This window comes from Lupinus angustifolius, chromosome LG11 (assembly GCF_001865875.1).
Source record: "Lupinus angustifolius cultivar Tanjil chromosome LG11, LupAngTanjil_v1.0, whole genome shotgun sequence".
In the NCBI taxonomy this organism is placed as follows: Eukaryota; Viridiplantae; Streptophyta; class Magnoliopsida; order Fabales; family Fabaceae; genus Lupinus; species Lupinus angustifolius.
In genome coordinates, this window is record NC_032019.1 from 33497323 (window position 1) to 33569411 (window position 72089).

The 72089-nt window shown below is 30.3% G+C and overlaps 2 protein-coding genes and 1 long non-coding RNA gene across 3 annotated transcripts; 1 reads left to right on the plus strand and 2 right to left on the minus strand.

Moving 5' to 3' along the window:
• Positions 25751 to 37607, plus strand: LOC109360182. Its single transcript, XR_002109130.1, has 3 exons — positions 25751 to 25762; positions 25898 to 25900; positions 37537 to 37607. It is a non-coding gene; the product is annotated as an uncharacterized LOC109360182 (long non-coding RNA).
• Positions 37664 to 39419, minus strand: LOC109359926. The gene is made up of 2 exons (XM_019604620.1): positions 38717 to 39419; positions 37664 to 38419 (listed from the first exon to the last, which is right to left on the minus strand). The coding sequence occupies exons 1-2, from the start codon at positions 39353 to 39355 to the stop codon at positions 37664 to 37666; spliced, it is 1395 nt and encodes a 464-aa protein (XP_019460165.1). The 5' UTR covers positions 39356 to 39419.
• LOC109360883 (L-type lectin-domain containing receptor kinase VIII.2) lies at positions 46043 to 47574 on the minus strand. The gene has a single exon (XM_019606079.1). It carries the CDS (start codon positions 47369 to 47371, stop codon positions 46298 to 46300), a length of 1074 nt encoding a protein of 357 aa, XP_019461624.1. The 5' UTR covers positions 47372 to 47574; the 3' UTR covers positions 46043 to 46297.

The following is a 72089-nucleotide window of genomic DNA, read 5'->3' on the forward strand; positions in this document are numbered from 1 at the left end:
ATATTGTTTTTAAAGATATTTTATTGCATTGACTTAATGCTAATGATGTTACTACATACATCTACATTTATGTGACCGTCATACTTTAGTAACAACCCAACGGTTCTCAACAGTCACACATCTAATGAGATTCACAAGCTCACAATGTCGTCTTTTCTACTCTACATGATAGTCCCTATTTCTTCACTTTTTGTTTCTTAGTTTCAAAGTTATTTCTTAATAAGGTGTAGTATTGAGAATACTATCATTATTACTTTCATCACACATTATTATTTTCTTCTTTACTTAATCTTACAGCCTTTTGTAATTCAATTACAAATTATGTACACATTTCATATTTCTATAAAAATATTTTACATCAGCTAAATTACCTCTTATTTTTCCTATAAATTTTGATTTCTCCAATATAATTCGACATTGTGGCTTCAGTATTCAATAACAACACTCGAAACATTAAAATATTTCTCAATTTCCTCGTATCAAAGAAAATTCATTACTCATTTATCATGTATATTACTTTGTGCAATCATTATTACAAAAATAAGAATGCAGTTTACAAACATTCCATGAAGACTTTATATATTAGGATTTATTTCAATGGTTATGTCTTATTCATACATTTTTTTACCTATAAAAATAAATTGAGTTACTAAACTATTTGAATGTTCAATTTTAAAAAATGTATTCAATTACAACACGTTACAAACAATAGGAAAGCGGGTAGACAGACATGGGAGTGCCTGTCAACACGCTAGTAAATCATAAATTTTGAATAACTATAAAAAATATATGTGGATTAATTAGATTAACGTGTTGGACAAACACTATTGTGTCTTTTTACCTGCTATCTTATGATTTCTATTGTGTATTCTACATGTTATAAATATCATGTATAATAAATTAGGTTAGATATTATAATTTACAGTTGAATTTATTTGGTTGGTGTAATTATTAATTTTTTAAATTAAACACTAAAATTTCATAAGTAAAGTATATGATTAGGGTGACTCCCAATTATTTTCGTAAGTAAAGTATATGATTAGGGTAACTCCCAATAATTTTTGTAAGTAAAATATATGATTAGGGTGACTCCCAAATATTTTCGTAAGTAAAGTATATGATTAGGGTGATTCTCATGCTTATTGACCTACATTCTCCGTGTTTGATAATGAGTTTTCGTTTTTTACATACTATAAAAATTTGGAGTGAATTTTTTTATAAAAACAAATAGTTATTATCAATTATATTTTATGTTTAACTATTATATTTTATTTTATTTTTTATATATTGAAATATTATTGCTTAAATTCTTTTAAAAAAATACTTGTAAATGACTAATATTACCAACTAGTATTGCTCATTGTATAAATATTTATAAAAAAACTCGTGATAAATATTTATAAAAAGACAAATTTAGAGGGAATTTTTGTATTTTTCTAAAAAAAGAACTTCTCACTTATGAACTCATTATTTTTATTATGTGACTCATTGTTTAATTTTTCTAAACTATACTAAGATGAATTTTTATTTGAAAAAGTTATCTTTACTAAACAATATCTTTATATTGTGACATCTATATTTATAAAAGGCTATTTTTTGTCAATATATAAAACTATTTGCAAATATGCGTGGTCAATATTAGAGACCACAAAACGAGTTGTCCAATCTCTTTTGTCTGTGTCCACAAATGCATGCAATAATTTAATGGGCGTGAGTATGCCCACATTAAGTTAACGGACAAAATTCAATGCTCTGTCCATTTTAAAACTGGCTGCCTACAGTCCGCATGCATTGTCTAATAATTAAAAATATAAAAAAACATATAATAAATAAAATTAAACTAAATAAAGTATTTGAAAATAAAAAAAAACTTTGATATTTTATATAAACTTTAATAAATTAAATTAGATTATAATTTTTTAGGGATTAAAAATCACATTACATCATAACTTATTTAAAATTTTCACAACTTTTCCTTAAATTATGTTTATGGACCGTCCATATTGCTCAATGAAAATGCATACGGACTTGGCGGGTAAAACGAACAGGGTAAAACAGACAATATTTATATATCATGCCCATAAAAAATACGAGCTATGTGGACATACTCGTAAATATTGTTCATTTTGCCATTTATAGTCAATATATGTTATGTATGTCAACTAACTCAAATATGGCTAAATTAAAGTGCACTCATGCATGGGTCATAAGTACATGATGAACATTCAAATATTTAACTTTGACATTTCTCAAGTCTATTATTGTAAAATTTCATGATGAAATTTTAAACCTTATTTAATTAGAATTAAACATCTCTAATATGAAAATGAGAATCAAACTTCTCCATTCAATTTGAATCCAAACCTTATAAACTTTTATGGTCTAACCTTATAAACTTCTCCATTCACAATGTTGTATTATTTTACCGCACAATATCATAAATAATTGTTTACACGTTATATTATTTTGATTGCTTTTGTATCATGAATGTTTTATTCATATATTTTTCCTCTTTCTTTCCATCTTCCATATTCTTATACCGTCATCTTTCATTTCCGTTTTCATCAAATCTCATACTTAAATATCCTTCAACATTTTCAAATTTTCTCACATTTTTTCTCCATAAAGTCGCTCATTTCACATGAAATTTTTTCATACGTAAATATTTCACAAACTGAAGAGCTCATAGATAAGACTTTTTTAACATTGACTTTATGTTATAAGTTAATATTTTGTCTATTTTCCTCACAACTTCTTCTTGTTTGATTTTTCATATGTAAATTGTTTCATAAATTGAAGAACTCACGAATAAGACTTTTCTAATATTTTTCTCATTCTTCACTCATTCATTTTAGGTTTTGTCACAAGTTAACATGTTGTCTTCATTTCTCACAATTCTCAATGTTTAATTTTTCAGAAGTAAAACTTTCTTTCCTCTAATAACCTTCTACATGTCATTCAATTTTATCATTTCAAACTGTTCAACCTGTTTTTCCTCCATTTAGAATGATGATATATCAATTTTCTCTACTAACAGAAAGGGAATGGAGCAAAAGTTGGAAAATGTTAAAAAACTTTTGTTCCTATAACTAGCTTCAAATCATGTGTAAACACCTAATTGTCAATTTTTTTTATAAAATAAAAAAGGACAACAATTTCAAAATAACAAAAAATTATTTAAAAGAAATTTTTTAGTTATCCTATAACCAATTATGTCTTCTTTGTTGTTTGGTTTTTTTATCACTACTTGGAAAATCTTTAAATTACATATGGCTTTATTTTAATTGATTGATTATAAAACATCACCATTAATAAAACTCTCCATTTGCTCAAATAGTAACAATTGCTGGGAAATATCTATTGAGTTGGTATTATGAATAAATGCAGGATTCATTGCAAACAAAAAGTTAATGTGAGAAAGAAAACCAAGGGTTATAATTTTGGTTATATATGTCATAAGAAAAGTGAATGTGACAAAAAAAGGGGAGGAGAGATACAAAGGACAATGTTGATTACAATGCTAACATATTTAGATATTTGGCAAAATATCATTGAGTTGATATAGAAGCATAGAAAACTTTTGGTATTGAGGATTTGGATTCATCTTCTCCCTCCTCATCCTCTACATAACCTTCCATTCCATCACCACTTCCATTTTTCACTTTGGTTTTCACAAGCGCAGATTCATGATCCACAGCTCTAAAATAAGGTATTTCAGGAGAAAAGGTTCTTGAGCATGGAACTAACTACTTGAGTGATGCTTGTGATATGGAAATATCACCAATTAAGCAAAATTTTTTGTCCAGTGTAGAGGAAAATGTAGAAGTTGAAGAGGTTAAACACCAAGGCTCAAAGTTATTGATCAAGCACTAAGACAACAACCTTTCAGCAAATGACTATGATGGAAACACATGTATGGAGAAATTGAAAATTGAATTCTCCAGGCTACAATTTGTGCTACAATCTATACATTGAATTTTCTAAACTACTCTTTAATAGTAAGTACAAAAATTTGACAAATCTTCTCTAATCTGGATGATTTATTCATCTGTGTATGAATCTCCGTCAAACTTGACTAGATCTAGTCACTGCTGAATGATCTCCTTAATGAAGTTCAGCAAGTAATAGTCGCAATCTTTATCGTTTGTTTGGCATAGGGTCTACAATTAAAATCAAGTAAACATATAAGTCTAACCTTAATTAAAATATGAATACATTACACATATAATTGTTTGAGATGATTTGTACCAATATTTTTATGAGTCTATTTGACGTTAGACGATGTTTTTTTAGAACGAACACAAACTTTGTAAATTTGCAATCTCATAAACAATAGTAAATGTACTTAATTACTATACACTTAGCAAAGTGAACGTGTACCTAAAAGTTTAAATGAGTAATCCACTTACCTACTAAACATTTCTCTCATCGGTGTACATGTTCATATCACCATGTTTCGATGAGTCAAAGTAGTATACTTCTTTCTCAATTCGATTAACGGCAATCAAAAGTCAATGTGCCCTAACAAAATATATGCACACAGTTAGGAAATGTTAAGCACAACAAACATACTAAAGACAAACATATAAAAGACAATTAAAAATGTTCACCCAATATTAAAAGGTGCAAGAAATAAATCTGCAACTTCTTTATTGTTGATGAGAGTATCTGCAACATATTTTGTATGGTCTCCGATTTTCATTTTGTCATTGTTGCTACTCGTCACCAAAGTGATAACATGTGGGGATAAGAACATCACATTCTTTTTATCTTTAAAAAAAAAATTCATACAAGTACCTAATATATATAACACAAATGTTAATTAATTATAACATCGTCAATGATTAAATGCAAAAGCGAGAAATAAAAAAACATAATTTACTTGATATATGCACATATAGCGGTTGCATCTATCTAGTCATATTCATATACATCCCGAATTTCGTTGATGTTAATGAATTCTTGGATATCATTCCTGAAGACTTCCGTGGAAAATGTTATCATCATTATATCACTTTCTTCCAACTGATTTACATGCTCAAACACCTCAGTCAGTACTTGGCCCTTTTGGATTTCACATCCCCTAAAAATAACTTAGTAGACTTTGACAACTTAGTTTTTGTTTTGCTAACCTTTGACTTCACCATATTGGCCATTTTCGGTAGATGTTCTATTATGCAAGGGATGTCATTAAGCCATCTAACTCCTTCTCATTGGGCCTGAAGTATACATTTTCCAGAAATATTTAATACAAAATATATCAATTACATATCAATATATATATATATATATATATATAAAATATGAGTGACCATAAGCTGAAAATCATACCTTAGAACGAAATACATGTATAAAGTCTATTGGCCAAACCACATAAGTGCCTATAGTCCCTTCCACTGTCAAGATATTCTTATCGAGAGGAATTAGCAGCAATGCATCATCACCGTTTACAACATCAATTGAGACATTCACATGACAGAGTGTGATAAGTGCATTATGCAGCATAACATCTATTGAGTTGTACACTTTACCAACACCCATTACTAGCCTAGATGGGATATATAGGAAAAATTTGCAAATATTGATTCCTTATATATTAGTTAAAACATATAATTAGTTTATGACTATAATTAAACTAAATGGCAAATAAATTAAAATTAGTTAACTAAATTACCTCAAGAATGAGAACGAGAATGTTATGAGGAGCATTGTGTGCAACTCTCATTGATGCTTGAAGGAACATGCCAATAGTTTGTCGTTGCCACTCAGCTTCATTTAGCTTCATTGATTGTTCAAAGTCATTGAACATTGCATGAGGGTATCCCATTGATTTTGCATCTAATTCATTTCGGCTTTGGTTGCACGCTTTGGATGGGGTATAAATATTCGCTTTCTAACCCCAAATCCTGCATCCAGGATGCGCCATAGTACATAGGTAGTCCTAGTGTCTTATCAAGTACCATCTGACTATCTGTGGTCTATACCTCCCTCTCCTTTTCTTTTACGGCAACCTGACATATCAATAAAAACAAACATAATATTAATTAATCAAATTGATAAATAAACTATGAAAATGAAGTTTAATTAAATGATTGATGAACACTTACAATAAGGTTTATCACTTCTGGAACTTGTTCATTATTGATGACACCACCATTGTTCTTACGGACATCCACTCATATAACATTGAGGTTTACTACATGTGCAGTCGAAGGTGTATCGTTTTGTTCCAGCTGCCAAAACATAACCAATAATAATGTAATTAGATATATAGATACACAACATAACTAATAATGTACTTACAGTTTTTTCCTCGATTCCTTTATACCTGACTCGAGAAGTTAGGTATGGATACAAAGTCTTAGATGCCTTTTGCGGTTTTCATTACTTACTTTCTACAAAAAAACAAACAACATTAATATATATATATATATATATATACTTACAAAAGCATATATAAGAATAATAAAGTCAATATAAAGAAGATGATTTTATCAAGAAAGACTATTCTTATGTGCATGTAATGACAAAAGCCTTCCGATCCTCATCTTCAATGACACTTTTATATTTGGCTGGAGGTTTGAGGTTGACATTATGATCAACATCTCTCGTACATTTTCAAGCATCGGTTTTGAATCGTCGGATAGCTTTGTCAACAGATTGAAGGATGTATCTCAATATCAAAACTTGACTGAAAACGCAAAACATAAAACATATAAATACATTCTATGCATCAAAGCACATACATTACATGAATAAATAAAAATACATGTAAGTTACATGAAAATATATACATTGTATGAAAACGTATATACATTGTATGAAAATGTATATACATTGTATGAAAAACACATTAACACACACTGAAATAGAAACTTACTTTATTTCATTCTTAATACGCTCCTTTACGATATTCAACCTAACATGAGTCCATTTGCTGAATGTTATAGGCACATTCTGGCTAACCACGACCACAATGTAGCTTATCAATGTATTGACATCCTTCGAGTTTATAGGTTGACCTTTTTTACAATGGTTACCTTCATGTCCATACTTCTTACACAAATGACATTCTTCAAGGAATTCATTCCACGTGGAGTTCTTTTATGAATAACGAGTTGATTGTCTTGTGGAGTCGGTATAACATTGTCACTACTGTGAGAATCATGATCACCATGTTGGAAAGTCACTAGTGAATTTTTTTGAACTGGTATGAGGTTTTCTTAGTGTATGAGGTTCTCTGAGTGTGAGTTTTTATTTTCGAACAAGTTTGAGAGTGAAGAAGAAAGTGTGAATCAACCTTACATATTTAAAAGTCGTAACAATTAAACAACGCTTATTTGAGAAATCTTAGTTAATATGATCTCTTCAATAGTGATTATTTAAGAAATCACTATTGATATTACATCTTCAATAATGCTTCTTTAAGAAGGTGCTGGTGAATTGATATTATATCAACAACACACCCTTAAAAGACTGATGTTAAACATTCAGAAGGTGAATCTAGCTTTTGACAGCTCATCGTCATAACATATCAACATGCTCCTTTAATCATGTGTTGTTAAATAAATGTAAATAAACAACGTTATCTTAAAGGTGCATTGTTAAACATAACCACCTATCCAATAACAATACTTTCTTGAAAGAGCGCTGTTGAAGTTATAATATATGTGTTAAACATAACCGCATATGCAAATTAACAACGCTTTCTTGAATGAACGTTGTTGAAGTTATAATATATGTGTTGTTGTTGATAATTATATGTTGTTGATTACAACAGTATATATTATCAATAACATAACACAACACATATATTATAACAAATTATATTGATATATGAATATTTGATGATTGTAGATTAACAACGCTTTCTTGAATGAACGTTGTTGAAGTTATAATATATGTGTTGTTGTTGATAATTATATGTTGTTGATTACAACAGTATATATTATCAATAACATAACACAACACATATATTATAAAAAATTATATTGATATATGAATAATTGATGATTGTAGAACAAAAGAAAAAATTCATTCTTCACATTAAACATCCAAAAGACAAATACGATTATTCAATTTGATCACACAACATCAAAATAGAATTAACCATCTAAAAGACAACTACAGTTGTTCAGGAAATTTACATAATTTATCATCCAAATTAATGACAAACAACGAAAAGATATACAATTGTTCATTCCTAACTCGAAAAAATCATCCCATATGTGCCTAATAGAATTAAGAAATTTCACATAGTCACAGTCATCATCCCTGTAGCCGCTGCAACAAAATTTAAAAAATTAGACATAAAGATTGAAGATATAAATATCAAATCCAGTAAGTAATAAAACAAAATTGACATACACATTCTTTTTTAGGAATATATATTTTTCCTATTTTTTAACAAAACTTCCTTTTTTCTTTTTGTCTTGTATTGCTTTCTTTTCGATTTCTTTGTGCCTTGTTCCATTTTCTTCTCTTTGGGTGTCATGACTAATTATAAAAGCAACGAAACGAATTAAGGAGACATTAGTGTGAACCACAACATATATAGATTCAAATGGAAAGAGTATGGCTATCAGCGTCCTTGTTAGATGTGCAACCATTAATTTGCATAGAAACGAAGATATGCATACAATTTGAGGTATCAAAATGGGCTACCCGAATGGGTTCGTGCTAGCCCACATCGGGTTCGGGCTAAATCGGACTGGGCTCGAAAGCCCATATACAATTTATGCATATCAAATTGTAGCTCAAACCTGCCTTAAGCGGGTTGCGGGTTGTGAATGGCCGATCTGCATAATATTAAAAAAAATTAATTTTAACTTATTTAATATATTTAAAATATATATAATTTGATATTAATGTATAACTTTTTAAATACACTTCTTATATTTAATACAATCAAACTTATATATCTAATGTCTTGAGTTAAAATATGATGTTCAGTCCACATATATAATTTTTAACATAACTTGGATTTCTATTGGACTCTCATTCTCTAACACAATATAATTTGAATTTCACTGTACTATATAAACTTTTAGACACTTTATCAAAAATATTATCCTTTCTATGCTCTTTGTCAACACTCTTATTATTAGGAACTATTATATTAAATTTGTTTGTGTATAGCACTGTTATTAAAACTGTGCCATACCGGCCGGTCAAACTAGAAAATCGATGAACCAGACCTTGTGCTGGTATGGTAAGGTAGTTAGATCGAACATGCATTTGAACTGGTAAAAACTACTGGAAATCGGCCGATTTATATGAAAACTATTGTACCGCCGGGATTTGTGCAAGCCGGACAAATAGGTGAGAAGAAGAAGAAAATTGCGAGATCTGAAAGTAAGGGACCACAACTAATACCATTGAAATATAAACTGCGTTTATCACATATAATAGCTTAAATTGAAATGAGGTGGTGGTTGTTGAGAGTGAGAGGAAGAGATGAAGTTGGGTTATATACAATTAGGTTTTCTCTTCTTTAGTTGGGCTGAGTTGTTTATGTGGTTTGGGCTTAACATTACCCATTATAGCATTATTGTTTGTTGAAATGGTTAATTAATTATTCTAATAACAAAACAAAAAAAACATCACAAGTCAAAGAAACTATTAAGACAACCTTGTATAAAACATTAAATAAATGTATTTGATATATATATATATATATATATATATATATATTATATAATTATTCGGTATGCGATTTAATTAGTGAACCACTAGTTGAACCATTATATCACTATACCACTAGCATGATTGGTTTGATTACCGGTATGATATTAATAACATTGGTGTAGAGTTCTCTATGGTAAAAAAATATATTGTCATTTAATTTTATTGTAAAAGTTATTTTATTTATAATGTTTTTGTAGTAGAAGTTAAATCTAATTAGATACACAATTAAGAAAGGAAGAGTGAAATATATATGGTTTAATGTCTTCTAATTTAATTTGATACATTATTTTTTATTCGACTTAAAAGAATATTATGCAAAATATGAAAAATAATATAAGGTTTAACTTTATAATATTATTGTAATTTATAAATTTTATGTGAAGGACATTACTCTATTTTTTATTCAACGTTCATAACGTAATATTTATTATATATTTTTAATTATAAGTTGTTTTGTAAATAATTTTCACCTAAGGCTTATCACAAACCAAATGTCCCAAAAAAAGTTTAAAAAATAAAGAAAAGCGGGTAGTCCAAATCCACCTGGGTAAGCCCTGCTCGAGCCTAGTTTTCATATAGCCCGGTCGGGCCGGGTTAAAAAGCCCTGATTCAATAAAAAGTGTCTAATATAATAGCCAAGCCCTATAAACTTTCGGGCTTTGGCAGATCGGCCTGATTGGGTTGGCCCACTTTGACTCCTCTACATACAATACTTCACTATTATTTTTTTCTAATATGTAAACTTCGTATACAAGCAACAATACTCATACAATAAGATCATGGTTCAAGTCGTCTCTAACTTCTCTAAAAAGGGAATAAGGTCTACGACCAACACCATCTCTATGGTATTAATTCTAAATAAAAAACAATTAAAAACTATTTTATCACCTAAGCGAATGGAACTTTTATAGTAAAATCATAGTTCGAGTCGTTTCTAAAAATAGGAAGAAGGTCTACGACCAATACCGTCTCTACGCTATTAGTTCCATTGAAATAGAGCAATCCTATATTATAAATATTTTTAATCAATAAAAATCAACTCTGACAAATCTATCAATACTTTCAAATCGATAAAAAGTCAAAGAAATTAACTAATCATTTTCAAACAAGAACTATGTAGTCTTGATTTCTTATTGTACCCATGGATACATAGGAGCAAGATAAACTCTTGTTAGACACAAAAATAAAAAATAAAATATTTTGCTTTAGTTATTGATTTTTTAACAAATAATTTCAAGGGTATAAAATTTCATGTTATTATCTTGGGTACTATTTTACGACGGATGTAGTGCTAGTATCTTTCTGGATTCGTAATCGACTTTCAAACTCAAATTCAAAACACCAAATTATTCTAATTGGGCTTAAAATAGAGCTTTTTATGTTTTAACTGCAAAAAAATATAGTGACATATCCAAATCATTTGGGAGAGGTAGAAATCGAGTTCGCCTCTTCCTAAGTCACAAAGTCTGTCTTCCAACCAAAAACCAAGTCGCACTACAAAAAATACCATGTTAGCCATGGTTATAACCGTGACTATTGTATCATAAAACTGTGGCAAAATACAATAGCCACGATTTCCTCTACCCTAGCAATTAATGGTGTTGCAAAAATTTAACCACAACCAGTCTATGATATAGCTATGTCTAGAAGAAGTATGGTAACATTTCTTTAACCACAGCTTCAACCATGGCTAATGTGAACCATACTCGTGGCTAACCACAATTTAACCGTGGCTGATTATTTATTAAGTTATTTTCATAGATATTCCTCCTAATTGATGTAAACCCTCCTAGGACAACCTTTGATTCCAAGGGTAAGAGAAGTCATGAAGGTCCTATCACTAGGCTCAAAGTCAAATCAGCAACCTTAAAGGTCACAAAAGACTCAATTGACCGTGGAGATTACATGAAGGAAAAACATTTATGTCCTTATGATCTATTTTAAACTTAGGTTATTTTTATTGTTATGAATAAATGAGAATTCATTCTCATGTAGACTTAGGACTAAATTGATTAAATCAAAGGAGATAAAATTAAGAGGTTGAGCAGCGACAATCAAAGATTCAAGTAAATATAGATTTATTTTGACTAACAACTTAGTCAAACATTATTTTTTTCAACAAACCAACCAGATTGAATTAGATCTTATCTATTTGATAATTTAGGATTTTAAATTTCATTATCTTCACGTTATCTGAAGATTAGTAAGGATTTTCGTTTGCATTTCATATTTAATTAAATAGGATATTATCTTTTAGTATTCAAAGATAATTAGAATTTTATCTTTAGACTTATCTTTAGTTTATTTCAGCCAAGGCAGATTGTCTATTTATAGCTTTGGCTTATACATTAATAAAGCAAGTTTAATTTTGAGAAAACCTTGTGTTTATTTTAGTTGAGAGAATTCTCCTAAAAACCTCCATTGTTAGTTGCGACCACCATTGATGAATTCTTATCAAGCTTCCTAGCTTGTGGCGAATAACACTAGCATATCAAACATCCTTTCTTGTGGCGTTTCCCCATCTAATCTTTTCCATTTCCCTCACCAAAACAACCCCAAATTCCCCATAATTCACCAAAATCGAATTACAACTTAAAAAACTCAAGACTTCAAGCTAAAGCGATCCTAATTCTAACCAAGGTAAGACTTTATGACTTTGAGACTCCAAATCATGATGAATGCACAATCCCAAACTCTTCAACAACAATTGGAGGAGTTGATGATTCATTATGATAGGAGGTTGGATGAGAGACATGGCAACCCCAATGGCCAGGAAAGAAGAAGAATGAGGCCTAGAATAGAGGAGAGGTCAAGACATGAAAGACATGAGGATTGACATAATTCCTCAAGTGCCTATGATAGTGAAAGGAGACATGACAGTCATGGCCATGATGAACCAAATTGTGGCCATAGAAGGAGGCATAGAGATCATGACAGCCCTGACAGTGGTCATGTTAGCCCAACCCGTGGGCAAAGGAGACATATAGATGGTGAAAGTGGTAGTCCAAACTGTGAGCCTAGAGGAGATCTAGATGGTATTAAGATTAAAGTCCCTAGATTTTTTGGGGATGAGTGGTCCAGATGCCTACTTTGCATGAGAATTAAAGATAGAACAAGTCTTTAATTGCCATGACTATTTAGAGGCAAAGAAAGTCAACGTGGCAGCCCTTGAATTTCAAGAGTATGCTATGGTTTGGTGGGATCAACACCAAAATGATAGAGTGAGATGTGGAGATGTAGCCATTGGCACATGAGCTGAGATGAAGAGAGCAATGTAGAGGAGGTTTGTGCCTCGTTCTTATCACATGGATGTTCATATCAAGCTATATAGGCTCACTCAAGGGTCCCAAATAGTTGATCAGTATTTCAAAGCCATGGAATTAGCCTTGCTTAGGTCCAACCTCAATGAAGATTGTGAAGCAACATTGGCTAGATTTATTCATGGATTGAATCATGAAATCCATGATGTGGTGGAGTTACAACCTTATGTGGAGCTGGATGATCTAGTACAAAAGGCTATGAAGGTAGAGCAACAAATTAAGAGGAAAAAGTCTAAGTACTCCTCTAGTACTTCAAGGTCCCACTCTAGGAAAGATGAGTAGAAAATGGAGAGCCCTAAGGCCAAGGAGGCCGTGGGCAGCCACAATACCACAAAACCACCCAACCAGTCGTGGAGACCAATAGGAAGACTAGAAACGTGAAGTGTTTCAAGTGTCTTAGTCATGGTCACATTGCCTCTCAATGCCCTACAAAAAGGACAATGGTCATCACTAATGGTGTCGTTGAGTCCCAATCTGAACCATCTTGTGGAGAGAAGTGTGATGATGATATATTCATGCCTGACGGTGATATTTTGATGATGAGGAGGCTCTTGGGCAGCCAAGTCAAGAGGTATGAAGATGGCCAAAAGTACAATCTATTTCACTCGAGATGCTTGGTCCAAGGCAAGGTATGCATGTTGATCATTGATGGAGTAGCTGCACTAATGTGGTTAGCCAAAGGCTAGTGTCAAATCTAGACCTTGAAATGAAACCACATCCCACCCTTTACCGACTCCAATGGTTAAGTGATGTTGGTGAGTTGGTTGTGGATAGATAAGTCATAGTACCTTTTTCCATAGGGCAGTACCATGATGATGTCTTATGTTATGTGGCCCCTATGGAAGCTAGCCACATGTTGTTGGGGAGACTATGGCAATATGAAAAGAAAACTAGCCATGATGGTTTCACCAACAAAGTCTCATTTATGCACCATGGTCACAAGGTGGTGTTAGCCCCTCTGAGCCCTAAATAAGTCCATAAGGACCAAAAGAGGCTCAAGGCTAAAATTGAGGAAGAAAAGAAGGAAAGTGAGGCTAAAGCCGAGGTGTTGGCCGAGCCTACACTTGAGAAAGTTCTTACCACCAAAGCTGAAATTCTTTCTACACTTAGCCATTCTTTGAAAGATCATGGCAAGAATAGAAAGAAAGTTAAGATTGAAGACAATTCGAGGGCGAATTCACTTGAAGGGGATGGGATGATGTAAACCCTCCTACGGAAACCTTTGATTCCAAGGGCAAGAGAAGTCATGAAGGTCCTATGACTAGGGCCAAAACCAAATCAGCAACCTTGAAGGTCACAAAAGACTCAATTGACCTTGTTGATTACATGATGGAAGGGCATTTATGTCCTTAACATCTATTTTAAACTTAAGTTATTTTTATTGTTATGAATAAATGAGAATTCATTCTCATGTAGACTTAGGAATAAATTGATTAAATCAAAGGATATAAAGTTAAGAGGTTGGGAAGCTACAATCAAGGATTTAAGTAAAGATAGATTTGTCTTGACTAACAACTTAGCCAAACATTATCTTTTCAAAAAACCAACCAGATTGGATTAGATCTTATCTATGTGATAATCTAGGATTTTAAATTTCATTATCTTCACATTATCTTAGGATTAGTTAGGATTTTCGTTTGCATTTCAGATTTAATTAAATAGGATATTATCTTTTAGTATTCAAAGATAATTAGAATTTTATCTAGACTTATCTTTAGTTTATTTCAGCCAATGCATATTGTCTATTTATAGCTTTGGCTTATTCAGTAATAAAGCAAGTTTAATTTTGAGAAAACCTTGTATTTATTTTAGTTGAGAGAATTCTCCTAAAAACCTTCATTGTTAGTTGTGGCCACCATTGATGAATTCTTATCAAGCTTCCTAGCTTGTGGCAAATAACACTAGCTTATCAAACATTCTTGCTTATGGCGCTTCCCCCTTCTAATATTTTCTATTTCCCTCATCAAAGCAACCCCAAATTCCCCATAATTCACCAAAACCGAATTACAACTTAAAAAACTCAAGATTTCAAGTTAAAGTGATCCTAATTCTAAGGCAGCCTCCTTGAGGTTGTCATCACTAATCCTCTCTAACAATCATTATATTACATAATTAATACTAAGAAATTAGACATAATATCTCAAATTATCATCACCTTCATTTAAAATAATTCACAAATACATTAGCATTAATAAGTTCACATAATATGTCATTCCAACCAATTGTTGAAATATCCCAAATTTAGTTAAAAAGAACATTAATATTTCTATAGTAAAAATTTCATACATAATCACATAGAACTTCTAGTCATGCCCACTTGATCACTTCAACATCACCTTCAACTAATTTTGAGATTTGTGGTCCAATGAAAAATATACAAGATTAACAATACAATAATGAATGAATGATTTTTAAAATGAAAGATTGTATGCATTATAAATTTAGTAAGCATATGCATCATTTACACAGATAATTGGTAATTGAAAATCATTAGATTGAGATTATACAAGAATCATATATACCTATATCAATATTAGCTATGATTGTTTTTCACCAAAACTTGCCTTTCTCCAACTAGAGTTTGTGGGAATTCTTCCATCATTTTCAAGTCCAAGAAACTCCCATGACTTAGTAGTGTGCATTTTATGAATATTTACCCCTAGTTTAAACTATTGAAAGCAACACACCAATGAATTTGATAATTTGACTTTAATTATTCAATACATATAAAAGACTCCCATAATTCTTTGTTCTTCAATCTATTTCTTACTTATACAAACATCGTATAGTACTAATGCTTGAGATGAATATGCATTATCTTTCTAAGCAAATTATAGTGAGATAGATATGGTTTTCTATAATCTAAGAATGGAGAAGGATAAAGCTTGTGAATCACTCGTTGTTTTTATTGTTATTGCATCTCTCTACCAAGAATAGTGAATAAATGGCAATTGATGCTTTATTTCTCATGCAAAGTGTCATAAAATAACTAATACACATTAATGAGTACCTTCACTACCTAGTAGTCTAACAAAAAAATACTAGCACCAAATGCACCAACACATGCCAAAGAAACGCATCAGCTCCTACACACAAAAAGAAAACACCAATATCATGTATACAGTTATCGATTACAACCTTAATAAATCTTTTCCCACTAATGTGATATGTGAATAGAAAGTTACAGACTTCAATGTGAAGCTTATTTCATCAATACTTGCAATTCAATAAGTTAACTTGTCAACCAAACTTTTCAACTCCCAACTTCAAAGATTTCAACTAGATTTTTATCATCCATCTAACTTTTTAGTAAATTTTGTCAAACTCATCTATTGGTCATTGTTTTGTATTAGTTTAATGGTTGTGTTGTTCTAAACACTTGCACCACTTTTCCTAAAAATGATAATTTCTCATGTTATACCACACAACTATAGTCTAACTAATCTGAGCTCCTTAGTATCTAAGTAAAGAAATATAATTGATACTTACCTCACATTTATTACTTTCTTGTTAAGCATTTAACAATTAACATTTCATTCTATGTGCCAATAATAGATAGACTTTTGTACAATGAGCATTGGTTCTATAAAATACAACTACCAACTTCCCTAGTGTTCCTTATTTTTAAAGTGCAAATCTAGCTATTTCAAATTCGCATTTCAAAGCATCACATAAAAGTGAGTTTCCTTCACATGTTTACAACGAATTCCACAAGTTTAGGCAATAACTATATATCTTACATTGATTTCATATGTTGGATTTGGGAAACGTAACTATATATTCTTCACAAAGATAAACCCAAGGCAACATCACTTAGATTAAATACGTTACCTTATGATACACATAACAAAAACATAAGTATATGTATATCATTAATGCTATGATAAATCAGTCAAAAGGCTTATGCATGAAAGTTTAACCTAGTCATTCTAACATTCTCTAGGAAACCATTATCATCTATACACCTAACAACGATTTTTGAATGGGTTTTTAATATGTTAGTGAGGAAATGCAAGCATACATCAAGAAACATATAAAATTATAACTGACAAGCCAAATTATTACTCAAAAGACCAAAACCACAAACATTTCTTGACTAAAATTTCAGAATTTTATCTCAAGAACAAAATTGAAATTTAACATATTTGATTCCATAGTAGCTATTGAATTCAAGTTCAAGGATCATGAAGATTACATATGAAAATATACCACTTAACTAAATTAAACAATATGTAGGGAGACATACCAAACATCATTTGTTTCATTGTGACATAAAAATGCTTAAGTACATATAACTACGTATTGCCACAAATATTTTGTTTGAGCTAGCTATCAATACATAAAATAAGTACCTATAACTACTTATTGATATCATTCATAGAATACACAAGAACATATATTTTATCATGTGGACTTTATATAATGTGTAACAGTTTCACATGTGTTATCATTCACACTTGTAGCAGGGGCCATGAAAATTTGAGCAGCATCAGGATATTGATCACTTTCAAATATAGTATGTTAGAACTGGTATGTCTAAGTAGAATATAGAGAAGAAAATAGAATGATGAATTAGGGATTCAAGATCAATTTGATCTTGAATCTGTAGAAATTTCGATTGAAACAGAAAGGATTGCAAGATTGAGATAAAAGTGTTTGAATAACTCCCAATAACTGATTTGCTCCAAATCAGTTATTCCCTTACAACTACTTCCCAAAAACTGCCTTATTACAACCCATCCCTTTCCTTTTATAGCCTTTCTTTCTAACTACTTTTATTTAACTGCATTAACTACTATTCCCTCCAAAACTACTTCCTATTTCTTCTAACATATACATGTTTTATAAGAGGCTTGGGCCTCTTCCTATCAATACCCCTCCTCCTCTAAAAAAACCACCTTGTCCTCGAGGGGAAAAGTAGGAAATGTCTCCTGTATATTGGCAGTAGATTCCCAAGAATTGTTGTATGCAGACAATTGATTCCACTTCACCAATACTTCAATTAACCCCTACTGATTCTCCCTTATATCTATTATGTCTTCTGGTTCCACTTCCAACTCATACTCTTCATTCAACAATGAAGGAAGAGGTTGAGGTTTGTAACTTGGTTTAAGAGCTTTTTTTAATAAAGACACATGAAACACAAGGTGGGTCTTAGCATGATCAGACAACTCCAGCTTGTATGGTACAGGTCCCACTTTGCTGATTACCCTATAAGGACCATAGTATCTGGCTGCTAGCTTAGCACATGGTCTAGAGGCCAATGATTTTAACTTGTAAGGTTGAATTTTCAAGTATACTCAATCTCCCAACTGAAATTCCACATCTCTTCTATGTTTATTAGCCTGGTTCTTCATCTGGTCTTGTGCTTTCAACAAGTTTTTTCTGAGTTCTCCTAGAATCAAATCTTTTTCCAACATCAACTGATTCACTTCCTCTACCTTAGAGGGGAACTCTGCAGCCTTCAAAAGCATAGGGGGGATCCCTACCATACAGAGCCTTAAAAGGGGTCATGCCAATAGAGTTGTGGTAGTTAGTGTTGTACCAACATTCAGCCCATGCCAACCATTGAAACCACTGTTTGGGCTTAGGTCCTACAAAGCACCTTAAGTATCCCTCCAAACATCTGTTAACTACCTCAGTCTGTCCATTAGTTTGAGGATGGTAGGAAGTACTCAATTTTAATTGTGTCCCAGTGATCCTGAACAACTCCTTCCGAAATTTGCTTAAAAAGATGGGATCCCTATCTGAAATGATGGCTGTAGGAAACCCATGTAGCTTGACAACCTCATTGACAAACAATTTAGCTATATCCTTGGCAGAGAAAGGGTGACTTAGAGCATAGAAGTGAGCATACTTGGACAATCTATCCACTACCACAAAGATAGTATCTCTCCCCTTGCTTCTAGGTAAACCACTAATAAAATCCATAGACACCTCCATCCAAACCTGGGTTTGTATAGGAAGTGGTTGCAGCAATCCTGCAGGAGTCAAGGTAGAATGCTTATATCTTTGACAAACCTCACATTCATCCACGAATCTTTTTATATCTCCCTTCATGCCCAGCCAATACAAACAACTGACTACTCTTTTATAAGTTCTGAAATAACCAAAATGGCCCCCCACAGGGGATTCATGGCATTCCTTCAAAACTAAAGGGATTATGTTTGACCCTTTGGCCAACACTAACTTCCCTTTATACAACAACAACCTTCCCTTCAACTCAAACCCTTCATGTGACCATGGTGCTACTATCAAGTCTTGCTTTATTTTCTGCCATTTGGGATCAAGTTCCACCTCTTGTGACCAAGCTTCAATTTCACTCTGGTTCACCAAAGAAATAGCATACATACCCTTTCTGGACAAGGCATCAGCAGCACAATTCTGCTTCCCTAGTTTGAACTGGACTTCAAAATCCATTCCAATGAGTTTCAATGCCCACCTGAACTGTTCTTCTGTGAAAAGTCTTTGATCATTGAGAAACTTCAGACTCTTTTGATTTGTTCTGATGATAAAATACCTTCCTAACAAGTATTGTCTCCATCTCTGGACAATTTGTATTAAGGCCATTAATTCCCTCTCATATACTGATTTTTGTTGAGCCTTTAATGACAAACCCTGACTCCATAAGGCTAAAGGTCTCCCTTCCTACATTAGGACAACCCCCAACCCCTTGCTGGATGCATCATTTTCAACAATAAACACTTTAAAAAAAATCTGGTACTACTAATTTAGGTAAATCAATCCTGGTTGTTTTGAGCTTCTCCAAGGCTAGGGTTAATTCTTCATCCCATCTAAAACTATCTTTCTTCAACAAATCAGTGAGGGGTTTGGCCTTCCTCCCATAATCCTTTACAAACCTCCTGTAATAACCAGTGAGCCCTAGAAAACCCCTTAAGCCCTTGATATCTTTATGTGTAGGCCAAGAGCTCATAGCTTCCACCTTGGCTTAATCAGCTTCTACCCCTCCTGCTTACACAATGTGCCCTAAATACTCTAGTCTACTTTGAGAAAAAGTGCACTTATTCATGTTAGCTTTGAGAGAATTCAGTTGCATAACTTCCAAAACTTGCCTAAGGTGGTCACTATGTTCCTCAATAGTTGGACTGAACACCAATATGTCATCAAAGAAGACCAACACAAACCTCCTTAGAAAAGGTTTGAGGATCTCATTCATCAATGCTTGGAAGGTAGAGGGTGCATTGGTAAGGCCAAAAGGCATGACCACAAACTCATAGTGTCCCTCATGAGTTCTAAAAGCTGTCTTCTCAATATCCCATTCTTTCATTCTAATCTGGTGATATCTAGACTGTAAATCCAGTTTAGAACAGATCCTTGACCCACCTAATTAATCTAGTAACTCTTGTATAATTGGAATGGGAAATTTATTAAGGATAGTAACCTTGTTAAGGGCTCTGTAATCCACACAAAACCTCCACCTTCCATCCTTTTTCTTAACTAGTATCACATGGCTAGAATAAGGGCTTATGCTAGGCTTGATGTCTCCTCCTTGCAACATCTCCAATACTAACTTCCCAATCTCATTCTTCTAGTAGTTAGGGTATTTGTAAGGCCTAATATTTGGTATATTAGCCCCTTCTTTGAGGTGTATAGCATGATCTTGCCTCCTACTTGGTGGAAGTCCTTGTATGTTATCAAAAACTGCTTGAAATTGTTGTAATACCTCTGCAATTTCCCCTGGTATTGTTGGAGATTTAACTGCATCCTCTTCCCTTTCTGAACATTGCAACATGAATCCCTCTCCTTCCTCTCATAGAACCTGCATGAAGGCTCTTAGAGATAGCTGAGTTTTGATTAGTGCGGGATCTCCCCTGATTTGATGCACTGTGTTCCCCTTCTTAATGATCAATTCCAACTTACCAAAATCAGCCTTCACTTCACCCAAACTAGCTAACCATTCCAATCCCAATACTAAGTCAACCCCCTTCAAACCAAACAAATAAAAATGTTGTACCACCTCTAAGCCCTGTAGCAAGAGTTTAACCCCATTGCACCTCTCTTTGCAGTGGATCCGGTGCCCATCCCCCACTTCAACAGTATAGCCAGGGGTATTTTGTACTTGAAGCTGCAACCTCTCTACCAACTCTAGGGAGATAAAATTGTGGGAAGCTCCACAATCAATTAGAATCGCCACTTCCTGCCCCTTGAATTCTACTGCTACCTTCCATGATTTGCTTGAAGTGAACACAACCATAGCACACAAGGATAATTGTAAATTGTTCATAGTAGCCCCATCTGAGTTTTCATCCTCCATACTCTCATCAGCCTCCTCTTCATCCAAGACAAACATTTTGAAATGCCCCTTCTTGCATCTGTGATCTCTATTGTAGGGCTCAATACACCTGAAACAGAGCCCATTATCCCTCTTTTCCCTCATCTCAGCTCCACTCAAATGCTTAAACCCCCCTCCTCTGGTTCTATTGTTGTCCACTGAAGCACTACCCACAGAAGATTGAGCAATTTTCTTATCCTCCCAAGGTTTAGACTCCAAAGTCACAAACCTACTAGGGCCATTATTTCTACTAAAGCTAGCTGATCTTGAATAGTAACTAGTATTAGATTTCTTAAACAAGATATAGCAGACAAGGACTTGGGTAGAGCATACAGACATTGAGCTTAATTCTTTTGAAAAATAAGAAGCAAACATCTACAGAAGAATCAAACTAGAAGGATATCCCATGCATTTCATGTCCTAACAAATCAAATGGATCCATGGCTATGATGGGTAGATTCCTATGTTGCACTTACCCAACAAAAAAGAAGCTATATACATCCAAATGCCAACCATCAATGATATCTAAATTGTTCTTAAGCACAATCTCCACCCACCCTTTATGTAATGCACTTGCAACAAAAACTCCATGCCAAACATTAACATTCGAAGAGTTCTTATAATTAGCATCAAACTCATAGGCTCTAAATCCATTGGCATAGTAACCAGCTAGCATAAGTGGTGTATCTGGTGTCAAGTAAGAGGGCGATGGCTTTGATGATGATGGAGTAACAGGAGATATAGCAGCATAAGTTGGTACTCATTAGTTTGAATAAGAACTTGCTCAATGGAGTCTATTCCCATCATAACCCAGTGAGGGTGAACGACTTCCTTTTGTTTGAGATGAAGTTATAAACATGAAAACCGGAACAACCTCATATTATTAGATAAATACCAAAACCAAATATAAACAATTACGTCTAACCTCTATCTAAAGTACGACTGAATCACAAAAATAATATCAAGTATAATATGACACACATGAAAATTATTGCTTAAGCCTAATAAAATTTCAATTTACTTGATAAAGCACAGTGACACAGACATGAATATTAAATCCTTCAAACAACATAATTATTCCCTTAGACAAATTCATTACCCTTACCAAAGCAAACAACAACTAAAAGGTATTCATAGAATCAGCACAAGCACAATTGATTCTAAATAGATCTTTAATTTGCAAAGGAGATAACTTTATATAATGGAAAAATATACTGAAAGCAAATAATGGACTTAGTAATAGTTAATTCTTTAAAAAAAAACCAGCACAATTTCACATTCTTAGATAAAGTATCAAAATTATACCTCAAACAATTCTCTCTAACCTTCACCTAAAAATACTCAAGAATCACCAAAGTAATATCAAACTTAATATGGCACATGTGAAAATTATTTCCTTAAACACAGATTAACAAAAAAACTCACAGGTTAAGGATTTCTACATGCTTTAAAAGTCGGTAGAATATTTAGAAAAAATGTGAAATTAGAGAATTATGATTAATGATTATTGTACAAGAATCATGAAATTAGGGATTTCTATTCAAAATTGAAGAGAATCAAACCTCATCAGAAGCTTCAATTTGAGCTAATGTTGAACAACGGTGGAGGATGAAGCTCAAGGGAGTACAAAGCTCATAGTGAGACCGATGATGGAGCTCACAGCGGCGACAATGATGGAGCTTACATCGATGGCGATGATGGTGCTCACATCGATGACGATGATGGAGGTCGATGGTGGAGAGAAAAAGAGAAATGAAGGAGGGAGAGTGGGATGAAATTTAATAATGTTAAAATGAATATTGTTATGACTAGGTGTCGAACCCATGTTTCTTAAGTTAAAATGGGTTAACAAACTACTCTGCTGGGAAAAGTAAGCGTGTCTAATTTTTTGTTTTACTAGTAAGTTAACTACGGTTTTAAAACATGGCAAATGCATTGTCGGTAATCTACATATTTTTGGTAGTGTCGTAACACGATGTCTAGTAAGGCATGAGCAATCGAGTTTGCCTCCCTCATAGTATGGATCGAAATAACATGACTATGTTCATCCAAACAACTTCGTATATGTTTAATCAGTCATAGACAAGGATCAGAATCCTTACATTCGAGAGTGATTAGCTAGATACAAGAAGTAGAATAAGATTCTAACACCAACTTGTGAAAGCCCCACTGTAGAAGGAGCCTCAACCCAGACAAGATCCCACAGTACGACATGAAGCGATGAGCATGTTTTTACACGTTTAGAGAAGGCCACTACAAAGGCTACAAAATGGTCCCGAATAAAACCACTGCAAGCAACCACATTTGATGAGGAGGAATAAGCACCATCAATGTTAAGGGCTTGACCCAACTCTCATCTGGTGGGAACCACCAGATCAAGGGCATCTTAGAAGTTGAATTACGAATACAAGTAACATGTGTCATACGCATTTCACATGTAATGCTCGCTGCTCTAGCCATAATCTCATTGCAAATGTGGATAATATTTGGCAGAAAATTATCAAATAGTTTTTGGTTCCTCCAATGTCGCATGGTGTATAGATCCACTTCGAAAGTCAAGCTCCAGTTGGCAAAACCAAAAGCGTGACAAGTGTTCTTGACGTGACCACCAACCCACTCTAAAAATGATTGCTCAAAAAAACTCTAGTACAAGTCCATCCTGATAAGTCTCCTCCAAATTTGATGAGCAAGAATGCAACCACACATGACATATGCTTCTGGGTTTCTAACTCGCTACAAGCGTATTTGCATGGAACAATTTTTTTTATGCAAGTTTGACAACACAACAGTTTGAACATTATGTGAGTTTATATAATGCTCATGTTACAAAAAAATTTACATGTAAGATGTAACATACAATTGATATCAACACTACAATATTAGAAGTAGATGTCAATTTTTAATTTATGAACATATACCTGCAATATAGTTGAATAGAATCAAGTTAGTTTATTATGGAACGAATGCATGAAAGTAAATATAATAAGTAGAATTAATTGTAATAATAAAATATAACAATATTTAAAATGAATTTGAAGTTACCTATTTATAGGTTTTGAAAAACCTCCTTGAAAACCACATTGACTATAGTAGAATATGGTTTTCCTTCATTGTCATGTATTAAAATCTTTAGTCCTTCCATAATTTGAACTCTTGAAAAATCGACATATAAGTTGACCATGGCTAAAAGTAGACCTAGGTAAGTATAATCCAACACTTGCTGAGGACTAGATCTACGACTTGTTGATAGTCATAGCATATATGCAATGAAAATTGTCTCCTTGTTAATTTGAAAGGCCATGGCACTTGTGATGCAAATATACTCATTCGTGGTATGTAGAAAATTTTACCAACATTTTTACTTGTCATTATTCTTGCCACAATGACATGATTTACCAACCTACTTACAATCATTCTTGTTCCATTGCATAATCCCTCGGATTGATCTATATTTCTCAACAACATTATTAGAGTTCTTATCTTCAATTTGATTTTGCGATTTAGTAGGCCTGAAGTTCTTAATGAGTTTAAAAATTCAAGGGTAAATCATTCAAGTGCTTCGATGTCATTAGAGTCTGACCTTTCAACAGAATCTAACTCAAATACTCTATTTCATCACCTTCATTTACAAATAAATTTGTCAATTAAATCTTTCTAAAAATTATGACTATATAATGAAAATAAGTTTGAAAGGTTTACCTACAATCAATAACATCACATAATCATTTATTTCATCGACAATCTCAATTATTAAAGCTAAAATAGCTCTACATTGTAGGAACTCCATATTCAAGTATTCATGTATTAAATTTGGATATGTACTTGAAACTATAGCTGTAAGACTGAGATTGCAACTAAGAGGGATGGGTGAATTAGTTAACTAGAAATTATGATCACTTTTTCTGTAAAATGAAGAGTTAAAGTGCAGCGGATAATATTGTAGAAAATAAACAAGAATAAATCAAAGAGGTAAGCGAGAAGAGAGTACACATATGTTTTTATACTGGTTCACTTTCTTGTCCATCAAAGACTATGTCCAGTATTCTTGCAGCACAAGAGATTTTCCAGTAATTATAATATCTCACCCCGAGATCTCTATGTACCTTACACACTCACTAATACTTTTACCCTTGGAAAACACCTTTCCAAGTAACTCTATCCCCTTTTCTATTCACACCCTTGTGAAAGAAAGTAATTACAATGAATGAAGAATTACAATGATGGCTTGGATTGCCTTTACAAGTATGAAATATAATAACACTTGCAATTCAATCAACTCTTTTGTATACTTAGTAATAATGCTCTTTAAGTTTACAAAACTTTGAAACACTTTACTTCAAGCAACTCAGGAAAAAAACTTTGAAAATTTGAGTTCATGTTGCTAGAAGTGCATAAAACCATTTCAGAAAAGTGTAGGAAAGTTGTGAGAAAGAGTTATGAAAGAGTTGTTAAATGATTGTGAGTTCTAAGGCCTTTAAACGCCTTTATGAAAGAGTATGATTTGTTTGAAATGAAGACATTTTGTTTGGGATGAAAACCTTTGCGTTTCAAATCTGAAAAACTGATGTAGCCGCTCTTAGTAACCAATTACAGCAAGTAGGTAATCGGTTACTCAAACATGACGTTTTGAAAAATTACATTGAGTAATCGGTTACTCAAACTTTCTGTCCAACGGTGAATTAAAATTCACATAGAGTAATCGGTTACTCAAATTTGAGTAATCAGTTACTCCAATTCAAATTTTGTTGGATAATTGATTCTCACTCATGTAACTTGTTACTCAAATTTCAGTAACCTATTACCTAGTATTTTGAAAAATGTTTTCATTTAAAACTTGAAGTGTTTCAATTTCTTTTATAATATTTTGAGCATTACTACTCTGGTATATTAAAGAGTATAGGATAGAAGTATCTATTTAGACTTAGACTGATTGTCTTGAAGCTTTAATCTTCTTGGTCTTTATAAGTAATCTTCATTTACTTCTTTTTGGTGATGTTGATGTCTTCATCAAAACCTTGCAAAGGTCAGGAGCAAAGATCTTCTTCACAATCTCCCCATTTTTTATGATGACAAACCAAGATCTTTTTGACAGTGTAGTTTTCTTCAAAGAAGCATACTTTGAGATATGTTGAAGTTTGACTTGAGTATGCTCCCCCTATATTTTATGCTCCCCCTTTCTTTTGGAGTAATGTGCCTTAATTAATTTTACAGAAAATACACTTCTCCCAACTTTTCTTCCCCTTTTGACTTCATCAAAAAGTAGAAAAGCAAAGAGATTCCAACACAATATATAGCATACATACACTTATATAATCAAGATATATCAATATGATATCATATACTCATGTATGGATCAAGATATAGATAAGCAAGTATTGCAATGCATAAATAAGATGTTTCAAACATGTATCCAGGAATGGAACAATAAAGCACAAAACATCATAAAGTAATTTGTCTAGGAATATATAGCAATAACTTAAAAGCAACAAATAAGCAGAATTAAAAATTTGTCCGAATTTTGAAAGCAATACAACCAGAAAATCCTAACAATAGATATTCTAATACTCGGGCTCAGAATTGTCTTCATCAATATCCATGCGATCCATCCTAGAGTAGAGGCAATGAAGTTCATATTGGATTTGTTGATTCTGAGAGTCGAGAGCATCCATCCAGTTAATGATGTAGCCTCGAAGAGAAAACAACTCATCTATAATCATTTGGTTCGTAGGCATGATAGTAGATGAGGACGATTGAGCATGAAACTCAGACGGTTGTGGTTCAGGAGGGTTAGGAGGTACAGGTTCAAATGGTTCAGCAATAGCAGTCAGTTTATCGGTTCTATGTTTATAGGTGTGGGTTCGAGGGTCTTGAGTGAAACCCATTTTGTGGATCACTTCCACATCAATTTGGCTTTCTCGAAGATTCAGAGGCACCTTTGTTTCACCATTTGTAGAAACATCGAAATGCTGAAGAATGTTGGTTATGAAGATTGCATAAGGCAAAGGACCTTGAGTACCTCTAACAATCCACATTTGTCTCATTATCATTAGAGTCCAATTGATCTTGATGTTAAACTTTAAAGCATACTTCAATTGGAGTTCTATGTCACTTATTTGAGAATGATTTGAAAATTTTGGTAAGATGACATAGCTCAAAAAATAATGAAGCAAACAGTCCTCAAGCTTGAAATATTCAGCAAATAGGATGTCTCGGTTTTTTACGGTCTCGCCAAAGCCCTGTGGCTTACACATTTCTATTTCCCATTTTGAAAGTCTACATAAAGTATGGTAAAAATTCTTTCGATCATAATTATCCCATTCACACACAAGGATGAAACTCGTTATGCTACCTTGAGAGGGTATGTTACACAACAATGAATTGGAGGTTTTAAGATCCAAAACAATGTCTTTTCCTTTGACATAGGAAGTAAAATGATTTTCCCGAAATTTCATGTTACAGTAAAATACTCGCACAAGTTCTGGATAAATTTCATTTGTCTTACAACAAAAATCAAAAAGGTATTGTTGACGTAAAAGATAAGGGAAAAGAAAATCTTCAAACTCAATATTTCCAACATTACCGAATTTTGGAGTGAAAATAGTGCATCAATGGAAGTGTTCTTCAAACACTTTATGTTGTTCCTCATTAGCTAGAAGCCTTGTCAAATCCAAAGGGTTGGACTCCATAGAAGTAGTTCCTTGTCTCTTTTGAGTCATGGAGATATGTTGCTTCTTGGTTTTTGAAGAGGAAGCCATGGATTTTCAGTTTTGAAGGTTTAGGTTTTGATGTTTTGGAGATTTGGGGTTTTTTATTTAGGTTACTAAACACGAAAATGATGGTTTAGAAGTGTTTGGAAGTGAAAATGTGTTAAGAATAGACACAAAAAATCACTTAAAATGGATCAAAAACGAAGATTTTAGGGTTTGAGAGGGTTGACCAAGAGAGAGCACGAGTTGATGAGGAAGATGAGTTTGAAAAAGTTTAAAAATGCAGAAAAAATACATATATAACAGCACAGAGTAATCGGTTACCCACTTTGAGTAATCGGTTACTTAAATTAAAAAATTTAAAATTGGTTACTCTCCGGTGATAACAATGAACTGAGAGTAATCAGTTACTCATTTTGAGTAATTCGTTACTGAAACATGCTGTTCAACCCTATAATCGGTTATTCACTAGTGTAATCGATTATTGACCCCAGAAAAACTTACTTTTAGGCAAAATTAAGCTATGAAAATGATTTTTAACCCAAAAATTAAAAATTTCAAACATAAATAAACACATTTAAGTTCAAGTAGGCATGAAATAGATATAATGAGGCATACATAGAATCATATATAAGCATTTAAGATAAGTATGCTTCATCAATAATGCCTAATTCTCGTCTAATTTTAAAGAAAGGTTCTTTTGCCAAAGGTTTGGTGAATATATGTGCTAGATGGTTATGAGTATCAACAAATTATATAGACACATCCTTCTTTTGGACATGGTCCCTGAGGAAGTGATGTCTTATATCAATATGTTTGGTTCTTGAATGCATAACCGGATCCTTTGTGGGTTTATTGCACTAGTATTGTCACATTTTAGAGGAGTGAAACCCAAGTCTAAACCATAGTCTCGTAATTGTTGTTTAAGCCATAACACTTGAGCACAACAACTACATGCTGCAATATATTCAGGTTCAGCAGTGCTTAGGACCTCACACGCTTGTTTCTTACATGACCAAGAAACTACAGCAAGTAGGTAATCGGTTACCCAAACATGACGTTTTGAAAAATTACATTGAGTAATCGGTTACTCAAACTTTCTGTCCAACAGTGAATTAAAATTCACTTAGAGTAATTGGTTATTCAAATTTGATTAATCGGTTACTCCAATTCAAATTTTTTTGGATAACTGATTCTCACTCATGAAACATGTTACTCAAATTTTAGTAACCTGTTACACATTATTTTGAAAAATGTTTTTATTTAAAACTAGAAGTGGTTCAGTTTCTTTTAAAACTAGCAAGTTACTCGTGCGAATGCACGGGGGGTATTTTTACCACATGATTAAGAACATATATATTATATCTATATTACTTTAATAAGATAAGGAACCGTTTCAAATTTTGTTATTTTGGAATTGATATATCTTTCAAAATTCAATGTCCCTCATTGTTCAACCTCACAAATATTAAATATACACACTATAATATTATGGAAAAACTTAATTATATGATCAGGAAGACCAAAAATTATAAATGCATTTAAAATTTGATGAGTTAATAAGTTGAATTTTGGCCCTCATTAGAATTACACATATCAATATAATCAACATTATTGTATTCATTTTTATCACATAATATTGTGAAGTTTAGAAATATTTGCTTCAACTTAATAACTGATTGAATTGAATTGTAAAAAGAATTATTTGGAATTAAAGTAAAACAAAAATATTTATTTGTTCAATAATTTCAATAGTTGATACAAGTATTATCTTTGGTTATAAAAACTCTTTATTTTTTTAGCGATCTTGTAGATCTGGAAAAGTACTTTGAACTACGACATCTATTCGATTATCAAAATTAACAAATGTATATGTCATTAGGTATGTAATGACGTAGTTATGAGAATTATAAAAAATTATAATTTAATTAATACATACTAATGTTATTATATTTTTGTGTTAGCAATTATGTACAATTACAATAGTTTATTATAATATTTTAAAATTGTATCATTGTCTTGATTATATGTCTTCATCCATACAATTTTTATACAATAATATTTCAATGATATGTAGAGACTGACAGATGACACATAAAATGATTAAATGATATTAATAGGAAACATTTTAAGATCTATTTAAATGTGTAACTACTACATATTCAAGTTACTATAATTAAAATATGTTTTCAAATTTTCCTAACAACTTTAATACATAATTTGAAAATAAAAACTAAATCATCATAATTAAGAGAAGATGTCAACTTATTGCAAGAGTAAGTTTTTAAAACTTACTCCACATTCTAGCCATCAATTATAGGGAAATCCAATTATTTGAATTAGTGAGTAGATCTAAACTATTAGTTATCCATATAATTGATGGTTAGGATAAGGAGTAAATGTAAAAAACTCTCTCTTAGAGTAAATAGATCTCCGCTCCATAATTTGTACCCTCAATTCCTTAATTATAGAAAATGAAACATTTAGGAATTACCAACTTTTCTTCTAATTAATATTAAAAATAATTATTTTTATGAAATAAATTAAATATCAAAATATATCTTTATTAATTATAATATCATATCACTCTATTAATAATAAGATTGGATTTATGATATTAAAGTTTTTAAAAATAATTAAATGAAAATGGTTTAAAATCTATTTAAATAATTAATATTAAAAATTGTTATTTTTAAGAAATAAATTCAATGTCTATCATTTTTTTATGCCAAACATAATAACAAAGATTTTCTTATTAACTGTAATATGATAACACATTCTTTCAATTAATAATAATTAGTATGTTAGTTTTTGTTGTAGGTGATAGTCAAATTTTAAATCTTCTTCACTTCTCTCCTAAAAATCGAACCACATTGTAACTCATTTTTTATTGTTTTAAGTTTGATATGGGTGAGGCTCGAACCCACAACTTCATCCACCTCATTTCTTAAACTCTTTCAACTTAACTATCATATCATCTTACGGTCCTCAAACATCGTTATTATTGCTCCAATTTCCTTATTTCATTATTAATGCCCTAAATTCCTTAATTCCGGGAATGTAAGAGAATTATCTACATTTCCTCTAATTAGTACTAAAAATTGTTATTTTTATGTGAAGAAAAATTTCAACATATTTCCATATTAATTATAATATCATAGTTTATTCTTTCTATTAGTAATAAGATTGGTTTTCTAATATTTATGTTTTAAAAATGATTAAATGATATTAATTGATAACGTTTTAAGATCAATTTAAATGTGTAACTACAAAAAATTTCATTTAATGTATTTAAAATATTTTCCAAAATTTCATAACAATTTTAATACAAAATTTTAAAGTAGAAACTAAATCATAATTAATGCATGTTTATAACGAATGATTTACGTTATATTCCATTATAATTTATAATAATTGTTCTTTATGATATGTTTTGATTTGTGTTGGTAATTGATTCTTTCTATTTTGTAACTGATTTGCAAATTTATATCCTATTTCTGTAACTTATACAAAAAAAATCAAACTACTATATTTCTTCATGAGTTTTGAATCATATGTTATATTATTTATGATGTTAAAACAAAATAAAATATAAATGAAATTAATTATTATTGCACAAATTTATTAGTTATAATTCTACGAATTTATCTACATAATTAGCATTGCGTAAAATTTATAAATCATAAATAATTTAAACAAAATATAAATCCAATCAATTGATTATTACAATAAAAAACTATTAGTTATAATTTTGCAAATTTATGTCCATAATGAGGATTAGTTAAAATTTGGAAATCATAAATAAATTAAAATTATATATAAATCAAATAAAAATGAAGACATTATTCTTCTTCATATATTGGAATGCTAAAAATCGAGAAATAAAGAAAAAGGACATTATATTATGTTGTTGACCAAAACAATAAAAATTTCTAAGCAAACAATTAAATAAGGTAATGAAGTTTAAGTAAAATTTCGGAGATGGTGATTAACACAATATATTTATGAAACATGCAAAACAAAAAATTAAAATAATGATTCTATGAATAAATAAATATATAAGTAAGATAAGAGATGCGAGTAGAGAAAATTGCACAGATGTCTCAGGGGAGAACCAAACTATAAATAAAGAGAGAAAATGATAACAATGAGATAAGATGAAGAGATAAATATATTATTTACAAAAATAAATAGACAAATAAATGTAATATTGTAAGTGAATGTATAACATAATAGAGATTGGGTATAAAACATAAGTTTTGAAGGTTTGATCTTCCTTCAGGAAGATACATTTGTTTATCAGATGCTAAAGGAGAAAATTGCTGAAAGTATATATCTGCAAAATAATGAAATTAGTGAGAACACGTCTAAACAATAAGGAAATCAATGAAAAATTATACAAAAATCAATGATAAAATAAGAACAGATCTACAAAATAAACCAAAAAAACAATGAAAATGTATTAAAGATCAGATATACAAAATAAATAAATAAGTGCACTCTAAAGAGGATATTCTAAAGAGAAAGAAAAATGATGACAATGAATAGACATAATGAAATGAAATGAAATTGGAGAGAGAAAAAAAGATTGTTGAGAGAAAAAGAATGTTGGAAGAGAAATAGAGAGTCATAGACCTCAATAACAATTCAAATTTATTACATCTTAAAAAATGCAATAAAAAAGCTTTTAGAAGATATGACATAAAATGCAATAAATTGTATTAAATGCAATAATTGTCAAGAAATGACAAATATAATGTAGGAAAGTACATATGATTACCATGGAACCATTTTGGAGAGAGGAAAATGAAGGAGAAAATGACATGTGGCAATTGATGAGGTGGCTTGAGGAGGAGATGTCATATGGCAATTGATGAGGTGGCGTGAAGAGGAGATGTCATGTGGCAATTGATGAGGTGGTGGGAGTTTATTTTGTTATATAGGTAATAGATATTTTGAGCATTACTATTTTGGTATATTAAAGATTATATGATAGAAGTACATATTTATACTTAGACTAATTGTCTTGAAGCTTTAATCTTCTTGGTCTTCATAAGTAATCTTCCTTTTCTTCTTTTTTTGGTAATATTGGTGTCTTCATTAAAACCTTGTCAATGTTATGAGCAAAGATCTTCTTCACAATAGCATGTATAAGATCATTATAATTAGTTATTAGAAATTGATCACGTATATCAATCAATGCATAGCCATCATTTGGTTTAGACAACTTTCCATCACCAACATCTAAAATCCATTGTGCAAATTATTCAGTTTGTAAATAATTTGTGTTATTAATACTATTTTGTAAGCGCGTATTTTTTGTCAAAGTTAATACCTGACAATCATCCCAAAGATATGATGTGTTAATTGTTGCATTGATAATGTTTGAATGACTTCCTCTTGAAATGATAAGATGAATTTGCCTAAAATCACCACACAAAATAATGACTTTGCCGCCAAAATTGGAATCTATATTGTATATCATTGAAGTTTCATCTCATATGATCAATTTTGTTTGCTTTAATAGTTCTACAAGTTCACTTCCTGCAAGTTGAGTTTTCTAGGGTTTGAACAAATATAACAAACTTTGAGTGTGTTGTTCTTCCTCTAGGTAACAAAAAAAAGCTATTCCACTCTATGCATATGTTGAATGACTCATCCTATTTTTTATGGTTTCAGTTTAGGCGAAGATTTCATCCCGTCTTGTATTTTGTAATAACGTATCACGCTCTTTCAATGATGAATTATTTAAAGTGATGTGGAGTTGTTTTTGGTTACCATTAGGTAAGAGTTGCTGTTTTTTCATAATTTATGTTACTTAAAGTGATGTTCCAAAAAGGAAAATAATTTTATATTACATTATTATAAAAAATTACTCATTTTTTAGCAATTTTTTGGAGTAATTTTTTGGGCTTACAGTAACTCAAGCTAACTGACTAATTAACAACTCATATAGAAATCATCATGTGTGAAAAAGAAACAAAAGAACACGTGCTTAAAGGCTAAAATCTCCTTTGCATGAATCAATCAAAACTCATAAGTAACCACAAGACAATATGATGCTCATCAGCATAAAATCCTGACCGAGTTAGTGAACAATTCTGACAGAGGATTAATGTGCCTTGTAAAGAGCAATCTGACCGAGGATTCCTTGCGCCATGTCCATGCGCCAAGCACCAATCTGACCAAGAGTCCTTGCGCTAACTCCATGCACCAAACTAATTGAGAGTCTTGTTTGACCGAGGATCCTAGTGCACAAGATAAACCAACTTGGTGCACGAGATATTGTGTTCCTTGGCCACGATGAGCCAAACTCCACGTGAATACCATTGTATTAGAAAGTTGTTCCAAAGCCATTAGTTGACTGCATTCCAAGCTACAAACCTGATTAATATAAACAAACAAACCAAATGATTAAAAGCTTATTTCATTAATGCGACGTTGTTGAACTACAATTCTAGTGCAGTGCATAATGCATAAATATTTCTTTATTAAATCAAAACATTGCTAACATTTAACTAATGTTTTTTTAGTTTTTGTTAAATTAATTAAGTTTTTTAGAGATAAGCGATAGAATGATGCAATCCTATATGAGAGTAGAATGTAAGCATTGATAGTCTAAAAGTTTTATACACCGTTAGTATATCAATTAACATTAAAATTTAATCATCGTTAACTTTTTTTAAAAGTGATATAAATGAATGATGGATGATGTAATGAATATGTATAAATCTATATACAACGGTGCATAGATATTATACTCATCATATATCTAATATTTTTGACGTATTGTTCGAGTGTGTATGTGTTGTACAAGAAGTCAAGAACAATGGTTTAATGTCCCAAACCATGTTGCACTAATGAAAAGATGTCATATCAATTAAAAATTTAAATATTTATTATTTTTTATATTTCTCACCTGCCAAATAGTCTATGTAGTGATAAGACAAATTGATATGCCAAATATTCATTAAAAACACATGAATATAATTGAAGCATCTAAAGGGAGGGAAGGTTATATAGAAAGTAACAAGAATATTAATCTACCCCCTTATTTCTCTTCTATTGATATGAAATTTACTTGTTTTTATAGACTATCATATTTTAATTATTTTCACTACATATTTATTACTTTTTTCATATTTAAAGTTTAAACAAATCATTCACTTTCCTTGTAATAATGATGGCACCATTTGTTTTATTAATAAGGAAAAATATAAAATAGGAGAACAAGGTCATATCCACAACTCTCAACAGTTAACAAGCATAAAGACAAATAGATAAGTGTAACATCCATTCACATAAGAGAAGTTTAAATTGTTACAATTAGCATTGAAAATATTCCAAGAATGTAAGAAGATGAGTTCTATTACCTCAAGATGAAACCATAAATTCTCAAAAATAATATTGTTCCTCACATACCAAATAGTCCATGTAGTGATAAGCCAAAGGGACAACCACCTTTATTTACTCTTGTTCTCCAACCACGACATGTCAAATGAATTTAGAAGTTTACCTTATCATCATTGTACAAAATTGAGAAGAGACCAAAACGAGAGTAGAAACTTATCTTCGAACAAGTGAAAAAGAGATGGTTTACAGTTTCATAATCTTCCCCACATAGACCACAACATGGCACGACCTATGCTCCAAAGACATCCCCTTGAGCAAGGCACAACTTAGTTGGTATTCACAACGAAGAACATTTTCCACACTAAACATTTCATTTTTGTTGGGACATTGCAATTCCACACTTTTTTGAATTCCACGTTCTCACTTCTTCTATCTTCATGTGACAACACCTTATATGCATTTCGAGTCGGATATTGACCTCCTTTGTCATGGATCCAAATCCATCCATCTATGGCATTTTGCTTTGGTATGAAATTTCCAATCAATTGAATAATGCCCTCATACTCCTCTTGTTCACAATGGAACCTACTATGCTTCATCTGAACTTCCAAGTACCTGTGTCATTTCTCCATTCCTCCATAGAATTGATTGATGCATTTTTATCAAGAGTCACCTAAAACAATCTAGCAAAAGAGTTTTTAAGAAGGTCCCCTCCCACCCATAAATCTGTCCAAAACTTCATTTCTCTTATGAATCCTAAGCTCTTCCGCAAACCTTCAACCCACCACCTACTTCTGACTTTTTTTATTATAATTACTAAGGTTGCCTAGATCTCTCCGCATGAAGAAACCCTCTTGAAACTCACGGGTTCACTAGCCCCACCACTTTGAAAGAACCCAACCTCATATCTAGATTTTAAGACTTTTACCCAAAGAGAATCTCTCTCACTTAGTGATCTCCATCTCCATTTACATAAAATGGCTAGATTGAACAGAAATAATTTTTTACTCCAAGACCACCTTCCTCCTTAGACGTACACATCTTCTGCCAGCTCACCCAATAAATAACTTTTTCTTCCTAGCCTGACCCATTACCTCATTAGCAACTACAATATATACCATCCATGATAAACTTTTATTTCAAAGCATATTGACATCAGAAATAACCAAGTGAATCATCATTTTAAGTCTTACTATAAGAAGTTTAGAGATAATCTTGTCAATACATCCTACAAAAAATATAGGTCTATAATCACCAAGATCGTGAAGGAAATTGTTCTTTGAGATTATTAACACAACAAAAGAATCATTGTACCATCTCCATAAGTTACCAAATCGGTAGAAGTCTTCTACCATCATAAAGATATCAACCTTCAAACAGTTCTGTTTAATAAAAGTAAGTTGTACCATTATAGTAAATTAGTGATGATGAAATCACAGGGTGAACAGGTGAAGGTGAATTGGAGGGTGAACAGGTGAAGGTGCAGTAAAGGGTGAACAGGTGAAATGAAGGGATGGATAAAGGGTTCATAACTTTTTTTTATAACTGAGTAATAATGATGTGAATTGGTTAAAAATGCTTTATAAATAAGGGTGGAGAGTTATTAATTCATGCTTAGAAAATGAGAGAAAATTATGGAATATGATTCCGAATGTAGTTTCTAAAGAAACTTTCCACAATCTTAAAATTAGTATCTTAGCTTACTCCCCAAAAACTCTCTCACAAAATTCCAAACTCAAAAAATTGAATTTTTAATGGCTAAATATTTATAACTATCACAATTCTTCATGACACATATTAACCCTAATAAACGATACAATGCAGTCAAATAAAGAGAGAGAAAAGATAAATTGTACTGGTGTAATTTTTCTTAAACCTGCTCTCTCACACCCACCAACTTCTTCAACACACCAAATAACTACCAACTACTTTAATAACTTATCAACAAATGCACTTTTCAAATTCAAAAGTCAAATGTTATATAATTAACCAATTAACAATCACAAACCCAAAGAAGTCATAGACAGAAGTTTCATACATAACACTAGAATATAATTAACAAACATAAAATCAAAAACATAGTACTAAAGAAAACCAAAACTACAAGGAACATAACTACATTTTCTATTTAGCTACTCATCATCTCCTCCTTAACGGGATTAATGAATTGACGAAGACCATCTGTTAGAGCTGACGATGAAATCAAAGAAGCTTTAAGAAGGCTGAGACACTGCAATGCCATAAAAACTTCTTTTAGTCAACATTTTTTGTTCAATGCAAGGAGTAGTTTTAAGTCTCAAAATTTACTTTACCTCTTTCTTTCCAATGCTTATAGCTCTTTGCTCAATATCAGATGGAGAAATATTAGACATAGCTAGAAATGAAACAATAGATATGGATGAGGTTTGTGTCACAATCCAACCATCTGTCACCATGTATAGTGATGAACTCTTGACAAATCCTTTTCCACTACATGTTTGGAAAGTTGATGAATGTCGATCCGAATAACTATATTGAACAAGGGAATTATAACAAAATCCTCCGAAATTATACAAACCAGGTAGATTGCTATAATTACCAGGATAATCATACTCCGTGTAGCATGAATAAAAGGAAATGGGAACCTCATCAATCTGCAACTTCTGCTTATGGAGTTCAAATTGTTGAGTAAGATGAGTCTTAACAAGTTCATCCTTTAGAGAGGGGGACTTCAAATATTTGTGACCGTCCAAATCAACTAAGCTTTTGTACAAATTATCTATACTTCCCAAGCAAGAGTTACCTTTCATCATATGCTCTACACTTCCCAAAGGCAAAGTCATAAAAGTGAAAAGAAGGTCAACAAAGTCCTCCGCAGCTATAGCACACAATACCTTCAAGTTGGATTTCCTTACTATTAACTTTAGTTTAATCACCTCCTCTCTAACATTATCTTTAGCACCAATATCAAGAAGAAATGAACTCCTTGGTTGTGCAATCTCAAGTAACTGTTTTTTCCTCAAGAAAAAATCCGTCAGAGGTGTCTCTGAGAGTAAGGAGCATTTGAGTAAGTCCACCATCTGCAAAAATAAAATTAAGCTTATTAAGATACATTAAAGGTTTTGGGGGTATATAATTAGTTACCGCTAAGTTCTTAAGTTAAAAGATGATGTTTACAAAGAATCAAAAGATTTATATGTCTAGCTTCCAAGAATATTAAGAATTTGACACCAATTACCCAACTTAGGAGATCCATGTTAATGAAAAGTATAAAATATATAAATCAGAAACAACGTGATATCAAGAAAATTTATCACATAGGTCACAAAAGAAATATAGATGTATCATGCAAAGGTAGAAAACAAAAACATGCATACCTCCTTCGTAGTCACATTAACAACAGTGTCCACTTTGATCGCATTGAAGTCTTCATATCCAAAACTCATGGGTAGAGAAACACAGTTTTGAATATTATCAGGCATCACCTTCAGATTATCAAAAATAATAAAACTATCTATGTCCTGAACGAACCCTTCATGTTTAATCCCCAAAATTTTATTAGGAAATATCTCTCTATTGATGAGTTTCCCACATTTGCATTTTATGTCCTTGAATATACTTAGCTTGCTACCACTTACTTGACGAAGACAGTCCCAGTTGTCACATATGAAAAACTTCAATTTCTCAGTGTCGTCAAGGTTGAGCTTTAGATTTTGACAATAAGCTTCCATAGAATTCCTGGGCTTAAGAAGCATTTCTTTACATGTTTCTGTCCAAAAATGCTTAACATCAAGATTGGCTACGCTTTCATACAACTTGTTCAGGCTTCCAACGTTAACCTTATTCATGTCTGATTCGTTAGCAACAAGCCTAGCGATAGTACCCAATGGAAAGGTTAAAAAGCTTAGAAGGATATCAACAAAGTCTTTTCCAGCTTCGGCATACACAACTTTGTTTTTCTCTTTATCTATCAAAATTCTTAGGGTCACTGAGTTTTCTGTTGCTGCTGCAGCCATGGGGAATTTTCACTACACTTTAAAGCTTGGAAAGCGTAATGTAATTAAAAGAAACTGGTTTTGTATAGCTACCAAGGTATTTATGTGTTTATAAAGCAACGCAAGTGTGACATTCACTGCTCTTTCAACTTCCCGTCTCTCCAACTTCTCATCTACTAATTCACGGAATTAATATAAGGATTTTTTATATTAACAATAATATTCTCCCATTTTTTCATTTTTGAGTGTTTAGATCTCATTTCTAGGAATTTAACTATTTATTTTTAATGTTTTTGAGAATCTAATAGATCACTAGATGAATGTCTTTGTTAGAAGTTAATATAAGGGTTTGTCAATATTTATACTACTTATAAAGGGAAAATCCAAAATAACCTCCATCATGTTGTAATTTGTGGTTCTTCCTATTTTGCCATCACTATTTTCTAATTTTTACAAAAAAATTATATATAACATAATGTTCTTCTTCACTTAATATATGCTCATATTATTTGGTTAATTATTTTTTATTCTTACATTATGACTATAAGTCTTTAATGTAGAACATTACATCAATCAAATAAATTCAACTATAAATTATAGATATTTAACATAAAATATTATATTTGACATTTATGACATACAAATTATACATTATAAATGATAGGAAAATGGGTTGACAGACACGATAGTGGCTGTCAACACGCTAGTATTATATAAAAGCTAGTTTCGAAAATATCTAGGTGATTAATTTTTTCGAGAAATCTACAAATATTATATTTCTAGATATTTAACTATATATTTTGAAATATAACTTAATTTTTTATAAATCTTATAACATATTAGATTAATTTTTTTATTAAATAATTAAAAAATTTAACACAAAATAATAGTTTTCTTAAATAAATAACAAGATTTGACATTAAATAATAATAAAAGTATGCACACAAAATTTTCAATATTTTACTTTAAGGATATTGTTTAAAAAACTCAAAATACATTAATACTTAATAGTGTAAAAAAATTTGTACTATCACTTTATTATTTATCATTCATTTTCAATCTTCATTAACTGATCAAAAAAGTAATTTAAATAAATGATATATAATATACTAATTGTGTATAAGTCTTTATATCAATGTTATAAAAATCGTACCGTACCGGCCGATGAACCGGTCCCCTAACTGGTACGGAACAGATGTTGAACCGGCCAAGTATCAAAACCGGTCAAAACCGGTGAAACGGCTGGTATTTGACTAAACCGACTGGTTTATACATATATTTTTTTTGTTGAAAAAAAATCTTCAAAACTTAAAAACTCATTACAATGTGACTCATTTTTTCAACTCTTCTTCAACACTTCAAGATACATGCTTGCAATGCATACTTAGATTACACATTTTGGTTCCTGACATTCATGTGTATTCTCAGTGACATTTGTGTAATCTTGAAGTACTATTTGAATATAAGACTTGGTGCAAATATATAATATCAATATAAGACAACTTTGACTAATTGATATTAAATGTTAAAACTCCAAATTTATTTGTTTTATAAAGTGAGTTATGAACTTCTGTCATTTATTTATATTTTGCGGTTGTTTAGTGATACTTTTGGATTGATATATGTTTTGTAATTTAGACTTTCAATTTGTTCAAGACTTAAAAAAATTTGTTGACGTGAATTTTAAGTAGATTATGAATATGTATTATAAATTTGAGTATCTACTTATTTGGAATTTTTTTAGTTTAGATTTATATACATATAAATATAAGTATATATATCCGGTTTAACCGACATGCGATTTAACTACTGAAGCACTGGTTGAACCACTATATCACTATACCAGTACCATAATCAATTTGATAACCGGTACAATTTTAATAACACTACTTTATATTATTAGTGCATATATATTACACAAATTCATATGGGTGATCTATTTTATATACTGAGCTACTAACATTTCAAAATGGTATAAAGAGACAAAATGATACTAGAGTAAAATAAAATGTTTGATTATTTTTAAGAGTAAAAAATATTTATATTGACAGTATAAAAGTTTTATTCATTATCATTGTATTATTAATTATTTATATTTAATTATCATGTGATTTTTCAAAAAATATAAATTATTAATGTATTGAATATATATAAATCTTTATACTAATTATGAATATGTGTTATTCTATATTTTTAAATAGGGGTGTAAAAATTCAGTTTGATTTGATTTTTGGTGAATTTTAATGACCGATCCGATCAAAAATATATGGTTCAGTTTCGCTCAATTAACCGCAAATTTAACTACAAGAACCGAACTGAACCGCTCTTGAATGGTTCGATTCGGTTCCACGGTTTTTCAGTTTACTTTTTTATAAAAAATCTTTTATCAATTCAACATTCAAAATGTATTTTAAGAGATATTATTTATACAATAAAAGATAAATATTACTACTATTATTAAATAGGAGTCATATATAACAATACAAAAGATTTATCTTTTATTGTATAAATAATATCTCTTAAAATACATTTTGAATGTTGAATTGATAAAAGATTTTTTATAAAAAAGTAAACTGAAAAACCGTGGAACCGAATCGAACCATTCAAGAGCGGTTCAGTTCGGTTCTTGTAGTTAAATTTGCGGTTAATTGAGCGAAACTGAACCATATATTTTTGATCGGATCGGTCATTAAAATTCACCAAAAATCAAATCAAACTGAATTTTTACACCCCTATTTAAAAATATAGAATAACACATATTCATAATTAGTATAAAGATTTATATATATTCAATACATTAATAATTTATATTTTTTGAAAAATCACATGATAATTAAATATAAATAATTAATAATACAATGATAATGAATAAAACTTTTATACTGTCAATATAAATATTTTTTACTCTTAAAAATAATCAAACATTTTATTTTACTCTAGTATCATTTTGTCTTCCATTAATGACCAATATGGAAGTATCCACTAATAGTGCATATAATATAAAGTTTATTCAATCATATCTTCATTTTCAGATATAACACTTCATACTGAAATACATATTAATTAACAAGTTTCCCTCCAATAATGCTCTACCTCCATATTGGTCATATGTCATAAATAACAAGTTTCCCTCCAATAATGCTCTACCTTCATTTAGCAAATATGTCATAAATCCATTATGACTAATGTTCTTAAGGCTGCTTATGGTATCAATGTTACTCCAATGTACGAAAGATGTAATCTAACTAACGAAGCAACTCTCTACTACCATTGGGATTGTCCTAAGTCAGCAATACTTTGGAAAGCTATGGGTTTCAACGATTGTGATTTTGTTCATGTTTCGAATCCAACCTAGTGGGTAAGACACTTTAATAAGGATTACAATAAACAATTTTTGACAACATTGTGGTAGACATGGTGAAACCAAAACCTATACTGTATGGAACATCAAAGGAAGGAAATTCGGTACCTCAAAACTCCTATTCAACATGACATTGTTGATATGGAAGCTATATACCCTTGTCATGCTCAAACCCAAAAATTACAAGAGTGTACGTAGTGGATGTGGCCTTGAATATGGATGGAAGTTCCTTAGGGAATCCAAAAAAACTAGGATATGGAGGGCTTTTATGTGACAATATAAGAACTTGGATTGGTGGATTTATGGGCTCGGTGGGAATCTCAAATAATTTTCATGTGGAGCTCATGAGTTTACTTTCCAGGCTACAATTGGCTTGGGATTTGGGGTACAAGAAGGTTAACTGTCAAAGCGACTCAATTGATGCAATAACCTTAATTAAAGGTTGTCTGTCACATCATCATCACTACATGGCTATCATATTAGGCATTCAAGACTAGGGGTGTTTGCGGCCTATTTGGATCGGTTTTTAGGCAAAAAATGATTTGATTCAAACACGTAATTAACATGCGGTCTGGATCGGCCTGGTCTGTTTATATTAAGATGTCCGATCCAATCCAATCCAAATATAATATGCGGTTTCGGTTCAGTTTGGATCAGTTTTTTTTATAAAATATTAAAATTGCACTTATATTCAAAACTCATAAAAATGATTAATTATTAAGTATAAAACAACAATAAAAACAGTGTTCAGCAACATTAAAATGTGTATAACAATAATATAAGTAAACAACATCATAAAGTAGTAATAAACAATAAGACAATAATAATAAAAGTATAAAATAATAACAACAACAACAACAACAAGATATCAATAATAACAAGACAACAAAACAACAAGATATCAATAATAATAATATGAGCATCGGTAACGTAATTTTAACGGTTACGATATTCCACTGATGATTAATAACAATAATATTTTCACAACAATAATATTTGAATCCTCTTTATTTGATTATGAGATTGGTTTAAGTTCTAAAAAAATGTATCAAATATAATCAATATGATTTAAAACATAGCAACATATATAAGTGTGTTATAGAATATAACAAATAAAATATAGGTACAATTTTGAGTTGGTACTAAGATTAAGTTTGGAAGACACTTAAAAGTATTACACACTTAAACTTTACATATAATTTCGGTCCGGTCTGGATCGGTCTGGATCCAAGAGGTAAAACCAAAATCCAGACCGGACCAATCGATCTTTAAAAAAAATAAGTCCAACACGGTCCAAATGCATTTGGTTTTTGCGATTTCGGTCTACTTTTGATCGGTTTTATTGTTGGACCGGTCTGGATTTGAACACCCTTATTCAAGACTTAATAAATATGGATTGGGAAGTGACCATAAACCACATTGAGAAAGAATATAATTTTTGCGCTGATTATAAAGAAGGCATCTAATTCTATTTCTACTTTTACTATAATTGAACAGGTTCCTCGTGATCTTAGCACATGTTTTCGAATGTGATTCTTAAAGCCTTAGTTATTTTGTAATCTTTTCATGCATTATAAAAAAAAATCTTCATTCGATTTATTTGATTTTAGCACATGAATGATGTTTTAAGTTTAACCATGGCAAAATGTGATTATCCACAAAATAATTTAGTAATTAGGATATCTTTACTTGAAATTTCCATAGGTAATTAAGTTCTTATTGTGGTGGAATTTTTTTAAACTCAGAACATGGAAACGGAATGCAGTATCTAAGTTTCCAAACAGCACCCTAGGGTTTACACGGTCCTATAAATTGTCAGAATCCGTACACCGTTGTTATTCTACCTGAAACCTTGTCTCTTCTCGTTAGCGCAAACAATTAGGTTCAAATGTTAAACCTACGACGTCGTATTTCGATTTTCTATCATTCTTAATATTTTGTTCGCTTATTCATTAGATGTTTGTTTTCGAGCATCAAATGTTTTTTTTTCAATTTGTTGTTATATGATTCTTTTGCAAGTTTACGTTTTTTAGATTCATTCACACACACACAAAAAAGTGATTTTTTCAAAATTTTCATTTCGGTTGATTTATGGATCTGTGATGTTATTATTAAACTGCGTTATCTATCTGAAACTTCCTAAGGGAATTGAAGATAACTATAATTTGCTGAGATCCCTTGATTTTTGTTCTGCATATAAATCCATCGAATTTTATATTTAAAAAATATCATGATTCATGAACCATTTTGTTCCAATGTGATTTGAATCTGTAATATACTTGGATCTTGCTTGGTTCTGGTTAGTGGTAAATGATGTTATTAGTTGTTGGTGCTCAATTATTTAATTGATATGCATGTTTTACACTGATTTTAAAGCATCTGTTTGACAATTATGATATTATCATCTTCATTTCTTAAGTTCCTTAATCCTTTTGTAAGTGAGCTTTGAATAGAAGTGTATTTCACTTGCATTTTTTAGTGGGTTGTTTCTCTCTGCACTCATTGAATCGAAGCTTATTTTGTGAGCGGAATGTTTATACACTTTACCAAATTGAGGATGAATATAGATATAGTTTTATCCATTTACTTTGTATAAACTTTAAAGGATATTTTGTGTAAGGGGGTGGGTTTCAACACTGGTTTTAAAACTGGTGTTTGTATAATCTGTGCAAAATAACATTATTGCCTCAAGTTAAATAACATCTTCTCCTGAATGTGTTTGGTGTTGTCTATGCCTGCACCTGGAACTAGTATAGAAGTAACAGAGTACTTTTGACCAAAATCTCATTTGAACTTGCAAAAAGACAAACTGCTAATAGATGAACTCCAAATGAGTAATGATATATTTTACTACAAAGTCTCCTATAGCACAAAAAATAACATGTTATTTGTAAATCAATCATTTTGTGACACGTTTCTATGTGGTTTGGACGACAAAATGATTCACAATCTATCACAACCAGGTGAAGCCTGTTCCATTGGTAGAGGTCCCTGATTCAAGATGCAATGCTCCTTATCTGGCTACTCCTTTTATGGATTGGAAGCCAATCCTCCTTAGACAATTTGTTTAATTCACTGTTATCTTAGAATTGAGAAATAATATAACTAAATACAAATATAAAGGGAGGAAATATAGAATAATTCTAACTTAATTAGGCTATAATAATCACAGCCATGTGTACAAGGTTCATGTATCACATTTTTCTTTCTTATATACTTGAAATCCTTATGTTGCACAATGACACAAGTGTGAAGTTGATGAATACTGATCTACATTTTTACAATGAGCAAATCAATATTGAATACACTGATTGTGGTTTTTATGCTGTCATGATCATACAATGAAATCTCTCTAAGCAACATCATTAGATCATACATCACATCAATAACTTTTAAGTTGGTAATGATTCAAAAAGAAGTAAAGATATGTAATATTTAATTCAGAGTTGGATCTTGATCTCAAATTGCTTAACAATAGAAAAATAGAACATGGGAAAAAGTAAATTCAGCAGTTTTTTACCACACTGCAATAAGGCAAAACCTGAATAGAAGAAAACACTGGATTTACAACACAAGCTTCCACATAACAAACTCCTGCATATCTACTCCTGAGCATCTTTAATGGCTTTTTCTACAACAACATTGACTTTCTTATACTCACATTCTACAGGCTGCATAACATACTCCTCTGGCACCACCGGTCGTCTATTGCCGAAGATGGTCCACACATAAAGCATTATGAATGCTGTTAAAGCTCCACATCCAGCACCAAATATCATTGCAGCTAGAACTCTTAACAGACAATCACTCCTTGGTTTCACTTCTCGAAACCCAGTCTCTTGAATAGCAAGGTGCTTTGGATCCAAAGGCTCAGAATGCATCCAATATGGAAAATGTCTCACAATAAAGCTCCATGAGTAGAGAGAGCATGCTTCAGAAGAATCACTCTTCACAGGACTAAATCCTACAAACATTTCTTTGGCCTCCCACAAATTTGAGAAGTTAATTGTATGCCATAGCAATGGATCAAAAGGCCTTGAATGGCCATATCGACTCAACCTCACTTCTAAGCGCCTCGAACTCGCTTCATAATCAATCCAAGCATGAAGCTTTTCACCACTTTTTAGACTCACATTAATAGATGAATCATTTCTTATTTTAGCAACTACTGAATTTCCAACATTAATGCTCGCAATACAATAACCAGAACCACCATTTTTACCATTCCTTGAAGCACTAAACTCAACACTAATGAACTTAAACCTCCTTTCCCTCAAACCAAAAGAAGAACTATTATCAAAAACCTCACCTTCAAAACCACTTGGAACCATAACAAAAGCTAAACCATTCACATCATCCAATGAGATTGAAAATGCAAAGTAAGTTGAAAATGAGTTAAGAAGTTCCACTGGTTTACCCTCAACAAGCTTGATTGGCTTCTTGCTCATGATTTTTCCACTCCCTCCTGAACTACCAGACCCAGAAGAAAGAAGAACTTCAGACCCACCATTGACAACATTAGCATTCCCATAAAGGGCCAAACTTGACTCAAATTTTGGATCTTTTTCAAAACCTGTGAAGGAAAACGATGAAAGTGGGTCAAAAGCTTGGATTTTGAGGAACAAAATGAGGAAAGTTAAGACTATGAAGTAGTGGGAAGTGGAAAATGAAGCCATAATTGAAGTGGGTATGAGGTGAATCTTGAAGTATGGCACTAGAGTTTGTAGTGGGTTGATCCCATTTGTTGCATCAAAAAGGGTGAAATTGAAGTTTCTAGGGTTTGACAATGAAGAAAGGAAAGCAAAGGAAGAAAGGAAAGAATATTTGGGAAGTGGTTGGAGGTGGAAGTAATGAAAATTAAATAAGGTTCAACTTGTTTCCTTTCTCCATCTTCATGTGTGGGTCACACTATCTCTCATAGGTGGATGAAAAGAGAAGTGCATCTTCACTCATAAGTCATAACATGTGTCCTATGATTAATCCAGAAAATATTTACTAATTAAACTTTTAATTTTAATATATATTTTTTAATCAATTATATATGAGAATTCATGGAGTGACATAAATTATTAAACAACATATAGTTATGAAAAAAGAACATATATAAGCAATTTTCGATTTTAATAATCACATTTTTCTTCTTTAATTCAATGGTTTAATCATTATTTCAACATTAAAATTTGATTACTAAACCTGATAAGTCTTAGTTTAATAGTCCTATGAGTGATATTTATTGTAACGATATTCACATACGATTAATTTCTTATCCATTGAGTAATAGATACTATTGGTTATACCAAAAGTATATGTAAGAAGAATTCAACACAAAAATCAAATAAATAATCAATATAGTCTCATACTCACATATTTGGTTTACACAAAAATATTTAGCTTATACTTAATTTTCTTTATTTTACTCTTTTTTTCATTTTAGCAAATTAGATCATAAACTTTTTTAGCTTAAAAAAATCTTTATTCTTCTGGATGCTCTTGCATTTGTATAGTTTGTTTGATATGTTTTCAACATCAACATCTTTTCATGTTACTTATTAATACAAAGGGATCAAAAGAGAAGATAGGTGAAATTATAATATCATCTACTATATACCCCAAAAATCCATTTGTGTTTTTTATAAAGATGGTAGCATAATATGTTCCTAGCCATTTTAGAAATTGAATTAGTTTTGGTTATCCCTCCTCCATGCATATTTATTTACCATTTAAATCTCTATCTTTAACATTGTACAAAACTACAAATACATGATAATTTTGATAGTGTTTTATTCTCTTATAAAATGACCATTTCATACACACACATGGAGAGGGAGTGTCTCAGAGTTGTATTAACTGCTTTCACATGATATGAGAGGATGCACTCAGTTGTTGGTACTTCTCTTTCATATTTAATATCTCAAGAATGTAATAATTAATGATCACACGCTAAAAATTAAAAATAGTCACTCTATTTAATAGTTTTTTATGAATACATAGATCAAATTGAAGACTTTTATGTTTAGAGATCTAAATTCCTTTCATTTTGGACCAACAAACATTAGTGTAACAAATATGTATTTTTCTTGGGTGTCCCACACAATTGTTAGATTTCTTATATTTTTTATCTACTGTACTCTTCATTGATTTGTAAAAGTGACTTTAAATTTCAATGCTATATTTATGAGTCTATAATGACAATTAAGGCATATAAAATAGAAAGAGCATCTCCAATAGACAATAAAAATTTCATTTTTATTTGGTTCATACACATTACTTTATAATTATTACAACTCCCAATAAAATAAGAACAACATATATTTTTTCTCCATAATGGTAACATCATTTTTATTTTTATTTGGGTCCTACAACATCTACTTCTCTCTTCACTTTCCCTTAGTTAAGAACAACTCAGAATTGTTGTTATTTAATAACAAAATGCAGGAAATAAGAATGATACAGTGAAGAACAAAATAAGAATGTTCTTATTTCATTAAAAACAACCTTAAGAATAACTAATGTAGATGGTCTAACAAACACATGCAACTCTAAACTTATACACTAAAAATGCTTGAAATGTATGCATTTAGTGATAAAGTGGAAGAAAGTTGTGTGAGGTGGTGACAAGTAGCTGTGAGTGGGATCCTATACATTCGTTTACCCGATTTAACCCAACCCTAATTGAACTTGCATATAGTTAGGTTTCATTGTATTTAATGTTAGATTAAAAAATTAGATTTTATCAATATTTGAGATCAAGTATGAGTTAACGCTACGCTAGAGTAGCAAAACAACAACGCTTAAAAGTTAAAAGTGTCATTTAACAGCGCTTTTGAGGCACATTCTATGTGAATGCATTAGTACATAAGGTTATGTTCAACAACGTTTGAAGCGCTGTAGAAAGTAGACATTTAACAGTGCTCACTGAAGCAAACATTGTTAAATGTCTACTTTCTAAATAATAAAGACAATATCTCTCTCAGACATTCTATCAAACACATGACAATCATGTCCAACTCCACCACATTTACAATAGATTTGTTAAATCACCAACGACTCCACCTACATTCAACCTTAACATATTCAAATACTATAATATAACATATTAGTAATGGGATCTTACGCAAATTGTTCATTATTTCTCCTCCAATGTGCAAGTCCTTACAGAGTGTTCATGTGTTCCTCAATGATCAATGCAAGCTGCAAATACAAATAAAAAATATAATCTCTAAACATATTGCAAAAGTTATGAAAAAAAATACAAAATTAGCAACAATTGATAAAAAATATTTACCATTACACTCAAACTTTGTGTTCTAAACTAGTGAACCATAGCCAAAATCCTATAACATCATAGCTGCATAACTTCACAACAACAAAAAAACTTGTTATTTATGGTGTAAAGGCAAACATCAAGACTGAATCAAAAAGAAATAAATGAGCTAAAATAAGATAAGGATTTACTTTATGCGTGAAGAGAAAAACAAAAAACCGGTAACTTGTTTAAAGAGAGAAACTAAAAACAAAAGAGAGAAAAAAATGTGATGGAGAAGAAGAAAAGTAAGAGAAATAATATACTGATTGATAAGTGTATTATTGTATGTGAGGTTTTGTTTTTGAATTTGAAAAAATTCCGCTCACTAAAGGTGTTATTTTTAACAGCGCTTTCTTCAATAAGCGATGTTAAAGATGTTATCTTTAACAACGTTTGTTTAAGCAAATACTGTTGAATGTGTTATCTTTAACAACGCTTATTGAAGAAGTGCGGTTAAATATATGAAGTATCGTCTTTAATAGTGTTTTCTCTTCAATAAACGTTGTTAAAGATAACACACTTTTAACAGCGCTTCTTAAATAAGCGTTATTAAAGATAACACCTTTAACAACGCTTATTGAAGAAGTCTGTTAAATATATGAAGTATGATCATTAACAACGTTTTCTTCAATAAACATTGTTAAAGATAACACATTTAACAACGTTTTCTTCAACGAGCGCTGTTAATTCTTTTCCGCCTTATATTTAACATCGTTTAAAACATAAGCGCTGTTAAATGTGCATTGTTAAATACCAATTCTGACATAGTGTAAACATAATTTGTCACATGATCATTCATGACTTCTATTTCTAAATATATGTTCAATTGTGTATAGGGAAGTAACGTATCTCTAGCATAGAGTAGATAGTCCATTTTGTTACAACAACAATCTGTCTAGGGATATAATTTCATACTCAGCCTTGTTTTTCAATTGTTTTTACTAGTTATTTAGGTCAATCTCATGCAAATGATTTATTATGACAATGCGTATAACATTTGATTCTCTAATATTTTTATCATATATACATATATATAAATGATTAATGAAATATCTACATATGAATAATTTCATATGTTAAATTATATATACATAATAATGAAGAGATTTTATCTAAAAATAAAATGCATTATATTTAATTAAGTTTATGGTCATATTAAAGTTCAAAAGTTAGTGTGGCCAGCATTTAGAATTGGATTAGTTTTTGAATTTATGGTGATGTTTGAGTTTAAAAAATAATGTGAAAATGACAAATCTTATCCAAGTATGCTCCCCCAACTGAAAAGTGTCAAATGCAGAAAAAAGGAAGGGAGGGATTCCAACATTATGCAAAAAGGGGACCATATATACATATAGACTCTCACACATGCATTCTCTTCTCCAACCTCCTCCACAACAATTACATAACTAACATAAATTTTATATATTCACTGGTACACACAATTCATCTGGTCATTATGGATGAGAAATAACATTTTGTTTAAAAAATAATCAACCTTCGTTAAAGAAATAAATGATAATTTTTTTTATGAGATAAAGAAAATATAGCGAGTGATATAGAAAACTTCCATCCATAAATTACACTATTCACGAGAAGGACCTTTCTTGGTTTGCATGCAACAATATAGAAAGTTGGTGTGGTGTTATGAGTTGTAGTATGCATGGTGGTACCCACTTTGGCTTTGAAAAAAACAACCTCATTAATTTCGAAATTAAAAATTATATTCTAGGCGTGCTTGACCTGTCTTGTTCCTTAACCCAACACATGGAAACTATATGGTATAATATTGTCTTGTTCCTTAACCCAACACATGCAAACTATATAGTAATATAATATCACATGCTTTGCTTCACTTGGTTACAGCTATACAACTTATATTCTCATGGGTTTATCATCATGGATTCATGTTACATGGATGGATGAATTCTGTTTTGAGTGTAATATTAATACACTGACAGTGTAAAGAATTATGCACAATCAGTGCATCATTCACCCTTCATTTGGATTACTTTTTGTGAAAAGTCAAACATAATTGAAAATAAATGGTAGATAATGAAGTGACAGTGTAAAAAACTCTTACACTGTCAATGTATACATCTTTTTCTCTTCTGATTTATTCTTCAAGCTAAGTTATTATAGCATTTTGCATCTTAAAATCTATGATGATTAATCATGCATTCATTTGATTATTGTTTAATGAGTTTACTAGCTTTGGAGTAATCTTCGGTCAAAAAGTATATAGGATGAAAACTTTTAACTTGTGATCATGTAATTGCTTATGTGTTTGTAATCGATATTTAACATTTGAAAGTTGTGATTTTGAGACAAAGTTCATTTTTACTATCATTAATCATTTTCAATATACAAAAAACAACTATAAATTGATTTTCGAAAGAAGTAAGTGTCATCAACTCAGTCATTATTTAAATAAAATTATCATCTAATAAGTCCATAAAAGTTTAAAATATCATCACATAGTGTGAAATTAAGTTCCTAAATGATTTAAGGTGACATCAAATAAGTCCTTGTATATATATATATATATATATATATATATATATATATATATAGATAGATAGATAGATTTAATTGTTAATATCACTTTGTTTTTTACAAAACCACTATTCGAACAACATCACTATAAGTTCTTTCTCAAAAGCTACAAGTCCCTTTTAAATTTTATTTATGAAAGGGCTCTAGTAATTTATTGACTAATTTAAAAAACTATAAATTTCTTAAAAAATTGTAAATTACTATAAGCTCATGTTATCCATGAGATTTCCATACAAGTTAAAAATGATAATGATTAACAATTTTCTTTTCTATGGTCATGCCCTTATCCCTGCAAACTTGGTCTCCTTTCTCAAGTTTCAACGCGACTGGGTCTTGGGCAATGACATATGTTTTCAATTAATGTCAAAATGAAGGGAATAAGCACTTTTTGGTATGTATGATGGGTAAGGATCCTCTTTATTATCGGAGAGGAAAATACATATAGAGCAAAAGAATTTTTTTTATTATATGACATTTTTATTTTTTAGATATAATGTAATAATATTTTTATAATATAAAATTAATAACTTATTTTTTCATAGAGAAGATTCCTTTCATGTATGATGGGGTGCCTGAACTTTATAGGACGATGAATCAATTGAGTAATTAAGGATGCATATGTCAGCGAAACATTTGGTAGAATGGGATTTTTTTTCAACCAATATTATTTTAAGTTCGGTGGGATCATGTATTTGGTTAGTGTGTATTTGATAAAAGTTTATATTCTATTCAACTATTTAAACTTTATTCCATATAATAAAAAGTAAACAATTAAGTTTCCCATTACAAGGAAAAAGCTTATCTAAGGAAATTGAAAGTGAGTCCACTCTTACATCATTTAATAAAAGTGAAGCACCCTTAACTTCTTACTTTACATAGAAACTTATTGTAAATTAAAGAAGCTTGTTCTAAAAGTTTGAAGACTAAATCACCTCTAACGAGGCACCTATTTAAAAATAGTAGACAATTTAACTTATGGGTTATGCTAGATTTTTCGATGCATATGGATTATGTTAGATTACTCCATAATAATTTGCACATATATTTATGATTATTGGTGCCAAATGGATAAATTTAGAATTTTGAATATATTTGATTTGGATTGTTAATGATTGAATCAAAAGTCATCCATCAATCTACATAACTCATTAAATCATATTCTAAATTATTCATATCCAAAATCTAATTTATTTGTTTTCTAATTGGAATTAAAGAAAATCATCTTTTGAAAACCATTATTTCAATAAAAGTATTTTTTTTAAAAAATCACCTTTAAAAACTATTTTTAGTTTTTATTTTTTCAGGAACACTTATTGAAACAATACTTTTTGAAGTTTTTAACTAATCATGTTTTTTTAATATTCTACAAACATGATCTCTAGATGAATATTTTTTTTTTGTTAAAGAGAAAGAAGAATATATTGTCATGTGTGCTAAAGAGAACATTTTGTCTCTTTTGCTTTTCCGGATGGATTAAATATATATCCAAATTAATATATTCATGAATACCTATTAGTTATTATGGATGAATTTAAATCCATCAATTATTAAAAAATTTATTATATTATATTCATTTAAATATATTAATTTAATGAATAAATTAAATTTTTTTAATTTTAATAAATTATGAATAATTTTATCAGCTCTATTTAACATCCTTACCAAGATTGTCCCATTTAAGTCCTAGAAGAGGAAATTCCTCCGCAAGGACATGGTTAAGGACCATACTCTATGTCTAGCGAGACCCCTTGCACAAACACAACTAATATCACAGAATTATTTTTATATATACATATAGCATATTCAAGACCAGAGTACAAGAGAATAAATTGTATTGGATTATGTAAAATCTATTAAAATAGAAAATTAAAGTGATATCGGTGCAATCATATAGTTAGATTTGCAAAAAATATTAATTATAGGATAAACTTATTCAATATTTTTTTCAGGATGTGCATGTGCATACCCTTGCTTGGATATGCTACTATATATTGAATTGCACATATCCATGTATATAAAAAATTTCACAATATTATTCTATTTAATTAATAAACATACGTTACATTATTTTGAAATATAAACTCATAAAATTATATATATTGCAATTTTATTTGAGAATAAAGTATATCCTCATATTAGTAGATAAATTATCTTATTTGATCACTAGAATTATGACATGTATCATATTTAATCATTTTCTATAAAAATATTTTTAAAACTAAAAAAATAGTGCACATGTTACGATTTTAGTAATTGAAGAAGATAATTTATCACATGGTATGAGAACATATTTTATTTTATTTTTATGAAGTTTTAATCACCTTTATATTTTGAATGAATATTGGAGATTTCATGTAATGATGTCAAAACATAAAATGCATGTAGGCCACTCACATAGCCTGCAAAGTATTGTTGACATGGTAATACAAGTTATGTTTGTTTGCCCATTTTGTTCTACTCGTCAACCAACCAAACCCACGATCATTTTTATTGGGTAACATGGACGATCAACTCGTGGGCTTTGTGCCTAAAAATTAAGAGTTAAAATTCAAATAAAATTTGACATAATGTAATTTAATGCCTAAATTGTAATGTGATTTGTTTAACTTCATATAATATATCAATATTTATTTTTGTTTTCTCTCTTCAACTTTTTTTGCTTAACTTTTTATTTAGTTTATGAATTTTGTTTATTGTTTATCAATAATCGCGACTAAGTACATGTTTTAGAACGATCACCACATGAGATTATCAAAACAATAATAAATGGGCATGCTCACAAAGACTTTTGATTTGCAAGTATTTTGCAGGCGTGTAAGATAAATGGGTATTTTTCCATTACTAATTTAAATAAGTAGTGTTTCACAAATATGGAAGATATACTTTTTATCAAAGGAATCAATGACTATGATTAAGGAAATTTTTGGTGCCAATGGGAAAGAGTGACAAAATATTATTATTATCTTCCATCCCCTTCTAAGGTTACCATTACATGAGTGGAATTATTATTTTCTGCGAGTTGGATTGTGGATAAAGGAAAAATCATCTCACAAGTGTATTTTATTATTATCAAATCTTTCATTTTCTTATTACCCTCCAAAAACCATTTGGTTTATTTGATTAGAAACTTAATTATTAAAATAGAATAACATATTTTTTGTGTTATCATAAATGTTTATCTTGCTCTAACGTATTCCTAATTGCAATTGTGAAACCAATACTATATAATTTTGTGTTAAAAAATGATTAATGGGTTTGTTTGATATTTACTGAAGAATTTTTTTTTAATTTAATTAAGGGAACCGATAACAAAGACACCTCAAAAGTAGAGAAATATGACACAAACCGTGATTGATTGGAATATTAAAGTTCTATTAATTTCATTAATCATATAACTATGTGCATTTAAAAGTAATTAATTAAATGAAATCAATATAAAGTAGTCTGCATTGGTGGTGAATTAACATTTCACTCCAAAAGTAGAAAGAAAGTTACAACATAAGTCATGATCGAACTTTTAAAATTCAAATAATTTTATTAATTAGGTAACTAGGAGTATTTAAAAGCAATTATTTTAAATTAAGTAATTGGAAAAAATAGTAAAGAGATTGCATTGCTTGTCAAATAACTTTTCACTTCAATAGCAAAAAGAAAGGTACGATACGAGTCATTATTGTGATCCAATTTTCAGTTGAACATCGGTTATACAATCTAGGAAGAGGTAGAATATGATTTTGATATCTCTCAAATAATTTGGAATCGCTATTACATTTTTTGCAACTAAAACATATAAAATTATCTTTATGTGTAAACTGGATAGTGTGGTCTTTGAACCTGAGTTCTAAACTCGAAAGTCAATTATGGATCTAAAAATGTATTAGCATCCCTCGTAATAAAATGGTATCTCTCCAATTGAATGAACCTTAATACTCTTAATTTATTTTATTGAAATTTAATTATTAAAATAAAAGAATATTTTTTGGATGACAAGAGTTATATTATTCATATGTATCTCTAGGTGTAATAGCTGAATCAAGACAATATAGTTATATAACACCTATAATTTTCTATTTTTATGTGAGTAAGAAATATGGATTTGCTTTCATCTAAAGATAGATAGACGTGATTTTTAGATAAGTTATTGATATTTTAATATCTACACAATAAGTTTGTGACTGAATAACTTACTTCATTAGTTATCTCTAGTAGTTAAGTGAATCCTTATCTTATAAGAATTAGATTTGTTTCAAAAATATAATTTAAGATAAAAAAAATTACAATGTATTACATTATTCAAATATTTTTAAATACACAAACGAATTTGCATTATATATGTTTTATCAATATTCACGTATTGGTAATTAATTTACTAAATAATATAGCCGACTTTATTTATTTTAATAACATTATCTTATTTTAGTTTGAATAACTTTGTTTATTATAATGTTTATCTTAAAACATTTTGATACTATATCATAATTTTATCAATTTATCCATTTATTACTAAATAAACTACACCTATCTTATTATATACATATTTTAGCTACATATTTATATTTATATTTATATATTATATTATATACATATATTAGCTACATATTTATATCTATATATTATATGTATTTCATGTTATAAGTATGACGACTTATTCTTCATCACACTTCTTGTTTCTTAAATCCAACAGACAATAAGGGTGACTAAAATAAGTATGAGAGAGGAAAAAAGAAATATTAAATAACTTTTAAGTTTCTCTCATTTGGTTAAGTTAAAAATGAATGGATGAGTTACACTCAATCTCAACCATTCTTTTTTCTTAAATTCAACGGACCAAATGAGTGAATGCAATCAGTTATTTAATATTTTTTATTTTCTCTCTCATCATTTAATGCACTAACTCATTTGGTCCGTTGCATTTAAGAAAATAAATAGCTGAGATTGAGTGTAACTTAACTTGAATGTAAATGGAGTCCTCCTATATATAGAGGAGGGATCCATTTACACTCAAGTTAAGTTACACTAGTTGTACTTATCATTGGCAATTTGGGCAAATCCCATGGGGCCCGTCCGCACGTTTTGGGCGGGTGTGACATGAAAATTGTGTCCATCCGCCCTAAAATGTCCGCCCTAAAATGTCCGCCCAACATGTCATTTTCACCCATAGGCATTTCAAATGGGCGGGTAGGGCGGCCCTTAGGTATCAATGAACACTAAAATAAGAAATTTGATGTGTCAAGTATGACAAGAGTAATTCCTGTTCTCACCACTTGAGTGCATGTAGTAATTTTCCAAAATATAATATCTTACCAATTAAATGCATGTTCAGTTTATGCAAAACAAGATGTTATGTTTTATATTTTTAATCCTAGTGTCACATTATGTATCCATGTAATCTCAAGTACTATGTCATTTTTACCTTTTTTATTAATTTAGGGCGGCCTGCAAGCCCGCCCTGCCCATGTTTAGGGCGGGCACGACATAATATTTCATGCCCTATTTGAAAATGGGCATGCTCATGCCTGACCTAATTTTGGTGGGCATTGTGTGGACATAGGCAGGGCGGGCAGGGCCGCCCTAATTGCCAATGCTAGACTTGTACTCAATCTTAGCCATTAATTTTCTTACATCCAACGAACCAAATGAGTAAATGCAATAAATTATTTAAGATTTCCCTTTTTCTCTCATCATTTAGTTTACTCACTCATTTGGTCCGTTGGGGTTAAAAAATGAATGGTTGTGATTGAGTACAACTAGTGTAACTTAACTTGGATATAAATGAATCTCTCCTCATATATATATATATACTATATATAAAGTCAAAACTTGAAATAACTTCCCTCATGGTGTAAATTTTATTTCCTATATTGCCCTTAACATTATTTATTTTTTACAAAAAAACTATATAATCCTAAGCAACTACCACCAATACATTAATTAACCACATATCTCACCTTAAATTAAACATTATCTTAAACACACACAAAAATATAATATGAAATATATAAAAATTGAATATGTAGTATCACACAATATTCGCCGGCAGGCACGAAGTGCCTATACACATTAGTATATATAAAGACAAAACTTGAAATAACTACCACTAACATTTTTTTTATTTCTAAAGTAAAACTATATAATCCTAGATAACTATAATTAATACATCGCACTTTAAGTTTGACATTTATACTACTTAATAAAGGAAAAACACAAAATAACTACCTATGGTATAATTTATGTTTACCTAATTAACCCTTTATAGTTTATAATTTCATATTTATGTAAATTAATATTTCTTCTATAAACTATTAGACATTTATAATATGTAGATTACACATTACAAATAATTGGAAAAAATAGTTGACAAACATGAGAGTGTATGTCAATGCGCTAGTATAGATAAAGATGAAACCCATTTTGTCACCAACTATCACCAATCTTCCATAACCTCCTCCTCTTTCTACCTCATACACATTATCTACTATCTTATTAAGAATGCAATAAGCTGATATTATTACATAATCGACATTTTCCAATCTTGACACTTGCATTTTTCAGGGATAAAACTGTAATAGCAACTTCTTTTTCTTAAAAAACATTAAAAGTTTTCCTGATATATAACATAATTTTACTAAAATGTACATATTCTTTTTGAATTGCCTTCAATGCTTAAGGGCCAATAAAGTCATTTAAGAATGCAATTTAGTGTTTTTTTATTCATTCATTCCTGGTTTCCTGCAGTGTCATTATTATTGCAGTACCACGTTTTTTTCCACCCACTCACTTCCTACCCCTTCATTTCTTCTTCCCTATTTCCTATACTTCATCAATACTCTTCAATTTCAATCCCTTTTCATTTCTTCTTCTTCTTCTCTACTCTCTATACCTCTTCAATTCCACTTTCTGTATACATCTTCAATCCTGTACTTAAGGTAGCCATATTTACTTTGTTGCTACTGTCCAAAACATGAAAGTCATCTTTCCAAAAGTGTTACATTTTAACCATGTTCATTGAGCTTTTGTGGTTGAAAAATAGTTGGAGATCCCTACCCATGATAAATTTCATGATTCACAACTTTCTTTTGTAGTTAAAGTTTAGTTTTTATATTATTATTTGTTCCAAAGGTCATTTTTTCTTCTTCTGGATGTCATTTTTTGCTGACTTTCGTCATTTACTTGCTTTGTTAATTTTTTGTTAATATTGTTTTCTTGCATGTATTCTTATTCCAGAAGTGATCCAGTTTCAAATTTTTTTGTTAAAAAAACATGCTTTTGTTACTTTTTGTGGATTTCCATCCGAAATATTTTTAAAAATTGGATCTTTAATATTTATTTTTTACTTTTTGTGGTTGTTCTTTTAGTTTTTTTGCTTGAAAATGAGATCCTCAATATTTATTTGTTACATTTTTTCTTCTTGAGAATGTCGTTTTTTTACTTTCGTCATCTACTTGTTTTGTATATTATTTTGTGGTTGTTCCTTAGATCTTTAATATTTATTTGTCATCTTCTTGCTTTGTTACTTTTTTGTTAATATTGTTAAAAATTAAGCCTCTTTTACTTTTTGTGGTTTTTTATCCGATATTTTTTTAAAATGGGATCTTTACTATTTATTCAATTTTTTTGTTAAAAATTCTTCCTTTGTTACTTTTTTGTTAATATTGATTTCTTGCATGTCTTCTTTCAAAAGTGATTCAGTTTCACATTATCCCTTTGTTATTTTTTCTGGATCTACATCTGATATTTTTTTTAGAATGAGATCTTTAATATTTATTTGTTATCTTTCTAAAAATGTCTTTGATAATTTTTTAAATATGCAATCTTTAATATTTATTTGTTATCTTTTGTTAGAACTTGATTTTTTTGGTTGAGAATGAGATCTTTAATATCATAGGAGTTTTCCCATCTTTTTTTCCAATTAGTTGTTTAATAGTGTCTCTGAAAGTTTGTTGACTTCCTATGACATTGATATCCACCATTTACAGTTGTGGGTTATGAAATTTCCTTCATTCATTTTAGTGTTTCCTGAGCTTTGATTGTTGTTGAATTTTTATTGCATGATTTACTCTAAAACGAATTGAAGGGCACATGTCTAATCTCTACTGATATTCTAGATGCACATTTATAGTGGCTTAATTATTTTGTGAAAGACTGCTGTTAAATTTACAAAAAATTGATATGTTCAACTTCCGGTGGGAAAAATGGTGGTTGATATATAAAGAATGGAGTGTAGTATCTCGTGATAGAAGGAGATAAGTTATATCCTCATGCCAGTGAAATCGTCACGTTTCATTATTTTCTATAAAAATATTTTTAAAAATAAAAAAAATAGCATACATGTCACATTTTTACTGGATGAAGGATATAAGCTATCTTCTGAAATGAGAAAATAATTAGTCTCTATAAAGAATTAATGTTTATATTTTTTATTTCTCTCTCATAAAATCACAAATAATAATAATGGTAATGCCACCACTTTTTATAATGTGAGTGGTTGTTAGTTAATGATTAAATATAGATTAAATAAATAAGAAATGAAATGGAGAGTTATACCATGTTTTGGAATTAGGTAATACAATAACATCATTGATGGTGGTAGTGGATGTAGAAAATGCATTCATATCAATCACATACTAACTAATTTATCATTTGTGTATTGAAATGGATTTATTATAATAGGTTCTAGTGATATTTTCTACTTAATGATCTTCTTCTCTTCTAATTCCAACAACAATTCCTTCAAATACATTTAAATAAAAGATGAATAAATCTATACCTTTTATATATATATATATATATATATAAATAAGAATAGAATGGACTAGCATAATTGTATTCTTTCATATGATATGATTGACAGTTGGATTTTTCAAAGGCAATTTTGTCATTATGTAATTATTTTTTTATTCATTAATCTAAATTGTATATTACCTAAAATAACATATTTTATTAGGTACGTTTTTAATATTATTGAGGATACTTTAGTCATTTCCCTATATTTAATATAATAAAATAATCATTCATTTATTACAAGGTATTGGTATTACTAAATGGATATTGTAAATTACGAAATCATGTAGGGTCTTTAAACTACAATACCTTCTTTAGATGGGGATAAATGAGTAATTTACAGAGGTTAGAATTTGAAACAAAGAGGTGGAGTCTGCATCTTATAACATTAGAACTATAAAAAAGAATTGAAACCTTAGATTTGTAACCAATGAAATTTATAAGTTTTAGTATATATATATATATATATATATATATATATATTTATTTATTTATTGTGGTTTAAAATTTTTCTCTAAGAGTGACCAACTATGTCTAGCTGGAAAAAAAAATGATTTGATATTTTACATCTAAAAATAGAATAGCAACCTTAGAAAAATAACTAATTCAAATATTAATACAATTTCAATTAAGGTTATTTATGATTCCTTAATTTTAGGTAATATTCATTATAAATATAAATTTATAACCATTTATTATTTAATTCTAAAACAAGTAATACGAAATAAGTATAACTCATAACAAATATGTATTCCTTAATTTTAAACCACCCTCATGAATATTTTTTTTTAAGTTTAGATTTTATTTTTATATTGCAATATTAAAATGGTAACAATAAGAAATATAACATAAAAAAATATTAACAATTTTCTATTATTAATATTTTATAGTAGTTATTAAGAATAGTAACTATAGTCCCAGTTTTTGAACTCTACAATTATTTTTTAGTGACATAATAATAATGCTTATTTTGAAAGAAAATAAAGTATCTCCTCATACCAGAAGATAATTGATATCTTCCAGCGAATAAAAGTATGACATTTGTACAATTTTGTTTAGTTTTAGAAATATTTTTATAGAAAATGATCAAATAGAACACATGTAATGATTTTAGTGGTAGGATGAGATAATTTATCTCCTTATACTATGATATACTTTATTCTCATTTTGAAATTATGCTTATTTTAGAATCAATAATATGTTTTAAATTTATTGATGATTTTTTAATTAATATGATAATGATGTGTACTTTATAAAGTCTCATGCCTTTCATTTTCAAATAGAATAATATAAAATATAACGATGTATTTTTCTATCTTTACCCTACATGTAAAATCAACCACAAAAAAATAGAGTAGTAAAATTAGTCAAGTAAAAGTTTTTTTTGTATAGGTCAATTGAGATACTTAGATTATGTAATTGTTCTAATAAGAAAATTGTAATTAAATGTAAGTACTAAGTTTATATATATTTTTATGTTTTTTATCTTCTCCTATCTATGTACTTCCCTACCTAATCACATATAAATACTTTTAAAACAAGATTTATGTTGTCGGTTAATTACAAATTTGCAATTAATAGTAAATCAAACAATCCTTTGAAAGACATTAAATGTTATTTTGTTTTCTTATTTATTTATGTTGATGTTTAGTTTAACATTCATGTGAGATTCAATTGATTAATAAGTGAGATATTATAGATAAAGTTGAGTTGTAGCTCTCAATGTATTAGGAGATGTAGAACTTGGATACTTTTTTATATCACAAAATAAATTAATTTTTGCTATAGGCTCATGACATAATGATGAAAATAAGAAACAAAAAATGTAAGAATGATTAATAAATTAAATGAATATGTAATAAGTTTTAAATAATAAATTAGAGTGTGTTGAAATAATAAGTTTTAAATGTGAGACATTAAAATTGATGTTGAACTTCATAAAAAATTGGTTTAATGTTACCGATCTCAATTATCTATTTTCAAGTCATGAGTACTTATATATTAAACAAAACATGGCTAATAAGGATTTTAATAGATATTTGTGGGATATAACATATATCAATGTTTTATATATGAAAATCGTTATGAGTGAATTTTTTATTATTATTTTGGAAATAAAAATGTAAAAAGTGAGCGCATTGAAAAAAATAGTTACATCTATCACAAGTACTTCAATTAATGTATTTTTAATTATTATTTTACTTAAAAAATTATGCACTTTGTACAATACAACACTTAGAGGATGATCAATTTTTGCAATCTAGAGTAATAATTATATGAAAATTAAGATTGTTGATTAAATAAATGAATATATTCTGAGTAAAATTTCACGTGAATTTTTTAGAAGTCTTTAAATTTTTATTATGTTCGACATAATAGATTCATTAAACTTATACCAATAAATATTCTAACGTATAAATAGATATGAGGATATCCTAGACTCCTATTCGTATAAATAAATATCATATATATTACTTGAATTCAACAACTTATTTTAGTGTTTCAAGGTTTTCTTCATAATTATTTAATATAACATGTTCAACACCATCTCATTCATTAAAAAGTATATATCAACAATAAAATACACAAAAGTTATCTTTTATGAGGTAACCTCCATCACATTTTTATTAACAAATTATGTTGACACTTTTGATTTAAATTTATACTTTTTTTCTACCATTGCTATGAAAGTATGTATGTTGTTACAAATATCCTTTTATTAACTATTATAATATTTTTTTATTTAATACAAGAGGATCTATATCATGCTATTCATCAACAACTCTAATTTATCATTTACATATATAAACATCATCTAGGTAATAATTACTAACTTTTTAATTTAAAATTTACTTTGCACTGTTTAAATAAATTCATGCAATACACATTATCACTCGTGCGAATGCACATATCTCCTACTAGTTTTCTTTTCATGCACATACAAACATGTTACCTACACATCTTTCAACCATCCTTTACTTCTTATTTGTCTCCCATACATAGTAAAATATGTAAAAATAGAGCAGAAAACAATTTTATCCAATCCCATTATAAGGGTTGTCTTTATTTTCTTTGAATTTGATCGGTGATAGATTCCATAAATTTTTGGGTGCATTAGTGATTATTTGCTATATGTGTCAGGAGAGAAAGTGACATTTTTATAAATTATGAGATACATGTTTATATCAATCATGTATATGTGGGGATTGAGATTTGATGGGTAGGATAGATGTTTTGTTCAAAATCATTATTTTCTTCTCTTACATATGTTCAATGGACTTTTGAATTCTATCTAAGCCAATTTAGATGTTAATTGAAAACTTCAAATGAAAACAAGGCTATCATAATTGCTCAATTTTTTAAAAAGAAAGTAATATATATGTATTCACAGTTTTGTATGTGCCTAATGTACTTAAATCACCTCGTCCTTAAAAAGAAAAGCCTTTCCCTTTTCAATGCTATGATAATAATATGATTCCACATGTTTATAAAAAGTAGGCAATCATCATTTTATCTCTGTACATTGTATCATGTGTGTCACTTGATATTTTTCAATTGAATATTAATACTATGTAATATAACTTTAATTTGCATAAATATATTCATAGGTATTGCAACTTTTGTTTTTCTCTTGCTTCATGAAAAATATATTATACTATTATCAGTCGAAAAGTTTTAAATTTACTCTGATTTTCTAACCTGTTGAATTTAACTTTCTATAAATTTTTATCATATTTTATAATAAATTCTTAATTTCTAAGTTGCAAAAATGGAATTTTACATGTTAATGTTCAAAATTTATTTATTGGTTTCATTAAAAATTTAGTAATTATTTTAATTAATTAAAGGTGAATTAATAGGAGAAGAATCAACATTGTTCATTAATTGATATCCTACTTCAATAAATAGCATAGATAAAATAAATGACCACGAACATTTCTGGGCTCGAAGTAAAAATTACGATGTGACATGAGTAGTAACCTTGCTATTATTTTTATTAAAAAATTTATTTTAAAGGATAATTAATAGCAAAAAAGTCGACATTAGTCATTAAGTAACTTCTTACTCCAATAAATGTAGAATTAGTATAAATTGTAAGAATGTCTCTTATGACATAAAATGATATACTATTTTGTTTTGAATAAGTATAACTCTTGAATTGGAGAGTTGTGAATGAAATGGTAAAATTCTTTGAAAAAAGTCTATATATAGTGCTTGATGGAAGCACTATACTCATCAGAAAAAGACGTTAAACATTGTCTCTATCTCTACCCAGAAATATTGTTCTATTAGCCATCAATAAGGGATACCATATAAAGAAAGAGAAAGAGATAGAAGAGTTTCTCTATTGACAAGGAATAACATACAACATCAAAAAGGAGGATCGTGTCGCCATGGATAGAAGTAATCTATAATTATTCTTATGATGTGAAAAATATGATTTTTAAGATCCATTTATACATGTTTCAATAATAAAATTTACATAAATAACTACAAGTGTTTCTCGATTTGAAGAAGAAAACAAGATGTCAGATGAACCATAACTTTACTCTTATATTCTCAAAATAATTTATTTAAAACATATTACTCTTATTAAATATTTTATTTCTTAAAAGATAATAAATAGTAGAAAAGTTAGTATTGATCCTTATTGACTTTTCACTTCAATAAATAATAGAGGGAGTTCAAAAGATCATAATGATTTCTCGACTTCAAGCAAGATACAACACAAAGTCTAATATCACTATTAGATTCTAGAAAAAATAATTTATTTAAACTATTTATATTTTATTCGAATAATTAGTTATTGTTTAAAACATTTTATTGCTAAAAATAAAGCTAGAATTTGTTTCATGTCTATTATTTATGTATTCAATTATAAAGACTCTTACACATATTTTTTATTGTAGTATTATTATACATATAATTCTTATTTATTATTATTACTTACTTATTAAATATATAAAATTAAAAAAGAAATTGAGGAAATCAGAATTTACTTATATAAAAATTAGTGGGCACGTGACAACGAGAACTAAAGGATATATAATAGATATAGTGTTATTCTTAAGGGATATAAAAAGTTCGCTTGCTAATGGCTAATTAGTATGCATAGAAAGTAGCTTGAAGACGACACAGAGAGAAAAAAGATTGTTGCCAATCATAAGAATATGTAGCACGATGCACCAAAGTTCTACACAATTATTGTGTAATTAGCATGGAGAAATTAGGGATATGATATATTCTCTTCCTAATTTTTTTTACCCATAATAAATCACAATAAAATGACATATGTCACTTTCTTGTGAATAAGAAAGTTAATAGAAAGATTTAATAAGACGATATAGCATTACTCGAAAAACTAGAGTTAGAGAATGGTCTAGTGGCTCAAAAGGTAAAAAAACCACAATAATGATTGGTTGATGACAACCTATCTTGTTGGGAATTCCTTATGATTGGAGAAATATCAATCTTATGATCTTGAATCTCATGATTCTCACACACATATATGAAACAAATGGTGCAATGTCATACATGAATCCATGTTCCTAGATGTACTCCTATGATCTGTGTTTTCTGAGATGGATTTTGGTATGATGGTCTTCCTCAACCAAATTCATGATTCCTCTTGAGACTAGCATTTTCACTCTGATGGGGAGAGGAGAAAAGTGAATTTGATTTGGGGTGTTGGGGACCATAACCTTCCTTATGCGTTAACCTATAGGGTTCCCATTATTCCATATAGGTTAACCTGATGAGTATCCACTCATTAAGCCCATATCTGTTATAAACTTTTAGAAATCTATGAGGTGCTAGTAATTAGATCACTTATAATGTAACATCCGAAATAAATAGTCAATATCATTGTATCATATATGATGTCTACCTTAATTAGAAATTATAATTTTCTAACAATCTCCCACTTGGGCTTCGTATCTTCCCGATACAATAATATATCACAGGTTCTTTAGGCGCGCATCCATATGATATTTACATTTATACTTTCTCCTTAATACAATCTGGTCCATATCATATATCAATTATGGAACCACTGCGACTTTTATCACATGCAAGCGTGACTCGACCACGATGATCACCATATTAATATACTCAATGAGATAGATCAAATATGAATGAATGACATGAAAATTTCATGCAATGTGATCTCAAACATGTCTATTTCCAACTGATCATTCTTTATTATTTAGTGAGATCAATCCAAAGTCTTTAATTACAATACAATAGTTACAATGCATAGTTTTTTAAAAGGGAACAATAAACCATCAACTATATTATGCATAAAAAATTATATATAACATTTAAAGTAAATCATAAAACATATAGACTCTCACTGAAGTAAGGTACCCTAAAGAACAACACACATATGAGCAACATGCTCATGAAAGACTTTAGGTATCAAACACTTAGTCAATGGATCAACTAGCTTAAAATTTGTCCCTATACGTTCTATAGAAATTTGACAATTTTGAATATTTTCTTTAACAACCAGAAACTTTATGTCAATGAATTTTGACATTTTAGAACTCCTATTGTTGTTGGAGTAAAGAACCGTGAACTTGTTGTCACAATAAATTCTCAATGGTCTTTCAATACCATCGACCACATGTAAGCTAGTGACAAAATTCTGTAACCATGTGTCATTGTCTGATGTTTCAAAACAAGCCATGGACTCCACAGCCATGGTTGAAGGAGCTATAAGCGTATGTTTTATAGACTTCCAAGAGATAGCACCTCCAGCCAATATAAACACATATCCAAAGGTGGAGTGTTTGCTGTCTAGACATCTAGCAAAATCGGAGTCAGAGTACTCAATGATCTCTAAATTCTCAAACCTTCAATAAGTGAGCATGTACTCATTTGTTCTATTCAAGTAACACATATCACATTTGATTACCTTCCAATGATGTATTCTAGAATTACTCAAATATTATCCCAAAACTCCCACAACAAATGCTATGTCGGAAAGTGTGCAAACTTGAGCATACATTAGACTTCCTACTGCACATGCATATGGAATCTTTTTCATCTTGTATATTTCAACGTCATTTTTGGGGCACTGTTCGAGACTAAACTTGTCTCCCTTAGCTATAGGGGTATCCCCTGGTTTACTGTCTTTCATGCCAAATCTATCCAGGACTTTATCTATATAGCTTTCTCATGATAACCTTAGGATATCTTGAGAGCGATCTCATAGTATCCGAATACCTAATACAAAAGAAGTTTCCCCAAGATCTTTCATTTCGAAATTCTTCGTTAGAAATCTCTTGGTCTCATGCAATAGTCTCATATCACTGCTAGCAAGCAGTATATCATCAACATATAAAATAACAGGAATATAAATTTACTCCCACTGAACTTATGGTATACACAATCTTCAACTTTATTTGCCTCAAAACCATACGAGGTAATAACTTGATTTGTGATTCCATTGACGAGAAGCTTGTTTAAGCCCATAGATGGATTTCTTTAGTTTGCATACCATTGACTTTGAGCCAGCTGACACAAAGTTTTCTAATTGCACCATATAAATCGTTTTCTTAAGGTCCTCATTTAGAAACACAGTCTTAACATCCATCTGATATAGCTCTAAATCAAAATGAGCCACTAGTGCCAATATTATTCTAAAAGAATCATTCAAAGATACTGGAGATAAGTCTTCTTTCTTAGTGAAGCCTTTAGCAACTAGACGAAATTTATATTTGTCAATATTACCCCCCAAATCCCTCTTGGTTTTAAATATCCATTTGCAACCAATGAGTTTCGCACCTTCAGGTAATTCGACAAGATCCCAAACGTCATTATCATGCATAGATTTCATCTCATCCTTCATGGCGTCGATCCACTTTTGAGAGTTAGAACTTTTCATGGCTTGACAGAAGTTCAATGGACCATCTTCTGTTACACCAATGCCATCTTCATGCTCTTGAAGAAATATAATATAATCATCAGGAATTGCAATTCTCCTCTCTCTAGTGGATCTCCTTAATGACACTTCTACTTCCTGAGGTTGTTGAATTTATTCTATAGGTACTTGAGGGAGAACTTGTCATTGATAGTGAACAAGTTCTTGTTGAATTTCGTTTTGTACCACGTGAATTTGTTTATAGTATTTCATTAGTGGAACTGGAAACATCAAACATATACAGATTATCAATTAAAGAACAAGAACCAACAACATTTGAATTTTGATAGAGACTAACTTTATTATTTCCAAAAGAACAAAAAACACCAAATTTGTCCAAGCTGGAAACACCAATTAAATTCCGCCTAAAAGACGGTACAACAAATGTTTCAAATAAATCCAAATGAAAACCAGTTCTTAAACATAATCTAAATGTTCCAATAGCCTCAACTGCAACCCTTTTGTCATCTCCCACAAAGATGAATCTTTCATCATCACTTGGTTGGCAGGTCCACAGACAGCCTTGCATAGTGATACTTATGTGAGTAGAAGCACCAGAATCTACCCACCAAGTGTCATTGGGTACAAAAGCCAAATTAATTTCAGAACAAACTAGAGTGAGAAATTTACCCTTCTTTAATGCCATGAGGCATATTTAGGACACTCTTTCTTCATGTGTCCTTACTTCTTACAAAAATAACAGGTAAATTCCTCATTACTCTTCAATTTCTTTTGCTGAGAAAACCCTTTTGCAACATCCTTATTGCTCTTTCTTTTCTTATTTTGAGGGGTCATAGCCAAGTGAGCACTTACAGCCTCTCTTCGTCTTGCACACAGTGAGATATAAGCTCATTAAGGGACCATTTGTCCTTCTGAGTTATATAACTCACTTTTAATTGCCCAAAGTATGTAGGAAGAGAGATCAAAACCAAGTGAACGAGCAGGTCATCACCGAGCTCTAACTTAAGTGACTTGAGTTTTGATGCAAGATTAAACATCTCCATAATGTACTCTCTTATGTTCCCTTTGCCTTTATAATTCATGGAGATGAGTTTAGCCAAAAGAACACCCGTCTCCGCCTTTTCATTCTTGGTAAAGAATTGTTCTATTTATTCAAGGAACTTTCTTGCACTTTCACCATCGGATATAGAGCTCCGAAACGCATCTAGAATAGAGTGTTTCATAATCATCACGAACATTCAGTTAGAGCGTTCTCATTTCTCAATTTTAGCCTCATCGATGTTTTCCATAGTGAAAATGGATTTCTCCACACAAAGTGTTAGATCCAAATCCATACAGCCGAGAATAATTTATACGACTTCCTTCCACACCTTAAAGTTTGTCTCATTCAGCACTGGGATGTTACTAATTTGAGCAGAAAAATTTGCAACATTGGTAAAAGACACTGAATACTCAGAACAAAGAATTAATATCATGTTCACATCTAAACAACCAAGTCATGTAATATATATAAAACAAGACATGTTCACATAATAGACCTATCACAAGATACCTAGTACAACATCAATTTCTAGTATTTGGACAGAGAAATCAATTTGTAAGTGATACTCTCAATATAAAGATCAAATATTAACAATTAGTTCTGTCAAACAATAGTCTTTCTTTGGACCGACTATTATTCACATGAGAAAAAACTTTATAATTGTTACATATTTATCATCACATGTATGTTATTTTTTGGCCAAATTGTGTCTTCCTTTGGGCCAAACACAATTTGCATAAACAATCTCATACTCATCTGTGTAATTTCAATTAATTTCCACAATAGAGGTTATTTTGACAACATATTGCATTAATTCAAAATAATTACTAGATAAAAGAAAAACACAATATGGGTCAATTTAAAAAAATAATATCATATTGAAATTAAAACTTTCAGATTTGATATCTTTTATAATTAACAAATTCAATCCCACAATATAACAATATAATTCGTGTACTATGATCAAACCATATGTGAATTGCATTCCAACACTGTTTATGAAGTGCGTGAACATATATTTGGAATATATGAAAAATAAGGTAACCCATAAAAGATAATGGAACAGAACAATCAGCAAAATGAAAAATATATTTCTAATTTAGTGATCTTGAATCCCATTAACATAATGAAACATAACATATATTTGTATTAAATTTTATACGTGAACATCATTGTTTATGTAGGTTCTTTTAATATGGTATCCACAAATTGTAACACCGCGAATTTTACGATTTTGAATTATAAGATTTTACTAATATTTTTATTAAATATTTATTCGAAAATAAATTTCTGGGAATTTTCGCTAAAGAATTAGACGAAACTCTAGTTGAGTTTTAGTCTTGAAATTTTATTTCCTATTTTGTGCTAAATTTTGGTAATTTTTGAAGACAATCGGTTCTGGACCACTGTCGGGGCCGAATCCGCCCGGCACGGCTCAAAAAGTGTCTTTTTGAGTTCCGTAATTTGGAATCGAATTCCGATCGCGCCGTTGGATTCGTAATTTAATTTTGAGTCAATATAGACCCTGAAATACACTCATACCTATTTTCTAAATATTTTTCACTCGGAATGCCGAAATCCGAAATTCTAATCGAATATTAGGATCGGGCGATTTATAATACCCGATCGAGTATTGGCTGATAATACTCGGGCTTGTTTATCACACGTGTCCACAAGGTGATCATTTCGCATTGGGGTGCGAGATTTGACTTTCATAAAGCAAATTTCCCATCACTTTCTCAAATATCTCATGATCTCATTAGCCATCGTAGGGATTTTTTGATGATTGCCTAGAGGGAAATCTGATTTCCCTCTCCTTAAACCCTC

Excerpts from the sequence above, each read along its gene's own strand:
- LOC109359926 (XM_019604620.1), bottom strand. The coding sequence starts at position 39,355 with ATGGCTGCAGCAGCAACAGAAAACTCAGTGACCCTAAGAATTTTGATA. Across the intron at positions 38,420-38,716 it reads TTAATGTGACTACGAAGGAG|ATGGTGGACTTACTCAAATG; the intron begins GTATGCATGTTT and ends TTATTTTTGCAG.
- LOC109360883 (XM_019606079.1), bottom strand. The coding sequence starts at position 47,371 with ATGGCTTCATTTTCCACTTCCCACTACTTCATAGTCTTAACTTTCCTC.